The 60,711-nt window shown below is 46.4% G+C and overlaps 2 protein-coding genes and 1 non-coding gene across 3 annotated transcripts; 1 reads left to right on the top strand and 2 right to left on the bottom strand.

The window, feature by feature from the left end:
• Positions 1-32,638: 32,638 nt before the first annotated feature.
• LOC139032924 (U6 spliceosomal RNA) lies at positions 32,639-32,743 on the bottom strand. Its single transcript, XR_011485562.1, has one exon. It is a non-coding gene; the product is annotated as a U6 spliceosomal RNA (small nuclear RNA).
• A 1,993-nt stretch (positions 32,744-34,736) lies between these two features.
• TRIM72 (tripartite motif containing 72) lies at positions 34,737-48,457 on the bottom strand. Its single transcript, XM_020893744.2, has 7 exons — positions 48,250-48,457; positions 47,433-47,829; positions 44,308-44,403; positions 43,985-44,215; positions 43,497-43,519; positions 41,752-41,870; positions 34,737-40,656 (listed from the first exon to the last, which is right to left on the bottom strand). The coding sequence occupies exons 2-7, from the start codon at positions 47,820-47,822 to the stop codon at positions 40,058-40,060; spliced, it is 1,458 nt and encodes a 485-aa protein (XP_020749403.1). The 5' UTR covers positions 47,823-47,829; positions 48,250-48,457; the 3' UTR covers positions 34,737-40,057.
• An 8,849-nt stretch (positions 48,458-57,306) lies between these two features.
• Positions 57,307-58,666, top strand: LOC110137427 (apoptosis-associated speck-like protein containing a CARD). Its single transcript, XM_020893745.2, has 3 exons — positions 57,307-57,677; positions 57,911-57,967; positions 58,303-58,666. The coding sequence occupies exons 1-3, from the start codon at positions 57,404-57,406 to the stop codon at positions 58,557-58,559; spliced, it is 588 nt and encodes a 195-aa protein (XP_020749404.1). The 5' UTR covers positions 57,307-57,403; the 3' UTR covers positions 58,560-58,666.
• Positions 58,667-60,711: the final 2,045 nt, after the last annotated feature.

The following is a 60,711-nucleotide window of genomic DNA, read 5'->3' as shown; positions in this document are numbered from 1 at the left end:
GGAAAGTTCCACTTGAACATCATCTTCAACAAGCTGGTTGAGCCTTTGATGTCTGGAGCTAGTCTGGGAGTTAAATCCTAAGTCTATAAGCCTGCGACCTTGAGCAAGTTATTCTCCCATTGTCCTCACTCAACTGGGAAATGATGGTAATAATGGTACTTGCCCCTTGGGGTTGTTGTGATGATTAAATGAGATAACAGATGTCAATGTGCATCTAGTGAATATTTAGTCAATGTGACCTGTAATTATTCTACCCACTGGGTTGATCATGATATAGCTGTCATGGCCCCAATGACACATAAAGGGTATATTGGTCTCAGAGTTGCTTATTGCCCAGTTCAAAGCATTCTAGACTTTTCTACCTGCTCTCTCAGTTGTCCAAGCAGGAAGCCAAATGTCTGGCAGATTCTGAGAAAAATTCCTACCATAGGCTTGATGAGAGTCTTGAGCATCTCCACCAAAATCACACTAAGAGCTTAGCTGGCCAGAGGTCAATTGCAGGGCAGGAACAGCTGTTCACTGCCACAGTCCCTGAAATACTTCCTCCACCCTTTCCATCCTTGAAAGCAGAAGTGGCTCAGGACCTGACCTGAGCAGACAGAGGTGAAAACTACTAGTTCTTGGAATCAGTCAGAAAGGAGGTTGTGCTTCAGTCACTGGAGAAGAACCAGAAACTCTTTTATGAGGCCTCTTTGGCTTCCAGAGGTGAAGGAAGTGGAGGCAAATGTCAGAGGGCAAAGACCTCCCCAACCCCAAAGGACGGGTCTTTTCTTTTTTTAATATTTGTTTATTTGGCTACCTCAGGTCTTAATTGTGGCAAAAATGATCTTCCTTGCATTATGCAGGATCTTTAGCTGTGGCACGCAGGCGCTTTAGTTGCACTATGCTGGCTTAATTACTCCCTGGCATGTGGGATATTAATTCCCAGACCAGGGATCAAACTTGCATCCCCTCCACTGCAAGGTGGATTCTTAACCACTGGACCACCAGGGAAGTCCCAGGACAGGTCTTTTCTGTAGCATGATCACATCAGCTATGTCCCAAGATATCTGACTGTTCAACCCCAAAGAACAACACCTAGGAAGCCACTATAATTGTACTTCTTTCTCCAAGTTGTATGAACTATGCAAACAGTATGGTGACAATATTAAAGAAAATGAGAAAAAACAAACACAAAGTCCCAGCACCATAACATATCAGCTTTTCTGCACAGATACTGTTTACAAGTTTGTCATGATGGGATAGGTTTGGTTGCGTTTCGTGGTTTTTTCATAAAACGTATTAGCACAAATGTTTCATGTAGCTTTAAAGGACTTTATTTTTAAAATTTTAGTATAGTAGATTTACAATGCTGTGTTAGTTTCATACATACAGCAAAGTGATTCAGTAAGCATGTACATATATTCATTATTTTTAGATTCTTTTCTCATATAGGCTATCACAGAATACTGAGTAGAGTTCGCTATGCTGTACAGTAGGTCCTTGTTGGTTGAAAGAAAGTGACAGTAAGTCACTCAGTCGTGTCCAACTCTTTGGGATCCCATAGACTAAACAGGCCATGGAACTCTCCAGGCCAAAATACTGGAGTGGGTAGCCTTTCCCTTCTCCAGGGGATCTTCCCAACCCAGGGATTGAACCCAGGTCTCCCATATTGCAGGTGGATTCTTTACCAGCTGAGCCAATAAAGGAAGCGCCTTATTGGTTACCTATCTTATATATAGTATTGTGTGTATGTTCATTCCAAGCTCTATAGGATATTTTTTAAATTATTTATTTTTTTTTTTAATTTTTGGTTGCATTGGGTCTCTGTTGCTGTGTGCCAGCTTTCTCTAGTTGCAACAAACAGGGGCTACTCTCTAGTTGCCATGCGTGAGCTTCTCATTGCAGTGGCTTCTCTTGTTGCAGAGCATGGGCTCTAGGCACATGGGCTTCAGTAGTTGCTGCCCAGGGACTCAGTAGTAGTGACTCGTGGGCCCCAGAGCACTCACACATGGGCTTAGGCATGTGGAATATTCCCAAGTGTTAGTTGCTCAGTCGTGTCCAACTCTTTGCAATCCCACGGACTGTAGCCCTCCAGGCTCCCCTGTCCATGGGATTCTCCAGACAAGAATACTGGAATGAGTTGCCATTCCCTTCTTCAGGGGATCTTCCCAAACGAGGAATCGAACCCAGGTCTTCCCCACTGTGAACAGATTCTTTACTGTCAGAGCCGCCTGGGAAGCGGCTTACCCTTCCTTAACTAAATGGGTAGCCTCTTGCCCAAAGTTAGGTCAAGTGGACTCTGCTCTTAATTTGAATTCTGAGCACAATGATGCAAGGGTAGAAAACTAACATTTGCTTTATTTCTCTCTTGTCAGGACCTCCAAAGTCATGTTTTCTGTCCTCTGAGTCTGTCCTTCAGCCCTCTCTTACATTCTTTAATCCACTCTATTTCCTTCCAGGAAATTCCACTCTCTACTTGTTAGCCAGAGTCTGTTTCTGTTATTTTTGCCCCAAATGCCCTAACTGATGCACTACTTAACAACAACAATCAAAAAAAAAAATTTTTTTTTAAGATTAAGCTAAATAATGTATGTGAAAAGCTTAGCACAGTGCACGGCATGTAAGATGTGACTGATAAATGCTAATTGTATTAGCTGAGGGTGAGGTTCAACTGCTCTGTCTAATCGCTCAGTCGTGTCCAACTCTGCAACCCCATGGACTGTAGCCACAAGATTCCTCTGTTCATGGCATTTTCCAGGCAAGATTACTGAAGTGAGTTGCCATGCCCTCTTCCAGGGGATCTTCCCAACCCAGGGGTCAAACCCAGGTCTCCCACACTGCAGGCTGATTCTTAACCATCTGAGCCACCAGCAAAGCCCCTCAACTACTGTAATTAGACCCCAAATCTCAGAGACTTAAGTCAGACTGTCCTGCTGACAGTCCAGGGAGATAGAGAGGCCCCACAGTGTTAGAGACTTAGGCTCCATCCAGCAAGTTGCTGTGTTATCCCAAGCTACTGTCCTCATCCACTCCATCGAAGACGGCCCACCACCATGTCCACCCTCCAGCTGGCAGGAAAAATAGAGAATGTGGTGTGACTCTTTAAGGGTATGACCCAAAAGTTGCACATGACATTTCCCTTCCCATTTCTTTGGCCAAAACTCAGACACATGGCAATACACAGTGACAAAGAAGGCTTGGAAATATAGTCTTCATTCTGTGTGATTTAGCCACATGCTTGGCTAAAATTTGGAATTGGATTAGTAAAGGAAAAAGAGAAAGACAGATACTAGGAGACAACTAGCTCTCTCTGCCACTTTATCGCTGTTGTTGTTCAGTCACAAAATCAAGTCCGACTCTTTTGCAACCCCATGGACTGTTGCCCGCCAGGCTCCTCTGTCCATGGGGTTCTCCAGGCAAGCATACTGGAGTAGGTTGTCATTTCCTTCTCCAGGGGATCTTCCCGACCCAGGGGTTGAACGCACATCTCCTGCTTGGGCAGACTGATTCTTTACCACTGAGTCACCCACACTATCATTACCATTACACTAAGCATCCTCTGTATGAAACATCTCCAGTTCATCAAATCCTGGCCTGATTCTTGACCAGATGCTGTATCCTTATTGTCACATCCAGCTTCAAGGCCCCCCTTATTCAGCACTTTACAAGCCTTGGTGTTTGAATAAAGGCTGCATATATCAATATAAGAGCTTTCCTCTAGAAAAGTTTTGTGTGGCTTAAATAAGATCAAGAAACAGGAAGAAGTGGGGACCTCATGGTTCCAAATGAAGCACAAGGGTTAGAAAACAGGCCTGGAGATGCTACCAGAAAATAACTAGAGCTAATCAATGAATACAGTAAAGTTGCAGGATATAAAATTAACACACAGAAATTTCTTGCATTCCTATACACTAACAATGAGAAAACAGAAAGAGAAATTAAGGAAACAATACCATTCACCATTGCAACAAAAAGAATAAAATACTTAGGAGTATATCTACCTAAATAAACAAAAGACCTATACATAGAAAACTATAAAACACTGATGAAAGAAATCAAAGAGGACACAAACAGATGGAGAAATATACCGTGTTCATGGATTGGAAGAATCAATATTGTCAAAATGGCTATACTACCCAAAGCAATCTATAGATTCAATGCAATCCCTATCAAACTACCAATGGTATTTTTCACAGAACTAGAACAAATAATTTCACAATTTGTATGGAAATACAAAAAACCTCGAATAGCCAAAGTAATCCTGAGAAAGAAGAATGGAACTGGAGGAATCAATCTGCCTGACTTCAGACTATACTACAAAGCCACAGTCATCAAGACAGTATGGTACTGGCACAAAGACAGAAATATAGATCAATGGAACAGAATAGAAAGCCCAGAGATAAATCCATGAACCTATGGTCACCTTATCTTCGACAAAGGAGGCAAGGATATACAATGGAAAAAAGACAACCTCTTTAACAAGTGGTGCTGGGAAAACTGGTCAACCACCTGTAAAAGAATGAAACTAGAACACTTTCTAATACCATACACAAAAATAAACTCAAAATGGATTAAAGATCTAAATGTAAGACCAGAAACTATAAAACTCCTAAAGGAGAACATAGGCAAAACACTCTCTGACATAAATCACAGCAGGATCCTCTATGACCCACATCCCAGAATTTCAGAAATAAAAGCAAAAATAAACAAATGGGACCTAATGAAACTTAAAAGCTTTTGCACAACAAAGGAAACTATAAGCAAGGTGAAAAGACAGCCCTCAGATTGGGAGAAAATAATAGCAAACGAAGCAACAGACAAAGGATTAATCTCAAAAATATACAAGCAACTCCTCCAGCTCAACTCCAGAAAAATAAATGACCCAATCAAAAAATGGGCCAAAGAACTCAACAGACATTTCTCCAAGGAAGACATACAGATGGCTAACAAACACATGAAAAGATGCTCAACATCACTCATTATCAGAGAAATGCAAATCAAAACCACAATGAGGTACCATTATACGCCAGTCAGGATGGCTGCTATCCAAAAGTCTACAAGCAATAAATGCTGGAGAGGGTGTGGAGAAAAGGGAACCCTCTTACACTGTTGGTGGGAATGCAAATTAGTACAGCCACTATGGAAAACAGTGTGGAGATTTCTTAAAAAGCTGGAAATAGAACTGCCATATGACCCAGCAATCCCACTTCTGGGCATACACACCAAGGAAACCAGATCTGAAAGAGACACATGCACCCCAATGTTCATCGCAGCACTGTTTATAATAGCCAGGACATGGAAGCAACCTAGATGCCCATCAGCAGACGAATGGATGAGGAAGCTGTGGTACATATACACCATGGAATATTACTCAGCCATTAAAAAGAATTCATTTGAATCAGTTCTAATGAGATGGATGAAATTGGAGCCCATTATACAGAGCGAAGTAAGCCAGAAAGATAAAGACCATTACAGTATACTAACACATATATATGGACTTTAGAAAGATGGTAACGAGAACCCTATATGCAAAACAGAAAAAGAGACTCAGATGTATAGAACAGACTTGTGGACTCTGGGAGAAGGCGAGGGTGGGATGTTTCAAGAGAACAGCATCGAAACATGTATATTATCTAGGGTGAAACAGATCACCAGCCCAGGTTGGGTGCATGAGACAAGTGCTCGGGCCTGGCGGACTGGGAAGACCCAGAGGGATCGGGTGGAGAGGGAGGTGGGAGGGGGGACTGGGATGGGGAATACATGTAAATCCATGGCTAATTCATTTCAATGTATGACAAAAACTACTGTAACGATGTAAAGTAATTAGCCTCCAACTAATAAAAATAAATGGAAAAAATAAAAAATAAAAAAAAAAGAAAGAAAACAGGCCTGGAGAAGCCAACCAAGACAGGCACTACTGCCTCCAAGGGGCTCCTCAGCAGAGAAGGGACCCACGGTAAAGCTAAATATTACCTCCAGGAATAGCTTGAACCTCAGATCCTGAGGACCATAAGCAAGAGATGAACCCAGCCTGCACATGAGTGAGATTAGGGGCACCTCCAACCACAAATAAGCAGTCAGGCACCTGGGAAACCCTCTGACATCTCTCCGATTCTTCCTCCCAGTCTCTCCCCCTGGAGGAGCTACAATCCGAAGAAGGAAAAATAGAAGGAGAAAGAGAATAGATCATAGCCCCAGCCTCTCAAAAAATCCCTAGACCCAGAAATAGACCTTACAGGAGATGATCAATTACATACACATCTATCTTTCCCCTATACTATTCATTTAACAAATATTTCAGTTCAGTTCAGTTGCTCAGTCATGTATGACTCTTTGCGACCCCATAGACTGCAGCACACCAGGCTTCCCTGTCCATCACCAACTCCCGAAGCTTGCTCAAACTCATGTCCCTTGAGTCGGTGATGCCATCCAACCATCTCATCCTCTGTTGTCCCCTTCTCCTCCTGATGTCTGAGTGAGTGAGTGAGTGAAGTCGCTCAGTCGTGTCCAACTCTTTGCAACCCCATGGACTGTAGCCTACCAGGCTCCTCTGTCCATGGGATTCTCCAAGCAAGAATATGGGAGTGGGCCATGTATGGCAAAAACCACTACAATATTGTAAAGTAATTAGCCTCCACCTAATAAAAATAAAGGGAAAAAAAAAAAGAATATTGGAGTGGGTTGCCATTTCCTTCTCCAGGGGATCTTCCCAACCCAGGGATCGAACCCAGGTCTCCCTCATTGCAGGCAGACACTTTAACCTCTGAGCCACTGTCTAGTCCCTCATTGCAGGCAGACACTTTAACCTCTGAGCCACTGTCTAGTATGTGCCAAATGCTATTCCAAGTCCTGAAGATACACGTGGTTGAGATTGTGTCCAATTCATGGCTCTGTCCCAGGGCCCAGTATTACCTTTGACTGGGGCTTAGTAAATAATGTTTGGATGAACCACATCACAGTTTGATTTTGTGTTGAACACTATGGTTTCCTCCCTGGTGTCCTATTTCCCTCTTCTCAGTGAGTTTTAATTCCTGTTTGAAGGACTGTGTTATTTTGGGACAACTGACTTTACCCTCAGGTCCAAAGGTGAAGCATGTGAACTAAACTAAGAATTTGAGCATTCCAGACCCTTGACATCAATGATTGGCTTAAGTATGGGAATGTGATCTAAGCCAGATCAATCAAAGCGGATCTGAGGAAAAAGGTGTTTTTGCTTTTTCCCGCATGATGTAAAACTTGGAATCACTGCGGCAGTTTTTACTATTATTTAAAAAAAAAATCCACCCGATGATGAATCAACACATCACAGAAACGGAGCCAGATCCCTCTTGAAAATGTGAAACTCTGGATCAAACCTCACCTGAAATCCTCTCTACCTCTGGACTTTCCAGTTGCATGAGTCAATGAACTCTTTTTGTTCAAACGTTTGGAGTTGAATTTTTCGTTTGCAACCAAAAGTACGCTAACTGATACAGAGATTTTTAAGTTTTACAAAGTGGAAGCATATCCAAGCAGATATATGACACAGACAGTTTCTACAAGGCAGTCCAAGACAAAACTGAAAGACAGAGTGTGTGTAGATCTACATGAGGTATAAAACAGCCCAAGCCAAAAAGCAAGAACATCAGGGGGCTTTTTTGGACATATTGGAGAGCTCCTGCAGTCCAATATGGCTAAGAAGAGACGGTCCAACCCTCTCGGTGCCTTCTTAAAAACCTTTCAATAATTTCCTCCTACCAACAGTTAAAGCCAAAGTCATAGACCCAGACAATTTAGTCCATAAGTAGCTTTTGGATCCATTCCTAATCATTTATAACCCAAGCACAATATATCCATTACTCTTAGTGTCCCCTATATGGTAGCCAGCATGCAAGATGACTGCTAACAATCTTTCTATCCTACTATTCATACCCTTTAGCAGTCCTCCTTCGGTGTTGAATCATGGCTGACCTGGGTGACCAATAGAACACAGGAGAACTGAATGTATGTGATCCTCAAGGTATTTCAGCTTCGGTCTTGCTCCCTTGAATGACTCTCTCTGTGGAGGCTGGAGGAAGCTATCCACCATGCTGTGAGGACACTCAAATTTCAATGTAGAGAGGCCCTGATGGAGAGGAACTGGGGCCCTCCCTCAACAGCCAGGATCAACTCACCCTCAGAGTGAGTGAGTGACTTTGGAAGCGGGTCCTCCAACACCAGCCCAGCCTTCAAAGGACTACAGCCCTGGTTGACATCATCAGACCAAAACCTCATGAGGGAAACTGAATCAGAACTGCTCATGCAATCCCTAATTTCCTGATCCACAGAAATCAGGGGAGATAAGGAATAATTAGTGTTGGTTTGCGGGCGGTGGGGGGAGTGGAGGTTAATGAAGTTTGGGTGTTTTTTTTTTTTTTTTGGCCACACCACACAGCTTGCAGGACCTTAGTTCCCCTATCAGGGATTTACCTGGGCCACCATGGTGAAAGCTCTGAGTCATAAGTATTGGACTGCCAGGGAATTTCCAAGTCTTTTATTTTTTTAGAGAAGTTTTAAGTTTACAGCAAAATTGAGAGAAAGAGATGAAGATTTCCCATACATCTCCTAGCCCTAAGTTTGCAAAACCTCCCCCATCATCAACCAGCTCTACCAGTGATATTTTTACTGTCTCTATAGTTTTACTTCTTCCAAAAAGTCATAAAGTTGGAATCATACGTATGTTGCCCTTTCAGATTGATTTCTTTCACTGAGACATGAATTCAAGGCTTCTTCATGTCTTTTCACGATTTGATAACTTGTTTCTTTTAGCCTTGAATAATATCCCATTGTCTGCATATACAGTTTATCCATCCAACTCCTGAAAAATATCTTGGTTGCATCCAGATTTTGGCAATTATGAATAAAACTACTACAAATATCTGGGTGCAGGGTTTTGTGTTGACATAAGTTTTCAACTCCTTTGGGTGACTACCAAGGAGCAAGGTGGCTGGATTCATTCAGTAAGAGTATATTTAGTTTTGTAAGAAATCACCAAACTGTCTTAAAAAGTTACTGCACCATTTGGCATTTCCATCAGCAATGATTATTGTTATTTTAAGCCACTAAGTCCGGGGTCATTTGTCATGCTGCTTTACATAACTAGTTCAACCTACCACTGAACACACCTAGCATGCCTTTCTTCTCCCGCTTTTTGTCATCCTTAGGAACTCCTATTTGCTCTCCAAGAGCCAACTTGAGCTGTCACTGCTTCTGAGAAGCCTACCCTGATTTTTCACTCAGACCCAGACTCTCTTACACAGCTCTGTTAATAGTTCTCAGACTTCCCTGGTGGTCCAGTGGTTAAGAATCCACCTGCCAATGCAGGGGACACAGGTTCGCTCCCTGGTCCAGGAAGATTTCCCATGCCATGGGACAGCTAAGCCGGTGAGCCACAACTACTGAACCACGGGCCCTAGAGGCTGTGCTCTGCAAGGTGAGAAGCCACCACAGTGAGAAGCCTGAGCACCGTAACCAGAGAGTGACCCCTACTCGCTGCAACTAGAGAAAGCCTGCACACAGCAAGGAAGACCCAGTGCAGCCATAAATAAATAAATACTTTTTTTAAAAGAATATAAACATCCAGAAATTTTAAAAAAATAAAAATAGTTCTCACTCTGGATCTCATTAAGTGTTTAAGAGGTTATTTCTCCCACTATTGTTTATTGAAGGCATTTTTTTTAACTTTTTACTTTTTATACAACTTGTAAAGGTTACACTCCATTTACAGCCATAATAAAATATTGGCTCGATTCACCATGTTGTACAATTCATCTCTGTAGCCTATCTTACACCCAGTAGTTTGTACCTCCCACTCTCCTACCCCTATATTGCCCCTCTCCTCCTCTCCACTGGCAACCACTAGTTTGTCCCCTAGATCTATGAACCTGTGAAGGCAACAATCTTGAATTACACAAATGTATATTCCCAGGACTGAGCATGGTATGTGCCACATTAAAAGAGTTTAGCAAATCAGATTGAATAAGTAAATAATAGAAACTTCAGCTCTGGGCAAGACTTCCACTGGTCTGGGGTAACAAAGGGGTAGAAAGAAGGAAATAGTGGAGAGACGAACCGAAGATATTATTGCAGGGTGGGTCTAGCTCCTAGCACCTTAGCTGATACTGAAAATTCCTTTTCATGGTCATAAATGTGCCAAAGAAGCCTGGGTAAACTACAGCAGGTGGCTCCATAGTGGTTTTTACTCTCAAATAATTACTCTGCAGATAGAAAAGTGTAGGAACCATTGCAACAGGAAACTGGAGCAATCGCGTGGTCAAAAGCTGAGTGTCAGGGCCATGGTCAGGGGAGGGAAGGAGGCTGGATCTTGACAGCACCTACAAAAGAGGAACATCTGGTTTCAGACACTTCCTGTTCACAGACAGAGCAAGAGGAAGTGGGATTGGAAGGGGGCCCACCAGTGGGGATAGAAAAGCCAGGGCCTGGGGGTCTTTTTACAGAACCTTCAATAATGAAGGTTATTTGGAAGGTAGAAACATCTCAGAGGTAAAACACTAAGTCTAGAAACAAACTGGAATTTGAGAAAATGTTGGAATCATGTCCAGTTAAAACAAAGGATGGAAAGGTGGATCTTGGCAACATTTAGAAAGTAGAAATGGAAAACAAACTCAGCTTGAGGTCTAAATATAAGATTTAAGTGATTAATCTGAAACAAGACAAATAATAAGGCAGCAATAATAGATGTATGTGGACAATTAACTTTCAGAAATAGGATATAGTTTTATTAAGCACTAAAGCACATTTTGAAAAAACCATTCCAATTTTATGCCACAGTTCAGTTCAGTTCAGTTGCTCAGTCGTGTCCGACTCTTTGTGACCCCATGAACTGCAGCACACCAGGCCTCCTTGTCCATCACCAACTCCCAGAGTACACCCAAACCCATGTCCATTGAGTCAGTGATGCCATCCAACCATTTCATCCTCTGTCGTCCCCTTCTCCTCCTGTCTCCAATCCCTTTCAGCATCAGGGTCTTTTCAAATGAGTCAGCTCTTCGCATCAGGTGGCCAAAGTATTGGAGTTTCAGCTTCAACATCAGTCGTTCCAATGAACACCCAGGACTGATCTCCTTTAGGATGGACTGATTAGATCTCATTGCAGTCCAAGGGACTCTCAAGAGTCTTCTCCAACATCACAGTTCAAAAGCATCAATTCTTCAGTGTTCAGCTTTCTTTATAGTCCAACTCTCACATCCATACATGACTACTGGAAAAACCAAAGGCTTGACTAGGTGGACCTTTGTTGACAAAGTAATGTCTCTGCTTTTTAAAAGGCTGTCGAGGTTAGTCATAACTTTCCTTCCAAGGAGTAAGTGTCTTTTAATTTCATGGCTGCAATCACCATCTGTAGTGATTTTGGAGCCCAGAAAAATAAAGTCAGCTACTGTTTCCACTGTTTCCCCATCTATTTGCCATGAAGTGATGGGACCAGATGCCACGATCTTAGTTTTCAGAATGTTAAGCTTTTTCACTCAACTTTTTCACTCTCCTTTTTCACTTTCATCAAGAGGCTCTTTTGTTCTTCTTCACTTTCTGCCATAAGGGTGGTGTCATTTGCATATCTGAAATTATTGATATTTCTCCCGGCAATCTTGATTCCAGCTTGTGCTTCTTCCAGCCCAGCGTTTCTCATGATGTACACTGCATATAAGTTAAATAAGCAAGGTGACAATATACAGCCTTGATGTACTCCTTTTCCTATTTGGAACCAGTCTGTTGTTCCATGTCCAGTTCTAACTGTTGCTTCTTGACCTGCATACAGGTTTCTCAAGAGGCAGGTCAGGTGGTCTGGTATTCCCATCTCTTTCAGAATTTTCCACAGTTTATTGTGATCCACACAGTCAAAGGCTTTGGCATAGTCAATAAAGCAGAAATAGATGTTTTTCTGGAACTCTCTTGCTTTTTCGATGATCCAACAGATGTTGGCAATTTGATCTCTGGTTCCTCTGCCTTTTCTAAAACCAGCTTGAACATCTGGAAGTTCATGGTTCACATATTGCTGAAGCCTGGCTTGGAGAAATTTAAGCATCACTTTACTAGCATGTGAGATGAGTGCAATTGTGCAGTAGTTTGAGCATTCTTTGGCATTGCCTTTCTTTGGGATTGGAATGAAAACTGACCTTTTCCTGTCCTGTGGTCACTGCTGAGTTTTCCAAATTTGATGTAATACATCACCAGATGGTTGACACCAAAATCAGATTGATTATACTCTTTGCAGCCAAAGATGGCGAAGCTCTATACGGTCAGCAAAAACAAGACTGGGAGCTGACTGTGGTTCACATCGTGAACTCCTTATAGCCAAATTAAGACTTAAATTGAAGAAAGTGGAGAAAACCACTAGACCATTCAGGTATGACCTAAATCAAATCCCTTATGACTATACTGTGGAAGTGAGAAATAGATTTAAGGGACTAGATCTGATAGACAGAGTGCCTGATGAACTATGGACGGAGGTTCATGACATTGTACAAGAGACAGGAATCAAGACCATCCTCAAGAAAAAGAAATGCAAAATACGCAAAATGGCTGCCTGAAGAGGCCTTACAAATAGCTGTGAAAAGAAGGGAAGCGAAAAGCAAAGGAGAAAAGGAAAGATATACCCATTTGAATGCAGAGTTCCAAAGAATAGCAAGGAGAGATAAGAAAGTGTTCCTCAGCGATCAATGCAAAGAAATATAGGAAAACAATAGAATGGGAAAGACTAGAGATCTCTTCAAGAAAATTAGAGATACTAAGGGAACATTTCATGCAAAGATGGGCTCAATAAAGGACAGAAATGGTAGGGGCCTAACAGAAGCAGAAGATATTAAGAAGAGGTGGCAAGAATACACAGAAGAACTGTACAAAAAAGATCTTCACAACCCAGATAATCACAGTGGTGTGATCACTCACCTAGAGCCAGACATCCTGGAATGTGAAGTTGAGTTGGCCGTAGGAAGCATCACTATGAATGAAGCTAGTGGAGGTGATGGAATTCCAGTTGAGCTATTTTATGCCACACAAGGGCAGAAATGGGGAATTCCCTGGTGATCCAGTTAGTGGTTAAGACTCAGTGCTTTTATTGTCCCAGGCTGGCTCCAATCCCTAGTTAGGGAACTAAGATCCTACAAGCTGTGCAGCATGGCCGAAAAAAAAAAAAAGGCAGAAGTGATACTACCATATTCTCTGATCATGCTACATTAAGGTAAAAAGTAGAAAATATTAAAAAAAAAAAAAACAACTAAAAAATGCCTAACTTTGAAAACTGAAAAATGGAAAAACTTAGAACAAATAGTAAACACACAATATAATAACATATTATATTTTAAAGTAATAATAATAAAACAATAACGGCAATTGACATTATGTGAGTATTTACTCTGTGCCAGGCACAGTTCTAAGTGCTTTGGATGTGTTAACTATCCAGTCTTAATAGAAATCCTGTGAAGAAGATATTATCCCCATCTTGCAGATGAAGAAACTGAGACACCCAGAAGTTATGTACCAAGTTTTTACAGCAGAGCTTATATCCATTAGAATGCTTTGGGGTACAAATTAAGAGATTCCAACTCAAGCAACAGTCAATGTATCCTGCTAAGTCACTCAGTTGTGTCCAACTCTTTGAGACCCCATGAACTGCAGCCCACCAGTCTCCTCTCTGCAAAGGATACTTTTCAGGCAAGAATATTGGAGTGAGTTGCCACACAGAACAAAAGCAGAGGGGAGCTCTAAAGCCAGGTGTACACCAGCGTAGTGGCATTATTAGGGATCCAGCAATATTGTGTCATTTCATTTTTTTTTTACTTTTTTAAAAAATCTTTTTTATGTATGGCAAAAACCACTACAATATTGTAATTAGCCTCCAATTAAAATAAAAAGAAAAAATTTTTTTAACATCAAAAGCATTTTGTATTGGGGTATAGACGATTAGCAATGTTGTGGTAGTTTCAGATGAACAGCGAAGGGACTCAGCCATACAAATACCATTCTCCCCCATACCCCCTTCCATCCAAGCTGGCACATAACATTGAGCACAGTTCCATGTGCTATACAACAGGTCTTTGTTGGTTATCTATTTTAAATATAGCAATGTGTGGAGATAATCTTCCCAAAGTCCCTAACTATCCCTAACCCCCTGCAACCATAAGTTCGTTTTCTAAGTCTGTGATTCCTTCTATTTTGTAAGTTCATTTGTATTATTTCTTTCTAGTTTCCACCTATAGGGGATGTCATATGATATCTCTCCTTCTCTGTCTGACTTACTTCACTAAGTATGTGTGTCATTCCATTTGAATTCCATGATTTTGCTAAACTGAATTGTTCTCAAGTTTCTCTTTACTATTATCATGGCATTCCTTGCTTTCCATTTCCCATACAAAATTGAGGCATATTTACCTGAAGCATTTCACTTCCACAATATCTGCTATTGTAGTTTGCTTGTTTTTTTGCTGGATCCTTACAATTGAATTCATGAATTCTTCACTCATTCATTTAGTTATCAAAATACTATATATCGGGCTTACCTGTTGGCTCAGACAGTAAAGAATCTGCCCACCATTCAGGAGACCTGGATTCAATCCCTGGGTTGGGAAGATCCCCTGGAGGAGGAGGGCATGGCAACCCACTCCAGTATTCTTTCTTGAGGAATCCCCATGGACAGAGGATCCCGGCAGGCTACAGTCCATGGGGTCACAATGAATTGAGGCGTGTTTACCTGAAGCATTTCACTTTCACAGTATCTACTATTGTAGTTTGCTTATTTTTTTTTCCTGAATCCTTATGATTGAATTCATGAATTCTTCACTCATTCATTTAGTCATCAAGATACTATATATCAAGCAATGGTTATGTGCCAGGCCTTGAAGATGTAGAAATAAGCAAGACATGCCAAAATCCCTGCCCTCATGGACCTTACATCCTATTTGGGAAACGTAGCAGACACTTTCAGCACACTGCCCTCAAAATCCTCAGAGCTTAACACCAGCAGACCCTGCAAGTCAACTTCCAGATGGCTGCTAGACCCACAACCCCAGTAAGCTAGGAGTGCAGAGAAATAAACACCCACCCCATCCCCAAATCAAATTTCAGCCAATTACTTTAGGAATTTGGTGTATCAATACCCCAGCTCCAGGGCTTCCCTGGTGCCTCAGCGATAAACAATCTGCCTGCCAATGCAGAAGACATAGATTCAACTGTCGGTCTGGGAAGAGCCACACGTTACAGAGCAACTAAGCCCATGTGCCACAGTGTTGAGCCTGTGCTCTAGAGCCTGGGCAGCCACAACTACTGACACCCCCGCAATGCAGACCCTGTGCTCTGCAACAAGAGAACCACTGCATCGAGAAGCTGGAGCACCCAGAAGAAGGGTAGCCCTCGCTGACCGCACCTAGAGAAAAACAGAAGACCCAGCACAGCCAAAAATAAATTGTTGTTGTTGAGTCACTAAGTTGTGTCTGACTCTTTGTGACCTCATGGACTGCAGCAAGCCAGACTTCCCTGTCCTTCACTAACTTCCAAATTTGCTCAAACTCATGTCCGTTGAGTCAGGGATGCCATCCAACCATCTCATCCTCTGTCACCTCCTTCTCCTCCTGCCTTCAATCTTTTGTGTCTTTTCCAATGCATGGGCTCTTCGCATCAGGTGGCCAAAGTATTGGAGCTTCAGCTTCAGCATCAGTTTTTCCAGTGAATATTCACAGTTGATTTTCTTAAGGATTCACTGGTTTGATGCCCTTGCTGTCCAAGGGATTCTCAAGAGTCTTCTCCAGCACTGTAATTCAAAAGTGGCAATTCTTTAATGTTCACCCTTCTCTTGGGTTCAGCTCTCACATCCATACATAACTACTGGAAAAACCATAGCTTTGACTTAATGGACCTTTATCGGCAAAGTGATGTCTCTGCTTTTTAGTATTCTGTCTACAGTTGTTATAGCTTTTCTTCCAAGGAGCAAGCATGTTTTAATTTTGTGGCTGCAGTCACCATCTGCAGTGATTTTGGAGCCCAAGAAAATAAAATCTGTCATCATTTCCATTTTTTCCCCATCTATTTGCCATGAAGTGATGGGACCCGATCTTTGTTTTTTGAATGTTGAGTTTTAAGCCAGCTTTTTCACTCTCCTGTTTCACCTTCATCAAGTGGCTCTTTAGCTCCTCTTCACTTTCTGCCATTAGGGCGGTATCATCTACATACCTGAGGTTGCTTATATTTCTTCCAGCAATCTTGATTCCAGATTATGATTCATCCAACTTGGCATTTGGCATACTCTACATATAAGTTACATAAGTCAATATACAGCCTTGAAGTACTCCTTTCCCAGTTTTGAACCAGTCTATTATTCCACATCTGGTTCTAATTGTTGCTTCTTGATCTGCATACAGGTTTCTCCAGAGACAGGTAGGGTGGTCTGGTATTCCCATCTCTTTAAGAATTTTCCACAGTTTGTTGTGATCTACACAGTCAAAGGCTTTAGCATAGTCAATAAAGCAGAATTTGATGTTTTTCTGGAATTCTCTTGCTTTTTCAATGATCCAACAGATGTTGGCAATTTGATCTCTAGTTCCTCTGCCTTTTCTAAATCCAGCTTGTACATCTGGAAGTTCTTGGTTCACATACTGCTGAAGCCTAGCTTGAAGGATTTTGAGCATTACCTTGCTAGCATGTGAAATGAGCACAATTGTACAGTAGTTTGAACATTCTTTGACATTGCCTTTCTTTGGGATTGAAACAAAAAATTACCTTTTCCAGTCTTGTGACCTTTGGGGATTTTCCAAATTTACTGACATATTGAGTGCAACACTTTAACAGCATAATCTTTTAGGATTTTAAATAGCCCAGCTGGAACTCTGTCACCTCCACAAGCTTTGTTCATAGTAATGCTTCCTAAGGCCCACTTGACTTCACACTCCAGGACTTCCCGCTTGACTTCACACCCATCATGGTTATCTGGGTCATTAAGATCTTTTTTTTTAATAGTTTTTCTAAATAAATAAATACAAAAGAAAAAAGACAACTTTAAGTTTAATTTAAAAAGAAAAAAAAAAATACCCCAGCTCCCTTATACCTAAGGTGGAATTGTTCTGAAGTGTGTGTTTTTTATTGTTTCCCAGAGTTTTCCCTCTGGATTAAGATCCAGTCACTCCCCGAGGTGACTGACTTAATAATTGTTGTTGTTGTTTAGATGCTAAGTTATGTCTGATTCTGCGACCCCATGGACTGCAGCATGCCAGGCTTCCCTGTCCTTCACTATCTCCCAAAGTTTGCTCAAATGTGTGTCCATTGAGTCAGTGATGATATGTAATCATTTCATCCCCTGCTTAATTATAGTTAATCATTTCACATATATCAAAACATGTATACATATATCAAAACACCACATTGTACCCTGTAAACATATACAACTTTTATTTATTAATTATACCTCAATAAAACTGAGGGGAAATGAAAAAAACACACGCTTTCTAGAATCTAAAAAATAAAATAAAATAATAGACAAAAAATAGAAATAGACTCACAGTGTTGGGGCCGCTGGGAGGAGGGCAAGAGGGGTTCCATCTTGAAGACTGTCAGCCATCTTAACAAAGAATGTGAACTGGGCCTGAACCCTGTTAACCATCGTTAAAGAAAAACCAGGAAACCCCCTCCTCACAGATGGCATACAAAGACTGGAAGTACAGGTCAGGTTGACTCAGTCAGTTAGACGAAGGATATCGCCTGCACCTGAATGTTGTAATTGTTAATTCTTCCGCACCTGCATGTTGTAAAACTAATTACTGACATGTAACCAGTCATGTAGCAGAGGGTCCTCCAAAATCTTCGGGGTCCTACTGGGAACCAATCCCCTTGGACCTGCTGGCATAATAAGCTGAACTCCACTGTCTTGAGTGTCCTCTAAGGAGTGTTTTACAACTCCAGACTCTACAATAACAGATACGGAGAATAAACTAGTGGTTACCACTGGGGAGAGGACAGGGAGAAGGGGCAAAGAAAGGGATAGGGGAGAAAGCAGTATAAATTATATTAACTATTATGTATAAAGTAAATAAACTACAAAGACATATTGTACAGCACAGGGAAAATAGCCAATAAAATAATATTTTATAAAGACTATAAATGGAGTATAATCTATAAAAATGCTGAATCTCTATGTTGTACACCTAAAATGAATAAAATATTGTAAATCAAATGTGTATTAATAAACAAAATGAAGTTAATCAAAATAAAATGGAAATTCCCTGGCGGTCCAGTGGTTAGAACTCCATGCTTTCACTGAAGGGGGCCAGGGTTCCATCCCAGGTTGGGGAACTAAGATTCTGCTCAGAGTGTGGCCAAAACAAAAATAGAAATTAAAAATAAAATAAAAGGTAAAGTAAAATTAAATTAAAATTTTAAATACACTCTTTCGTGGCCACCTTTCCTCCCCACCCTTCTGTCAGTGATCCCTGCACCTCCCTCCATATACTTGAAGTCCTTGTCTCAGGATCTGCTTCAGGGAGAACAAAATCAAGGCAGAGACAGATGGTAAGCAAGACTGAGGAAACTGCTTCAAGGAAGCCAGCTGTCCGCCACGTGAAACGCTGCTGAGACACAGATGGAAACAGAAGGATGTCCACTGGATTTAGCAACACGAACGCGAGAAGGCCATCGCAGAGGCGTGGGGCGTGTGAAAACCACGCTGCTGCAGCTTGAAAAGTAAGCTCAAAACCAAAAAACAAGGAAACTGCTGTGGTTGCCACACCAGGAAGAGGGAGGGGTGATGGCCTCGGGGAGTGGGGCCACAGAAGACAGACTGATAAGCGATGAGATGGACAGATACACACTGGTTGGAACCCCTAGAGTGTCTGGATGTACCTAGAGGAGATTCTTAACACCTGGCAGAGGCTGGTGACTGGATTAGGGATAACCTCTAACAGAACCAAGGAAAAGAGTAGTGTTTATTATCGAGAAAACGAAAAGCTATACAAGAGAGAAAAAGGAACCAAAATACATTAGATAACTCGGCCATGAATAGCATATGCATAGCATACATATATACATACATACATAATATAAAGCCAGAATATTGATCGAATCAAAAACTAAAGACTTTATGGGATTTCCCTGGTGGTCCAGTGGTTCCTCGGTGCTCCAAATGCAGCAGGCCTGAGTTTCATCCCAGGTTGGGGAACTAAGATCCCACATGCCAGCACAGGACAACCAAATAGATAAACAAAATTTTAAAAATAAAGATTTAACTATATTGGGAAGGTTTCCCAGGTAGCACAGAGGTAAAGAATCCGCCTACAATACAGGAGACTTGGGTTCTATCCCTGGGTCAGGAAGATCCTCTGGAGAAGGGAATGGCTACCCACTCCAGTATTCTTGCCTGGAGAATTTGCGTGGGATCGAAGAGTCAGACAAAACTGAGTGACTGGGTACACATGAATCATGAAGATGTAAGAAAGAGAAAGTGATGAAAAAATCATCTTCCATTGTAGAAAGACCCAAAGAAAGTTAAAGTGTGAGTTGCTCAGTCATGTCTGACTCTTTGCAACCCCATGGACTGTAGCCCGCCAGGCTCCTCTGTCCATGGGATTCTCCAGGCAAAATACTGGAGTGGGTTGCCAAGCCCTTCTCCAGGGGATCTTCCTGACCCAGGGATTGAACCCACATCTCCTGCATTACAGGCAGATTCTTTACCATCTGAGCCACCAGGGAAGCCCCAGAAAGACCCAATAAATAATGCCTAAAAATTAAGAATCTGCCTGCAATGCAGGAGACCCCGGTTTGATTCCTGGGTCTGGAAGATCCCCTGGAGAAGGGATAGGCTACCCACTCTAGTATTCATGGGCTTCCCTAGTGGCTCAGATGGTAAAGAATCTGCCTGCAATGTGAGAGACCTGGGTTCGATCCCTGGGTTGGGAAGATCTCCTGGAGGAGGGCATGGCAACCCACTCTAGTGTTCTTGTGGAGAATCCCAATGGACAGAGGAGCCTGATGGGCTACAGTCCATGGGGTCACAAAGAGTCGGACACAATTGAGTGACTAAGCACACAAAAATTAAGAAGTGGCATTATAAGCATATTACTTAGAGTTTTGAAGATAAATACCAAAATTAACGAAAGCAAATGCAAGCCAGGGGAAGGGGAGGAAGATGAGGAATGACAGGTTTTTGTAACAAAATATACCTATTTGACTCTTTAGCCCAAAGTTCTTCAAACTTTTCTGAATGTCACCACAGTAAAAAAAAAAAAAAAAACTGAATTTTACTTTACAACCCAGTACAGACATTCAAGTACTAGAGAGGCTGTAGATCCATGGAATCTCTAATATACTGCTGGTTAGCATGAAAACCAGTGAACCCAGGTTTTAAACACTGCATAACTTCCCCAGAAATTTCACTTTTAGGCATTTGGCAAAACCCATTTAGCACATATGTGCCAAGAGACACCTGCTAGAATATTCATATCCATTCTATTCATAATGACTGAAAACTGGAAATGAGTCAATGCCCAACAATAAGAGAATGGGTAAATAGAACATTTTACAGTCAGTGCAACACCCTAGATGAATCTTAGCAAACAGTGTTAAGTTGAATTAGCAGGTCACTGGTATTACATGGTGCTAAGAAATGCTTGCTGATTTTGTTAGGTGTGATAATGGTAATATGGTTATACTAGGAAATGTCAACAGCTTTTAGAAACGAGTATTAAAATACGTACAGGTGATTAAATGTAAAATTTTTTGACATCTGAATTGTAGTCTTTATTTGAGTTATGTTTACAGATTTATGTCTCCTAATATGACAAGGTGGCTCTTTAACACATGCTCTGCAAATTTATATCAGCAGTAGGAAGGGCTTTGATGAACTGATAAGATGACTAAGATTCACAGGAAAAGAGAAAGGAAAACATGATAGATGAAGCAATTGTGGCAGAATCTTGTTAATGACTGAAGGTGGTTGATGGGTACATAGAGATCCATGTTATTTTACTTCACTCTGTTTCATGGGTTTGAAATTTCCATAACAATAAAAATTTTTAATAAACAAGCCAGTCTCAGAAAACAAAATATTTTCATGCTTCTTTTATACATTTCAGAAGCCAAGTAAAATGAAACTAAAGACATCTGTGATCATTAAAAGAAAAAAGAGCAAGGAAAATAAAAACACAAATCCAGGCTAGTGGTCCCCTCTGAGAGGCAGGCAGGGGCTGGGACAGGGGAGAAGCCTCTGTGAGGAAGTTCTTAGAAATAAGCTGTGTTGGATTAGTCGCCAGTTTCACAAGTGCTCAATTTTTTTTTAAATTGTATTTATTTATTTATTTTTGGCTGACTGGGTCTTTGCTGCTGCATGTGGACTTTGTCTAGTTGCAGCAAGCAGGGGCTACTCTTTGCTGTGGTGCAGAGACATCATAGTCAACAAAAGACTTCGAAATGCAGTACTTAGATACAATCTTAAAAATGACGGAATGATCTCTGTTCGTTTCAAAGGCAAACCATTCACTATCACAGTACTTCAAGTCGATGCCCCGACCGGTAATGCTGAAGAAGCTGAAGTTGAACGGTTCTACTGAAGAAGGAATTCATAGGGCCTGGACTCCATCTCAGGCCTGTTCATGCTGATCACGCTCGGCCGCCTCACCAGTGGACTCTGCACTCTGTGTTTAGTGTCTATGGAAATGACAACAGAAGGACAAGACCCCCTCCGGACAGGGGAATCTTGAAGATCATATCCAGGTTACTCGTCGCCTAAGTGAGCACATACACTAATCACCCCTTCCTCCAGACCGTCCATAAATTTTTCTGTACCTGTCGGAGTGTAACCTCATGCTTATTGATTATTGGCTAATTGTTTAATTGCCTGAGCACATGGCACATGAGTGATGGGGTTATTGGGATTATACTTACCCTTCCTTAGTTTATGTAACTCTCAAGGAATTTGGGGTGGTGGGGTTCAGACACGTACACATGGGGTATAAAAGATTTCACAAATGCTGGTCGGGGTCCTTGGCTAAGAGGAGACTCTGCCTTGGGCCCGCCGGCGTAATAAACTGCACTTCACTATCTGCATTGTCCTTCTGAGTGAGTTTGTTTCCCAGAACGCGTGGCTACAACACTATGAAGACCTACAAGACCTTCTAGAACTAACACCAAAAAATATGTCCTTTTCATTATAAGGGACTGGAATGCAAAAGTAGGAAGTCAAGAAATACCTGGAGTAACAGGCAAATTTGGCCTTGGAGTACAGAATGAAGCAGGGCAAAGGTTAATAGAGTTTTGCCAAGAGAACACACTGGTCATAGCAAACACCCTCTTCCAACAACACAAGAGAAGACTACACATGGACATCACCAGATGGTCAATACTGAAATCAGATTAATTATATTCTTTGCAGCCAAAGATGGAGAAGCTCTTTACAGTCAGCAAAAACAAGACCAAGAGCTGACTGTGGCTCAGATCAAGAACTCCCTATTGCCAAATTCAGACTTAAATTGAAGAAAGTAGGGAAATCACTAGACCATTCAGGTATGACCTAAATCAAATCCCTTCCAATTATACAGTGGAAGTGACAAATAGATTCAAGGGATTAGATCTGATAGACAGAGCACCTGAAGAATTGTGGATGGAGGTTCATGACATTGTACAGGAGACAGGGATCAAGATCATCCCCAAGAAAAAGAAATGCAAAAGAGCAAAATGGCTGTCTGAGAAGGCCTTACAAATCACTGAGAAAAGAAGAGAAGCTAAAGGCAAAGGAGAAAAAGGAAAGATAGACCCATTTGAGTGCAGAGCTCCAAAGAAGAGCAAGGAGAGATAAGAAAGCCTTCCTCAGTGATCAGTGCAAAGAAATACAGGAAAACAATAGAATGGGAAAGACTAGAGATCTCTTCAAGAAAATTAGAGATAACAAGGGAACATTTCATGCAAAGATGGGCACAATAAAGGACACAAACGGTATGGAACTAACAGAAGCAGAAGATATTAAGAAGAGGTGGCAAGAATACCCACAAGAACTATACTAAAAAGATCTTCATGACCCAGATAACCACAATGGTGTGATCACTCACCCAGAGCCAGACACCTTGCAATGAGAAGTCACGTGAGCCTTAGGAAGCATCATTATGAACAAAGCTAGTGGAGGTGATGGAATTCCAGTTGACCCATTTCAAATCCTAAAAGATGATGCTGTGAAAGTGCTGCACTCAATATGCCAGCAAATTTGGAAAACTCAGCAGTGGCCACAGGACAGGAACAGGTCAGTTTTCATTCCAATCTCAAAGAAAGGCAATGCCAAAGAATGTTCAAACTACCGCACAATTGCACTCATCTCACACGCTAGCAAAGCAATGCTCAAAATTCTCCCAGCCAGGTTTCAACAGTACCTGAACCATGAACTTCCAGATGTTCAAGCTGGATTTAGAAAAGGCAGAGGAACCAGAGATCAAATTGCCAACATCTGTTGGATCATCAAAAAAGCAAGAGAGTTCCAGAAAAACATCTACTGCTTTACTGACTACACCGAAACCTTTGACTGTGTGGATCACCACAAACTGGAAAATTCTTAAAGAGATGGGAATACCAGACCACCTGACCTGCCTCTTGAGAAATCTGTATATAGGTCAAGAATCAACAGTTAGAACTGAACATGGAACAACAGACTGGTTCCAAATAGGAAAAGGAGTACATCAAGGCTGTATATTGTCACCCTGCTTATTTAACTTATATGCAGAGTATATCATGTGAAATCCCGGGGCTGGATGAGGCACAAGCTGGAATCAAAATTGCCAGGAGAAATATCAATAATTTCAGATATGCAGATGACACCACTCTTATGGCAGAAAGCAAAGAAGAACTAAAGAGTCTCTTGATGAAAGTGAAAGAGGAGAGTGAAAAAGTTGGGTTAAAACTCAACACTCAGAAAATGAAGATCAGGGCATCCGGTCCCATCACTTCATGGCAAATAGATGGGGAAACAGTGGAAATAGTGACAGACTTTATTTTGGGGGGCTCCAAAATCACTGCAGATGGTGACTGCAGCCATGAAATTAAAAGACATTTGCTCCCTGGAAGAAAAGTTATGACCAACCTAGAGAGCATATTAAAAAGCTGAGACATTACTTTGTCAACAGAGGTCCATCTAGTCAAAGCTATGGTTTTTCCAGTAGTCATATATGGATATGAGAGTTGGACTATAAAGAAAGCTGAGTGCTGAAGAATTGGTGCTTTTGAACTGTGGTGTTGAAGAAGACTCTTGAGAGTCCTTTAGACTACAAGGAGATCCAACCAGCCAATCCTAAAGGAAATCAGTCCTGAATATTCATTGGAAGGACTGATGCTGAAGCTGAAACTCCAATACTTTGGCCACCTGATGTGAAGAACTGACTTGTTGGAAAATACCCTGATGCTGGGAAAGACTGAAGGCGGGAGGATGAGATGGTTGGATGGCATCACCGACTCAACGGACATGGGTTTGGGTGGACTCTGGGAGCTGGTGATGAACAGGGAGGCCTGGTATGCTGCTGTCCATGGGGTTGCAAAGAGTAGGACACGACTGTGGGACTGAATGGAACTGACTGAACTGAAGGACTTCTCATCACAGTTGCTTCTCTGGTTGCAGAGCACAGGCTCTTCAGTAATTGTGGCACATGGGCTTAGCTGCCCCTCAGCACATGAGATCTTCCCAGACCAGGGATTGAACCCGTGTTCCCTGCATTGGCAGATAGCCTCTCAACCACTGGGCCACCAGGAAAGTTCCAGTGCTCAGATTTTTTAATAAGTATGTAACATGAGACAAGAGGGGTATACATAGACCATTTGATGATAGTGGACCAGTAAAGTGTTGTGCATAATCCAATTTTGTGCACCTGAGGTTTAAAAACAGTATATGGGACTCACAAATACAGAGACCAAACTAGTGGTTACCAACAGGGAGAGGAAAGGGCAAAGAAGCAAGATAGGAGGTATAGGATTAAGAAATATAAACTACTATATATAAAATGTGTGTCCAAAATAAATAATTTAATTAAATATGTGGTTTCTGTGCTGGAGATCTTATACTTGCAAAAGTATAAGTGATGTCTCAAAAAGATTTCTGAAGTGAGAGTTGGGAAAAAGATTTCCCAGTCTTTTTTTTGTTGTTTGTTCTTCTAATTCGTGTGGCTAATTCCTGGGAGCTGACTCAGTTTCCTCATCCATAAAATGAGCAATTTGGCCAAATCATTCCTGAAGTGCCTGTTAAGAAAAGAAAGTTGGGACTTCCCTGGCAGTCCAGTGGTCAAGACTCTGTGCTTCCAACTTAGAGGATGCAGGTTTGATCCCTGTTCGGGGAACTAAGATCCCACATGCTCTGCAGCTGGAAAAAAAAAAAAAAAATGAATGGAAGAAAAAAACAAAGACTGAATACTGGACAGAGAAGCAAAAGTACAACAGATGTTGCTAGCAGTAAGTTTCCAGTGTCCCCAGTAGTGGAGAAACCTCCTCCCATAACACCCTCTCCCAGGGTCCCACCTCCTGATTCCCACCCACCCTCTTTCTAGGACCCTGGGTCTGGCCTCCACTCTTTCCTGCTTCCTCACTCTTGGATCACCAGTGACAAGCCTATTCCCCATGTCCCCACACTCAACATCTGCCCCTGAGTCTCTCTTCTCCTCCCAGAAACCCAGTCATCCTGGTCTAGCCTTTAGTCATTCTAGGGAAATTAATTCTGCCTCCAGTTCCTGAAGATCAGTGCCAGGCTTGATGGTGCATGAAGCCACTTCCACACGCCCTTCTCCAGGCCTGGATGGTGCTCCCAGGCCCCCAGGTGCAGGCAGGGCCCAAGAGGATGACTTAATCCTCACAGCAGAGGTGACTCAGGCCGAAGGAACGGCCAGGGAGCCTGCTTGGCTGCTGTGTCCCTCCCAGGTCGGTTCCACTTGTCCCCTTACCTCTCTTTGTCTCTCACCCACATCTGAGAATCCTCTAGAAGCCCTCTGCTGCCTCCACTTTTTTTTTAATTTATTTATTTTAATTGGAGGATAATCACTTCACAGTATTGTGATGGTTTTTGCCATACATCAACATGAACTGGCCATAGGTATACATGTGCCCCCCTCTCCCGAACCCCTCTCTCACCTCCCTCCCCACCCCATCCCTCCAGGTTGTCACAGAGCACAGGGTTTGGGTTCCCTGCATCATACGTCAAGCTCTCACTGGCTATCTATTTTACATATGCTAATGTATATGCTTCAATGCTATTCTCTCAAATCATCCCCCCTCTCCTTCTCCCACTGAGTCCAAAAGTCTGTTCTTTATGTCTGTGTTTCCTTTGCTGCCCTGCATGTAGGATCATCGGTACCATCTTTCTAGGCCATGTATGTGTTAATACACGATATTTGTCTTTCTCTCTCTGACTTACTTCACTCTGTATAATAGGCTCTAGGTTCATCCACTTCCTTAGAACGGACTCAAATGTGTTCCTTTTTATAGCTGAGTAACAACTGGTTGGAAAAGACCCTGATGCTGGGAGGGATTGGGGGCAGGAGGAGAAGGGGACGACAGGATGAGATGGCTGGATGGCATCACCGACTCAATGGACATGAGTTTGAGTGAACTCTGGGAGTTGGTGATGGACAGGGAGGCCTGGCGTGCTGTGATTCACGGGGTCACAAAGAGTCGGACACGACTGAGCGACTGAACTGAACTGAACATTCCATTGGGGCTTCCCAGGTGGCTCAGTGGGTAAAGAATCTGTCTCTAATGCAGGAGATTAAGGAGACAGAGGTTCGATCCCTGGGCCAGGAAGATCCCCTGGAGGAGGGCACGGCAACCTACTCCAGTATTCTTGCCTAGAGAATCCCATGGACAGAGGAGCCTGGCGGGCTACAGTCCATAGGGTCGCAAAGAGTTGGACAGGGCAGAAGCAACTAGCATGCACGCAATATTCCACGGAAGCTCAGAGACTCTAAGCCAGTCAGAGTCAGAGGGTGTGACTGGCAAGGGCTGATCCCTCAAACCTCACACACCTCTGTGCTTCAAAACTCCCCACCACAATGTATAACAAAAATTACTGTAATGATGTAAAGTAATTAGCCTCCAACTAATAAAATAAATAAATAAATAAAGCTATGCTGCCAATGCAAAAAAAAAAAAAACTCCCCACCACTTCCCACCACCCCAGCTGTTTCTTCCCGCCTGAGGGCTTGCTCTGAAACCTCAGAATGTGACCTTGCCTTTCACTTCGTTGCCCAGCAGACGCTAACACAACATTGTAAAGCAATTATATTTTGATAATAAAATGTTGGTTGAGCAATACACAATCGCAAGAGTGTGCATAGACACACACACACGCGTGCGCGCGCGCGCACACACGCACACACACACGTCATGTCTAGGAGTTGAATCTTCCCCCTCAGGTCGGGAGAAGCAAGTGTTTCTCACCGCGGAAGCTCCACTCACCACGGTGCCGCCTCGCTTCAGATCTTCCTTCCCTCACTTCCCCACGCCCCCGTGGGAGGCGGAGTGGAGGAGGGGGGCGCGTCCTGCACCTCCTAATTAAACTGCTTTCACTGGGATCTTTGTCTTAGATCTGCTTCAGGGGGAACGGAAATTAAGACCATGCGATCTCAGAGAATTCTCTAGAACAGTCGCTTCCCACTACAAATGAGGAAACTTGAGACCCAAAGAGGAGACAACCCCCGCCTCCCCACCCTCGACACCTGGTCATCACCACCGACATGGCCTCCTCACACAGCGTCTCCTCCACTTGAAAGAGAGCTTGCCAAAATACCTCAGATCTTTCAAGGACTGTTTCCCAGATTTCTCTCATTCACATACTATCTTCACAATTTTTGCCAAAAGCCACAGGCCGAATTCATATCTGTCACATTGCCACCTGTAGTATTTACTTAACATGTTTTCATAGACTCTCTTTTCCACTCAAATTTCCCTTTTCCCCTGAAAGTTTCTATTTTAAAAATAAAAATTATTTTTAATAGATAATATACCTGTATATAGGTATATAGCAAAAGGTATGATAACATACACAGTGAAGTTTCTCTCCCAGTCCTGCCCCCAGTCACCACAGGACAAATTTCTTGTATGTCTTTCCTGAGATAACCCAGGACTGTGCATATGTGTGTGTGTTTAATACGTGTATTTTTCAAACTTTTATTTAGATATAGTTGATGTACAATATCATGTAAATTTCAGGTGTACAATTTTTGAAGATTATACTCCATTTGTAGTTATTATAAAATATTGGCTATATTCCCTATGCTGTAACCCATATGTGTACCTTTTTTTTAAATGAAACTGCATTTTAAAAGCCACATCATTTGAAAAAAAAAGTCCTTGTGTCCTTGTACAGGTGATTAATTTAGTCTACAAACAATGCTCGGTATACATTTGGATGTTGGATCCCTTGTGATAGATCCATGCCCCCCAGCCCTGCTGAGGTCCCTGTTCCATAAATTGGAAAATGCCAATACATGTATTTTTAAAGTGAATGTTATGTCAAAACCATCAGCAAAAACCATTATCACTTGCTTATAAATAGAAGGTAATGGTAAAAGTAAATATAATGAATACAAAACAAAATGAAATGACTTGGAGACTGCTTATTGTAGGGTCTGAGCCTGAGATGAACTCTTTGTCTGTTACAAAGAGAAGTAAGTGTCCAAGAGGTGCCAAGGACCTAAGAGTCCCAAATGCAGACCTTCTCCTAGACTGAATCAGCAGGATTATGGACTATTGAAAAGAGATTGTGGGCTATTCAATACCCCAATTATGGGGTAATGAAAAGAGAACAGTACCCCAACTAATCAAACTGATCATATGGACCACAGCCTTGTTTAACTCAATGAAACTATGAGCCATGCCATGTAGGGCCACCCAAGACAGACAGGTCACGGTGGAGACTTCTGACAAAATGTGGTCCACGGGAGAAGGGAATGGCAAACCACTTCAGTATTCTTGCCTTGAGAACCACATGAACAGTATGAAAGGCAAAAAGATATGACACTGAAAGATGAACTCCCCATGTCAGTAGGTGCCCAATATGCTACTGGAGATCAGTGGAGAGATAACTCCAGAAAGAATGAAGAGACAGAGCCAAAGAAAAAACAACGCCCAGTTGTGGATGTGACTGGTGATGAAAGTCAAGTCCTATGCTGTAAAGGGCAGTATTGCATAGGAACCTGGAATGTTAGGTCCATGAATCAAGGTAAATTGGAAGTGGTCAAATAGCAGATGGCAAAAGTAAACATCAACATTTTAGGAATCAGCTGAACTAAAATGGACTGGAATGGGTGAATTTAACTCAGATGACAAATATATCTACTACTGTGGGCAGGAATCCCTTAGAAGAAATCCCTCATGGTCAACAAGAATCCAAAATGTAGTTCTTAGGTGCATTCTCAAAAATGACACAATGATCTCTGTTCGTTTCCAAGGCAAACCATTCAATATCACAGTAATCCAAGTCTATGTCCCGATCAGTAATGCTGAAGAAGCTGAAGTTGAACGGTTCTATGAAGACCTACAAGACCTTCTAGAACTAACACCCAAGAAAGATGTCCTCTTCATTATAAGGGACTGGAATGCAAAATTAGGAAGTCAAAAGATACCTGGAGTAACAGGCAAATTTGGCTTTGGAGTACAGAATGAGGCAGGGCAAAGGTTAATAGAGTTTTGCCAAGAGAACACACTGGTCATAGCAAACACCCTCTTCCAACAACACAAGAGAAGACTCTACACATGGACATCACCAGATGGTCAATACTGAAATCAGATTAATTATATTCTTTGCAGCCAAAGATGGAGAAGCTCTTTACAGTCAGCAAAAACAAGACCAAGAGCTGACTGTGGCTCAGATCAAGAACTCCTTATCACCAGATTCAGACTTATATTGAAGAAAGGAAGGAAATCACTAAACCATTCAGGTATGACCTAAATCAAATCCCTTCCAATTATACAGTGGAAGTGACAAATAGATTCAAGGGATTAGATCTGATAGACAGAGCACCTGAAGAACTGTGGTTGGAGGTTCATGACATTGTACAGGTGACAGGGATCAAGATCATCCCCAAGAAAAAGAAATGCAAAAGAGCAAAATGGCTGTCTGAGAAGGCCTTACAAATCACTGAGAAAAGAAGAGAAGCTAAAGGCAAAGGAGAAAAGGAAAGATAGACCCATTTGAGTGCAGAGCTCCAAAGAAGAGCAAGGAGAGATAAGAAAGCCTTCCTCAGTGATCAGTGCAAAGAAATATAGGAAAACAATAGAATGGGAAAGACTAGAGATCTCTTCAAGAAAATTAGAGATAACAAGGGAACATTTAATGCAAAGATGGGCACAATAAAGGACACAAACGGTATGGAACTAACAGAAGCAGAAGATATTAAGAAGAGGTGGCAAGAATACCCACAAGAACTATACTAAAAAGATCTTCATGACCCAGATAACCACAATGGTGTGATCACTCACCCAGAGCCACACACCTTGCAATGAGAAGTCACGTGAGCCTTAGGAAGCATCATTATGAACAAAGCTAGTGGAGGTGATGGCATTCCAGTTGACCCATTTCAAATCCTAAAAGATGATGCTGTGAAAGTGCTGCACTCAATATGCCAGCAAATTTGGAAAGCTCAGCAGTGGCCACAGGACAGGAACAGGTCAGTTTTCATTTCAATCTCAAAGAAAGGCAATGCCAAAGAATGCTCAAACTACTGCACAATTGCACTCATTTCACACGCTAGCAAAGCAATGCTCAAAATTCTCCCAGCCAGGTTTTAACAGTACTTGAACCATGAACTTCCAGATGTTCAAGCTGGATTTAGAAAAGGCAGAGGAATCAGAGATCAAATTGCCAACATCTGTTGGATCATCAAAAAAGCAAGAGAGTTCCAGAAAAACATCTACTTCTGCTTTATTGACTATGCCAAAGCCTTTGACTGTGTGGATCACAGCAAACTGTGGAAAATTCTGAAAGAGATGGGAATACCAGACCGCCTGACCTGCCTCTTGAGAAATCTGTATGCAGGTCAAGAATCAACAGTTAGAACTGGACATGGAACAACAGACTGGTTTCAAATCAGAAAAGGAGTACATCAAGGCTATATATTGTCACCCTCCTTACTTAACTTCTATGCAGAGTACATCATCCAAAATGCCAGGCTGGGTGAAGCACAAGCTGGAATCAAGATTGCCAGGAAAAATATCAATAATCTCAGATATATAGATGACACCACCTATATGGCAGTTATCAAAGAAGAACTAAAGAGCTTCTTGATGAAAGTGAAAGAGGAGAATGAACAAGCTGGCTTAAAACTCAATATTCAGAAAACTAAGATCATGGCTTCTGGTCCCATCACTTCATGGCAAATAGATGAGGAAACAATGGAAACAGTGACAGACTTTATTTTGGGGGCTCCAAAATCACTGCAGCCATGAAATTAAAAGATGCTTGCTCCTTGGAAGAAAAGCTATGACTAACCTAGACAGCAGATTAAAAAGCACAGACTTGACTTTACCAACAATGGTCCTTCTAATCAAAGCTATGTTTTTCCAGTAGTCATGTATGGATGTGAGAGTTGGACTATAAAGAAAACTGAGCATCAAAGAATTGATGCTTTTGAACTGTGGTGTTGGAGAAGACTCTTAAGAGTCCCTTGGACTGCAAAGAGATACAACCAGTCCATCCTAGAGGAAAGCAGTCCTGAATATTCATTGAAAGGACTGATGCTGAAGCTGAAACTCCAATACTTTGGCCACCTGATGTGAAGAACTGACTCGTTGGAAAAGACCCTGATGCTGGGAAAGATGAAAGCAGGAGGAGAAGGGGATGACAGAGAATGAGATGGTTGGAAGGCATCACTGACTTGATGGACATGAGTTTGAGCAAGCTTCAGGAGTTAGCGATGGACAGGGAAGCCTGCTGTGCTGCAGTCCATGGGTTTGCAAAGAGTCAGATATGACTGAACTACTGAACTGAACTGAACTGAAAAGAGAATAATGTTCCCATGTGGGAATCACAGGTGAATGCCAAAGCTGTCTCATTTAAACCATCAAGTTATCGTTGGAGGACATCCTTTCCAGAGATGAAATTTACTTCATGGCCTTGAGGTGTAAAGTAGCTGTGAGTTAGACAGACTCAGCTTTGCCCCTTCCTACTTGTGTTACCTTCTCTGAGCGTCAGTATCCCCACTGGTTTGGAAAAGAAAACCTAACTTAACAGAGCACTAACAGAGCTCCCCACCTAACAGCACTTGGATGTGGTCCCCTGAGCCAGCTCTGAGTCCTCTTCCTTCACCTTGCAGACACCTAGATGACACCTGCTCACTAACAAAAATGGGAAGATGGCAGAGAAATATAAAGAAGAAAAGTTAAATCACCGGGAATCCCGTGGGTAACATGTTTTAATGTTACTTTTGTCTGTTTGTTTTTGGAGATTTTAAGTGGGTTTTTAAAAAATTATTTAAATATGCTTCCTGCATTGGGAAGTTGCTCTATGACACAGGGAGCTCAACCTGGTGCTCTGTAACAACCTAAAGGGTGTGATGACCTGGTTGGGTGGGGTGGGAGGGAGACTCAACAGGAAGGGGACATAGGTATACTTATGGCTGATTCATGTTGTTGGATGGTAGAAACCAACAGAGCATTGTAAAGCAATGTTCCTCCAATTAAAATTTTCTTTCAAAATATGGAACTCAATGAATTTGCTCATCATCCTTGGGCAGGGACCATGAAAATTTTCTCTGTATCCTCCCAACTTTAGTGTATGTACAGTAGAAGCGAGCACTGCTTTTGTCTTCTTTTCAGAGAAATTTTTTTCTCACAATTACAGTCATGGTGGATCCAGAGTTTGATATGATGCTTTGTTTGTTGTCTCTCACTTAAATCATGAGTATGTCCCACTTCATTCAAAACTCTCTGACATTATATCTCATCTCTTTCATTCACAGTGTTTCATGATGGTTTGAAGGAAAAGAACATACATTTGCACTGAGGGAACTGTTTCTCTCTATTCAGCCAGGCCTTGGGCAACCAAACAGGGGGTTTCCTGGCTCTTGAGTTCTTTGCCGAAACCCCCAGCTCCACCCAGCCTTGTTAAATTCTTTGCTTAGACTCTATTCTCAGAAAAAAAGCCTCAATGCCAGTAGCAACAATTTAGGTTGGCTATGATTACCTTCACACCTACACATTACCTATACACCTTCCTTCCAAGGATCTCAAAGTACCTGTCACAGGCACCCAAAGTCTTCTTCAGATGTTTTATAAGATGAGGATTAAATAAGGACTATATAGGATTAAACATATAGGATTTAATTTAATATATATATAGGATTAAATGAGGACTATATAGGATACCAAGTCAAAAAAGGCCAAGATCTGGAGAGAAAGACAGGCTCCAAGTCTGGCCTATCAATCAGCTGCCATGAGGAATGGTTGAGAAGCTCCGTTTTCCCCAATAAGATACAGACATAATTTCAGTTACCCCTAACCCTCCAAGAGGATCAGATAAGATAATAGATTCAAAAATACTCTACAGGCCTAAAGCACTAACTAGCTACGGTGTGGTTACACTGAAATCAGGAGGTTCTAAACAAGGTCAATAAACACATGAAATGAGAAATACATAAATTAAAATAAAAATAAGTGGGATGCTATTTATTTGGGGCATTTTGTTGTTTTTACTGGTTGGCAGTGCTGCAGAGTGTATGGGATCTTAGCTCCCCAACCAGGAATCAAACCTGCATCCTCTGTATTGAAAGCTCAGAGCCTTAACCTCTGGACCGCCAGAGAAGTCCCAGGATACCATTTATTTATTTCTTACCACACTGGCTAAAGAAAAAAGAATTTGAGTTTGATAATATTTAGTGCAAGACAAGATTTAGGGAAAGTCTATTCTCGTATTGGTGCTGTTTGGAGTATAAACTGATGGAGACAATTTTTGTTTAAAGTCCCAACGCTCAGGACAGTACATGATCTCGATCAGTATGCTGCCCTATATTTTAAAGAGAACTGCAGAGACACTCTTTGGAACTTCCTAGTGAGAGATCAGGTCTGGCCCTGCTAATTTCACCCTCATCTCCCACCTGAATGGACTAGAGAGCTGTGGGGTTTTCCCACTTGTCTTCCAAAGAGGGCTCCTCACACCTGAAGGAGTGGGCTTGTTGCATCAAAAGAACCCTTCACAGAGAGGTACCTCTCCTGCCTGGGACTGCAGGAACTAGAAGGATGAAGGCTGGCAAGAAGTTCTTAGGGAGAACCTGGGCTTGGAGACCTACGTGAACATGAAGGCTGATGCTGGCTTCTCACCTGGAGTGTCCCAAAGGAGGGACAGAGTATACTGGAGCAGCCCAAGATGGCCAGGCAAGGAGAGAGATAGGATCACACCCTTATCTTTATGTGAGAAGCCCTAGGCCAAGTGAATGCTGGGCTCAAGTTTTGACAGGCCCGTGCCCAGGACAACTACCTACCTGCCTTGGCAGAGGGACCCAGCAATAATATAATCACGGCAGGAGTGTAACTCCAGGATGCTGAGCTGAGCTGTTGGGACAAGAAGGCCTGCCTACATCACCTCTAAAGAAGCCAACAATGCCTCCCGTGAAAGCAGTAGTATCTGGATTCCAGTCGCGACAGGGTTCCCACACTAGAGTCACCAGCAATCTTATGTCACTTTCTTCTCCTCTAAGTGACCTAACCCGAAGGAGCCAGCAGAGCAGGGGTGGGGAGGGATTGGGGGAAAGAGGAAGAATGAAAGGAGAGTGAAAAACCAGATCCTCACCCCCTTTCCACTTCAGATCACTTTATTTTTTTATAAAAGTAATACATCGTTTCACTGGGGTTTTTTATTTTTTATTTTTTTCATGGAGGAGAAAGAGTGGCTTTAGTACTTTGCCAGGCAAAGGGGGAACACTATAGGCTAGTGCCTCAAGAATTATGCCCCCAGTTGTTTTTTTATTTTTATTTATTTACTTATTTTTGGCTGCACTGGGTCTTCATTGCTGTGTGCAGGCTTTCTCTAGTTGTAGCACGCAGGTTCTAGAGCGCGAGCTCAGTAGTTCTGGCACACGGGCTTAGCTGCCCAAGGCTTGTGGGATCTTCCCAGACCAGGGATCGAACCCGTGTCCCCTGCATTAGCAGGTGAATTCTCAAGCGCTGGACCACCAGGGAAGTCCCCAGGTCACTTTACATTGGCAGAGATGTTGAAATTTTGAGTCATGCTGGACTGGACATTTTCATACTTGAAAATGAGACTATTCTGATAGCTGAGAATGACCCCAAAACTATGCAATCCTCCAGAACATGGCTGAAATCGGTGATAAAAGATGGTTTCCTGATGTAATTCTTCAAGTTCAACCTCTGGAATTTTAACCACTTGACACCCATGTAACCCTTCTAATCCACCCCTTTTTCAAGTCCACAGTTTAATGGTGATACCATTAAAATGTTTAAGATGCCCATCTAGGGGTTTCCCAGGTGGTGCTAGGGGTAAAGAATCCACCTGCAAACATAGGAGACACAAGAGACACAAGTTCAATCCCTGGGTCGGGAAGATCCCCTGGAGTCAAAAATGGCAACCCACTCCAGTATTCTTACTTGGAAAAGCCCATGGACAGAGGAGCCTGGTGGACTACAATCCATAGGGTCGCAAAGAGTCAGACACGACTGAGCACACACATGCTAAGTCTTAGGATCTCCACTACTCAGCACCTACCCTAGAGAAGCCCTTGCACATGTGCACACAGAGACACTTCCACAGATGTTCACAGCAGCTTCGTTTGTGATAACAAAGGTTAAAGATAAAATACCAGTTAATCAGGGAATGATGAAGGAAGCTGTCACATTCACACGGTGAAATACTACACAGCAATCAAAAAAGAGAAGGTTCTTTCTGCCTAGTAACGTGGACAAATCTCCTGACTCTATGACTGAACTGAAAAGAAAAGACATTGCAGAATATGCAGAATAATGTGTCATATTCATGTAGAGTATGGCATCATTTATATAGAAAGAAAAACACTATATCATATATTATCTGTGGGACACATAAATGCACAGAAAGTCCTGGAAAACTACTCATCAAACTGACAACAGGGATCATTTCTGATGAGCAGGCTAGTGAGATGCTAGTTGTTGTGAGCCCTAGGGTTATGAGGATAAATTAGATAAGGGAAATACTGAATATAAAATTACTGAGGGGGTTCCCTGGTGGCTCAGTGTTAAAGAATTCACCTGCCAATGCAGGCGACATGGGTTAAATCCCTGATCTGGGACAATCCCATATGCCACAGGGCAGCCAAGCCTGTGCACCCTGACTATTGAGCCTGTGCTCTAGAGACCGGGAGCTGCAGCTACTGATGCCCGCATGCCCTAGAGCCTGTGCTCCACAAAAGAAGCCACTGCTATGAGAAGCCTGCACACCCCAACTAGAGAGTAGCCCCTGCTCACCCCAACTACAGAAAAGCCTACGCAGCAACGAACACCCAGCACAGTCAAAAATAAAGAAAAATTTTTTAAAATAAAAATAAAGTTGTTGACACATAACAAGCTCTCAATAAATGTTTTTACCTGCAGTTTAGCATGGCCCTGGCAGGCACTAGTTTTCTTGGACACTCAGGAGTCAGGAAGCACCAGAAACCTCTCTGCAGCCAGTTGTGATGGGTTCCCAGGGTCTCCACAAAGGGGAAGAACTCAGGGAGGAGGTTCTGGTCCTTTTCTGGAGGAATCCACCTCTCTGTCCCCATTTCACCTTCCTCCAGCTCCAGGGAGATTCTGGCTGAACCAGGCGGCCCCCAACCAACAAGAACACCCAGATCAGGCAGGGTTTCCCATAAACTCGCCGCTTGCTGACTGCCTTTGGCTCAGGGACTCCATCTGCCACAATCAGCCAAGGGCAAGGTCACCGGGTCATTCCCCTCAAGGCACACAGCCCAAGCCAGGATAACTTTCCATAGAAAGAACCTGTGAAGATTGTGAAAAGTTCCCTGCTGTAACTCCAACTCATGGGACAGATGGCTGAGGGCAACAGCAGAAGAGCAGCGAGACCCTTCCCCGACCTTCTGTGCAAAGCCCAGCTCCTGGCCAACGACCACGTGTGGTAGGGGCACAAAGGTGGGCTCGCGGACACCCAGGGCTCCTCTCAGGGGCAGCTCTCTGGAGGAGTCCCCACAACAGTCCCTCCAAACTTCCCTCTCTCCCTCACTCCAGGTCAGACAGGCACCATGATCTATGGCCCCATTTTCTCTTTCACAGGAGTCTTCCCTCAAAACAATCAGGCACATTGAATCCTGTCTTGGCCTCTGCTTCTCACAGTCCCTTCTTCCTAGAAAGGGCCTAGGACCACTTGGGCACCAACCGCCTTCCGCAGACACCCACGACAGGGATTCAGCCCGGTGGCTGCACATAGTACGGAGGTGCTGGGGTCGAGAGAGAATAAGTATGGTGGTGTTGGGACTTCCCTGGTGGTTGAGAATTTGCCTCCCACTGCAGAGGACACAGGTTCGATCCCTAGTTGGGGAGCTAAGATCCCACAGGCTGCCGAGCACCTAAGCCCACGCGCCACAAGTACTGAGCCCGAGTGCCACAAATAAACACCCTGTTTGCCACAGCTAAGATCAGATGCAGTCAAATAAACAAATGAATTTTTTTTAATGTGATATTTCTGGAGAGTATTGAAGGATGAGTAGGGAGAGCAGGGAAAAGCCATTCCTAGCAGAGAGTTGCACAATGTGGGGGATACAGGGACCCCAAGAGTTCGGTAGGGCCAGAGTGTAGACGTATGTGTACAGAAGGCATAAGATGAAGCTGGAGGGGGACCTCCCTGGCAGTTCAGTGGTTAGGACTCAGCTTTCACTGCTGAGGGCCTGGGGTTCAATCCCTGGTGGGCGAAATAAGATCCCACAAGCCTCCTGCAAGCAATCTTGGAATCCTTGGAAGTTTTGAGCAACTGAATCACGTGACCATATTTGGATTTTTAGAAAGATTTGATGGGTCCATCAAGACTGAAGGCTGAACAGGCAATGAGAAGATTGTTGTTGTTTACTTGCTCAGTCTTGTCCCACTCTTCGTGATACCATGGACTATAGCCTGCCAGGCTCCTCTGTCCATGGGATTTCCCAGGCAAGAATATTGGAGTGGGTTGCCATTTCCTTCTCCAGGGGATCTTCCTGACCCAGGGACTGAACTCACAACTCCTGCATTGGCAGGCAGATTCTTTACCCCTGAGCCACTGGAGAAGCCCATGTGAAAGAAAGTGAAAGTGTAGTCGCTCAGTTGTGTCTGACTCTTTGTGACCCCATGGACTGTAGCTCGCCAGGCTCCTCTGTCCATGGAACTCTCTAGGCAAGAATACTGGAATAAGTTATCATTCCCTTCTCCAGGGGATCTTCCCGACCCAGGTATCAAACCCTGGTCTCTAGAACTGCAGACAAATTCTTTATCATCTGAGTCACCCATACTACCTAGCAATAGATCAGTCATCTCTTGACACAGATTTAATACGGAAGGAGTCGAACTATAATCGTGTTTATTCACACTGCTGGATTTGACCACCAACGAATCCCTTCACTTAACGGTTTTATTTTCTAACAAGAAAGAGCTTCTCAGATGAATCCTCTCTTCTGTGTCCCGGAGCCAGGGTGCAACAGGCCTTCCTCTGGGAGATGCAGCCAGAAGCACACCCCCAGCCAGATCCTGAGGCCTTTCTTACCCTACACCTTCCTCTCCCCTCCACCCCCAGAAAATTCCCACACTGGCGTCAGTTGCCAGGGGGCCCCACACCTCACATAGCAGCAGCAGCAGCGACCCCACTGGTGACAGCAAATGGCCCCAGGCCTTCATCCCTCCTTAGGATAGGAGGGGCAGCAGTCCCACTTGCCTGAACCCCCAAAGCCTCTCCCTCCAGGGAAGAGGGGCTCCCACTCTTGGCTTCAGTGGTTATTTTAGACCCAAAGGCCTAAAAAAAATGTTCACACGTGAGGAAGCAACTCGGGGAGGGAGGGTGATGAGATGGGGGCTTCCTCTCCTTCTCAAGCAGCAGGCCCCTGGGGCAGGGCTCTTTCTCTTGGTTAGTAACTGGGCGCGGGGGGGGGGGGGGGGGGGGGGGGTGTCCTCCACGTCTGAGATACTCAGTCAACATAATCCGGAGGCAAAGGGCAATAAATGGGGGGTTGGTTTATTCACCCAGCAAAGGCTCTGGCTTCCCAGGTGGCACTAGTGGTGAAGAACCCGCCAGCCAATGCAGGAGACGCGGGTCGGATCCCTGGGTCAGGAAGATCCCCTGGAGGGGGCATGGCAACCCACTCCAGTATTCTTGCCTGGAGAATCCCCACCGACAGAGGAGCCTGGCTGGCTACAGTCCACAGGGTCGCAAAGAGCTGGAGACAACTGAAGCGATTTGGCACACAGGCTCTGACAGTTTCTAAATGGCTGTGGCCTGGAGGAATGTATTTTGGGCTTTCTATGCCTCATGGCTGACAGCTTCGTGATAACTCTGTGTAAGAGCAAGCTGACTGAACAGAAGGCCAGCTGAGTCAGCAACGCTTCAGGTGTGATCCAGCTTGTGAGAGGCAGCATCAGCTGTCCCTGAGGACTTGCTAGAAAGGCCCACTTTTGACCCACCCCTGACCTACTGAACCAGAAATTCTGCCATCTGGGCTTTAGCCAAAGCATTGCAAGGTGCTCTGAAAAGGTGATTTTGGTGCATATGCTCCAGTTGGAGAATCACCCCAGTGGAAGGCTTCTTGCGGTGGTGAGACCAGACCCGACTTCAGAGGCCCCACAAGGCGGAAAGGAGCGGGAGGCTTCCGGGCCTCCTGACTCCCGCAGAGTTCTCCAGCTCCTCCCCAAGCCCCCGACCCTTCCTCAATCTCAACTCTTCCCTGATTGTTGGGGCTTCCCGGTTGCCCAGCTAGAGTTTCTCCATTGACCTGACTTCAGGTCTTCCCTTCCCATCACCACCCCAAACCCTGGCTGGCGGTCCCCGGCACATGCCAACCCCCAACTTCTCAGAATGCTTGGAGTCCCGTCCCCAACCCCCTCCGCCCTGCCTGCAACCCCGGCGACCCCGACCAGGTCCCCTCACCCCTCCCCGAACCCGACGGGCAGCTCAAGCCTCCGAGCCGCCGCCGCTGCCGCCGCCGCCGACGTCAGGCCCCACGAGCAGCAGCGGCTGCGCATTTTTGCCCTTGTCGTGCCAACACACGTCGAAGAAGGGGTACACGGGCCCCGGCAGGCGCTCGTGGAAGGCGAAGAGCAGCTCCAGCGCGTCGGGGTCGCTGGCGTCGTAGAAGGAGAGGACGCCGTCGCCGAAGCTCAGGTAGATCCCGATGCGCGTGGGCCGCCTCTCCGGGGTGCGCAGCGCGCGCGGCTCCTTGGCTTCGACGTGGGCCTCCAGGATCTTGCCGTCGCGCAGCCCGAGCAGCCAGAGCCCCTGCGAGGGAACCGCGTGCAGCCGGCCGCGGCGACCGGCCTGAGCGCCGATCACGCCCAGCGCCCAGCGTGGCTTGTCGCCCACCTCCACCTCCCAGTAGTGCTCGCCCTCGGAGAGCAGCTGGTGGGTCACCACCGCCACCGCCTTGTCGAACTGGCGAGGGTCCTCTCCGGCCGGCGGCGCCTTCTGCTCCGAGCACTCCACGCGGCGGCCCGAGTTGGACAGCACCAGGCTCGGGTGGGCTGTGCTCGGGTCAAAGGTCAGCTCCTGCAGCGCTGCCACCGGAAGGAAGCGGTTTAGACCCTGCGGGTGGGCTTCCCTGCGAGCCTTCTCCCAACCCGCCTGTGGGGGGCGCAGCTCTTCTCATCCTCCCAGCATCTCTGGGCAGCGATCCCCGCCTCGGCTTACGGACTCGGGCCAAAGGCCACACCTCTCAAGGCTTCAGTTTGTTCAGCTGTAAAATGAGACCATAATTCCCTCCTTCCAGGGTTGTGGGGAGGACTAGGTGGATACAGGGCCGTGGCACTCACCATCTAAGGCCTTAGAGCAGGAGATAGTCAGGAAGCCTGGTCCTAAGCTAGTCTCAACCTCACCCCGCTGTGTGACCAAGTCAGGTTTGACCAGTCTCTGGGCCTTAGTCTTCTCTTGGCTAAAGCAGAGGTCCCTCCATTCCCCCCAGTGAGGCCGGGTATGCATCTGCTGGAGCTCTAGCTCCCCAGCGGGCTCTAGCTCTTGCGGAGAAGAGGATGAATGAGCCCTTGGGTCTCCCCGGCCACAGGCCAGAGTCAGTGTCCTGCTCCCAAGGTTCCAGCTCCACAGGTCCTCAGCTCCCAGTTAGCAGGGGGTATCATCCCCACTGGCCAGCAGGGGCAGGGATGGTCCATGGGTCATGCAGGGCTCAAACCCAGGCCCCAGCTTCCCCTGCTGCCGGCAGTAGCATCCTTTCAGTAAGCAGGGCTTTCTGTCAGGACTTCCCTGGTGGTCCAGTGGCTAAGATTCTGCACTCCCAATGCAGGGCGCCTGAGGTTTGATCCCTGGTTGGAGAACTAAATGCCACAGCCAGGAACTAAAGATTCTACATGCCACAGTGAAGATGGAAGAGCCTTCATGCCCCAGCTAAGATCCAGTGGCACAACCAAAAAAAAGACAATGCCCTCTCCATGTCAATCACCCACCTGAAAACCCCATGCCCTTTAAAGTCCTTCTCTGAGCACAGGTTACAAGGGTGCTAACCCCGAGGGAAAGGGGCAGTGGGCACCTTCTAGGGTGACCTCCCCAGTTGGGATTGAGAGGCCTCTCTGTATGCGGCTGGGGCCTCCCATCAACCACACCATCACAAGCACAAACCCAGGGTGAGCCCCTCCCAGTACCTGGCATCAGAGCCCGGAACATCTTCCTCCACACCTGGAATTTGAAGTCATCTGAGATGATGGGCAGCTGGATGTCCAGACGGGCCGGTGGTGGCGACTCTGCCAGGATCTTCTGCAGCCTGGGGGTGGGGAGAGGGGAGGAAGGGTCAGTGAAGGGACTCCCTGGAAGAGGCACAGAGTTGGGGGAGGGCAGGGGCAGTACCGAAGACAGGAGGAAGGAGCTGTGGTCAAGTTCCAGGATGTGCCCCCCATCATACCCTGTTTTAAAGCCCTTCTGTTTTCATTTGTTTGGAAAGATGAAAAAGGTGTGAGATGGATGGTGGTGATAGTTACACAACAATGTGAATGTACTTAATGCCACTGAACTTAAAATGTACTCTAAAAAAAAAAAAAAAAAAAAGGTTAAAATGGGGAATTTCCTGGCAGTCCAGTGGTTAGGACTCCACCCTTTCACTGCTGATCCCTGGTTGAGAAACTAAGATCCTGCAAGCCACGCAGTGAGGCAAAAAAAAAAAAAATTAGTTAAAATGGTAAATTTTATGTTATGTATATTTTGTTGTTTTTGTTGTTTAGTCTCTAAGTCATGTCCAACTGATCAAACCAGCCAATCCTAAAGGAAATCAGTCCTGAATATTCATTGGAAGGACTGATGCTGAAGCTGAAACTCCAATACTTTGGCTACCTGATGCAAAGAACTGATTCGTTGGAAAAAACACTGATTCTGGGAAAGATTGAAGGCAGGAGAAGGGGATGACAGAGGATGAGATGGTTGGATGGCATCACTGATTCTATGGACATGAGTTTGAACAAGTTCCAGGAGTTGGTGATAGACAGGGAAGCCTGGCTTGCTGCAGTCCCTGGGGTCACAAAGATGGACACAACTGAGCAACTGAACTGAACTGGACTGCAGCCCATCAGGCTCCTCTGTCCATGGGATTTTCCAGGCAAGAATACTGGAGTGGATTGCCATTTCCTCCTCCAGGGGATCTTCCTGACCCAGGGATTAAACCCACATCTCCTGCATTGGCAAGCAGATTCTTTACCACTAAGCCACCAGGAAAGTCCATATATATTTTACCAGAATTTTTTCAAAGCCTTCTCTTTGGATAAGGTCCAGCTCCTACCCCCTTCACAGTTTGACCCCCTCCAGCCACCCCAGCTTCATCTTCGCTTCCTCTTAGCAGTCTGCGCTTGCTGTTCCCTCTGCCTCCAACGCTCTTCCACCAACCCTCTACTTGCATGCTACATTGCTTCAGTCATGTCTGACTCTTTGCAACCCTATGGACAGTAGCCCACCAGCCTCCTCTGTCCATGGGATTCTCTAGGCAAGAATATTGGAGTGGGTTGCCATGCCCTCCTTCAGGGAATCTTTCCAACCCAGGGATCAAACCCGCATCTCTTACGTCTCCTGCATTGGCAGGCAGGTTCTTTACCACCAGCACCACATGGGAAGCCTGTTCACTCCTTCAGCATCCAGCTCTAACATGCACACCTTTGGAAAGCCTGGCCCCGCCACCACCCCCCACCCCCCCCAACAGCAGCACTGAGTGACGCCTGTGTCCCTGCCCGCATCTGTCTCCAGCACTGGTCTGGGAGGTCCCTGAGGACAAAGACAGGTCAAGGTCATGTCCACACAAAGGGCAGGGGAATCCCAGTGGACTGAACGGGAGGAGAGGGTGAACCAGCCAGTGTCCCTGGCAGACAAGGGCAAGGTGGGAAAGCGGGCAGGGCCAGGCTGATCTCACCTGCTGGTCACCAGGCAGTATTTCTGGAAAGAGAGAAAAATGAGAATGGAGATGAGCAGGCAGGGGGGACACTGGGGGTTTCTGAGGCTGGGGCAGAACACAGAAATGCTGGGTGCGGGGTCAGGAAAAGTCAGAAAAGACAAAAGAAACCCAGAATTCAAGGCCACCCCTAGCCCTTTACTATATGAATTAGAAAAAACTACCGCCTTCCTCAAGAAACTAATTCTACCTGATTAAAAAGTATCCTAATAAAAATGCAGATCTACAACCTCTATGATATAAATAATGCCCTCTTAGATACAGCGTCCTTGTGCAGTGCCCCACCTAAACAACCATAAGGGCCATCCTGGGGCGTACCCGTCCTCGGTGTGTGACCCTAGCTCATCCCTGCCTGTCTCTGGACCTCGGAGTCCCTATGTGACAATGGAATGAGGTCTCCAAAGCCTAATCCCTGGCTGAGGGCCAGAGGGAAGCCATCCAGTGCTCACCATGAGGAACTCTGTCTGTGGCTTGTCTGCCACCTCCTCCAGCACCTTCTCCATCTGCCGCAGCTGCTCCAGGTAAGAGTTCAGGCTCCCCAGCTCCCGCCGCAAGGCGACCCCTGCCTCACCCCGCACTCTCTCGGCTTCACGGTCCAAGGAGCCCTCCAGGGCAGCCAGGAACAAACGCATCTTGCCCAGCTGTTCCCCTACTGCCCCCCGGAACTGACGCACTGTCTCCTGGGGGGGGGGGGCAGACAGGAAAGAGCATTTGACTGGGGACCCCCAGCCTGGACCCCCAGTCCTGGGCTCTGCTGGGATGAGTCCCTCACCTCCACTTCCAGCAGCTGATGCTCCAACAGGGCCACGCTCTTCTCCTTCCGCATACATGCCTCCTGCAGCTGCATCTTCTGCTGTGGGAGCTGCGTCTGGTGGGGGGAGGGCAGATATAAAGAAGTGATGCTACCGCCCACCTCCCCCACCAAACCCACACCTCCCCGCCTTAACCCACCCTCTCTGGCTCAGCCTCAATGCCAGCTCCTCTTCCAGCCAGGCTGGCAACTTATCAGCCCCCAAACACACTTGCTGGTCTCAGGCACTTGCCAGTACCGGTTCTGAGATCTGGAATGTCTCACCCTCCATTGTCTATCTCCGTTAAGTCCTCCCCAGCCTTGTCTTCCCTGATTGCATCCCCCCAGCAGGCAGCCCCTCAGCATAGATCTTTGGGAAGACGATGATCACAGATGTAGTTGGGTCTCCTCCCCTGGAGAGGTAAGGGCTTGGCACATAGCGGGTTTCAGGGGTTAGTGGAGGATGTGCACAGGAGACAGGCAGCCTCTTCCTATTCCTGCCTTCACCCTGTACCTAAAAGCAGAATCTTAGCAAAACCCTCTAACCAGCCTCCCTGCACACTTGTCAGCTCTGAGGATAGTAGTGTAGTATGAGTTGCTCAGTTGTGTCCAACCCTTTGTGACCCCATGGACTGTAGCCCACCAGGCTCCTCTGTCCATGGAATCCTCCAGGCAAGAATACTGGAGTGGGTAGCCATTCTCTTCTCCAGGGGATCTTCCCAACCCAGAGACTGAACCCCGGTCTCCTGCATTGCAGGTGGATCCCACAGCAGTGCATGGGATCAAGCATGGCCAAAAGCTTAAAAACAATGTCTTCTGCATGGACAAACCAAACAAACCTGTGGGCCAGCTCTTACTCTAGATCTGTCAGTTTGGGATCCTGAAATGCAGATATAGCGGAGTTCCTAACACCTCCAGCCAAAGCCAGTTCGCTGGGAGGTGCACGGCCCTGGAATCAGACTGTTCCAGTCCTGTCGCCCTGACTTCCAACCTCAATTTTCCTCTTTTGCAGAATGGGAACGGTTATCCCCCACCTACCTTACCTGTGGTTTTTGGGACAAATTGGCAGCCTCTTCCCCCCCTCCTCTAAAGGAAACTAGGAGACCCTCTAGGCACTGTTTGCTATGAGTCCTCACTGAAATTGGACCATGGGCTACTGTGGCCGGCTGCCAGGTCAGTCTCCTTCCCCAGACATCTTCCAGGGCCACAACCCTGTCTGCTGCAGGGCAGTGTGGCCTTGGAGGCTCTCAGCCATCTGAGGTTCATGGGAGACAGGGCTGAGCCATGGGGACAAGCATGATGGCACCCTAGAGGCTGGGGGCTGAACGAAGAAGGCTCTTGGAGCATCCCGTGGTGAGGAGGTGTGGGGAGCAGTGCTCGACGCAGTGCATGATGGGTCTCACCGACAGGACAGTGTCCTTCTACTCTGATGTAAGCAGGAGGAGGCCACGTGACTTTGGGGGTTGTGAGTCCCTGGTTGCCCAGCAGATCCCATTCAACCACTCTTGAGTCTTGGCACGTGGTCTCCGGACCTCTTCCTCGCCAAGGACCCAGGTGTTCTGCCCTACCCCAGGTTTCTTGCCCCCCATGTGGCTCAGATGGTAAAGAATCCGCCTGCAATGTGGAAGTCGTGGGTTCGATCCCTAGGTTGGGAAGATTCCCCGGAGAAGGAAATGGCAACCCACTCCAGTATTCTTGCCTGGAGAATTACATGGACAGAGAAGCCTGGCAGGCTACAGTCCATGGGGTCACAGAGTCAGACACACTTTCGGTTTTCCCCCTCCTTCCAGGGATCTCTACTTCAGACCTCCAGCTACTCCCTCCCTGGGGCTTAGGGTGGACTGATGCAGACTCTGAAAGACTGTATCCCAACCAGCCTGCCCTTTGAGGCTCCTGGGCTTCCTGGTGCCCCATTCCACTTCATGGACTCTCTTCTCTTTTTGCAGATAAAGATGGATGAGGATAGGAGTTCTAGGGTCACCAGCAGAGGGGAGCCTGGGTTGGGTGGGCTCCTGCGAGGTGGAGCCTCCTGCAGTCGCCTAGGAGACTACCAGTGAGCACCCCGAGGGACTGGCAATGCTGGAGCCGGAGGGACGGTGAGACTGGGCCCCTGGAGGATTTGGGGGGCTTAAGGGCGGGGTCTACCCCATCTAGAAGTATGGAGACCAGGGAGAAGTGTCTTGCAACGCTGACATTTATGGGCAAAGATTACCACCACCACCCCCACCCTCAACAGCCGCCTGGAGAAGAGAGTGGCAGCTTCTCCATCGCAGAGACGGTGGACTGCTCCAAGCCCCTGACCCCGCCTCCGCCAGGCCCTGCACCTGTCGTTTATTCTTCCAACAACCCTATAAATGGCTTCATGACATATCTCCCTGGGCCTGTGTATACACATACACTCCTGTAGCTCTACACGCGTGTGATCTGCCACACGTACATCAGGCGAGCCAGCGTGTGCCTGCGTCTCCATTTGCCAGTGTCTGGGCATCCGCGGAGATGGCAAACCTCGGGACGCGCACAACCGTGTGTGGAGTCCGGAGGCGTTCAGAACTTCCAGCTCCAACCACAAAAACAGCCTGCACCTGGGTCTCGGTACCACCCCGGGGCTGTGCACAGAGTTGCGTGCACAGGCGTGCCTTGGCCTCCCAGGTCCCTTTGGGTGAGGCTCCATCTGATATCTGTCAGGCCATTACAAGTTTGGCAGCTCCAGGGGCGCGGAAGCGTGGCGGTCCCGGCCAACGAGGCCCCTCTTATCCAGGGCTACGCCCAGCAGCCGAGCCTGTTCGCGTGGGCCGCGGGCACCGACCCTGTCCTCCGCTCGGGCCTCAGCGAGGTAGACTCTGCTCTGCCGCTGCGCTCCTCCCGCATCCCCGCGTGCGCTCCAGCGGCCGCGCTCGTCTCGCCGAGGCCGATCTCGGAGCGCTTCTTCCAGGCTCTGGTCTCCGCCAGGCTCCGCCTTCAGCTCATCTTCCCTAGCCGCCCCGCCCCGCCCGCGTCCCTGGCACCTCCAGGCGCCCCGGGCCCTGAAGCTCAGAGCACGGATCGGCCCGACCCCGACCCGTCCAACCATCCCATCCGAACCCGATCCCCGCTGGAGGGGCCCGCACCTTGAGGCGCGCGTGGGCTTCGGCGGCCGGCAGCAGGCGGTGGCCGCGGTGAGAGCCGAGCGAGGCGCACACGCCGCACACGAGAGCGCGGTCCTGCTCGCAGTAGATGCTCAGCGGGTCCAGGTGCTCCTCGCAGTGGCCCTGCGGCACCTGCGCCAGCCCCTCCACCAGGCGCGCCAGCTGCAGGTTGGTGCTGAGCGCCTGCGGCCGCGTGGGGGCCTGGCAGCTCGGGCAGAGCACCGTGCCGTCCGCCGCCGGCTCTCCGGCCACGCGGCTCAGGCAGGCGCGACAGAAGCTGTGGCCGCACTCGGCTGTCACGGGCGCGTCGAACAGCTGCAGACACAGCGGGCAGGACAGCTCCTGGTGCAGGAGGCCGGGCGCGGCCGACATGGCGGGCCTGCGTGGAGGAGCGGTCTGTCAGGGAGACCCGGTCGAGGCCGCGCCCCGGGCCCAACCTCTAGAGGCCTCTCATCTCACTCACAAAGGGACCCTGGCTCAGGCCAAGGGAGAAAGGGAAACTCCCTTTCAGGCCCAAAGGCAGTCTCATCTGCAGTTCTCAGCCCCAGCCCCTGTCAGGGACCTGGCTCAACCCCCACACCGTTCCTAAACTTGAGGCTGGCTTTCAAACACCGTCTTCCCCCAAGTGTCTTTCCCCTGATTTGGCCCCTGGCCTCAGCCCCAAACCCAAATTCTCCAGAGTCCCCACCCTCTCCTCTTCTCTCACCCCTCCAGGACTCGCAGCAAGCCCCTGTCCCCCTGTCCCTCCCCTTCCCCTTTCTCCCCAGCCATCGTCCCCCACCAAGACCCCAGGACTTACAAGTCTGGTTGGAGGTCTTGGCTAAAAAGAGACTCCCAAGAGGCCCAGTCAAGGTCAAGCCTAACTGTAGGCGGCTCAGAGCTGTGTCTGAGGAGAAGCAAGCACCAAGTTCAGAGCAAGGATGGTGATGGGTGCACGGTGAAGAGCAGACCCTCCCAGGCTGAGCCCCAGGACTATATATAGCTTGCCCGCCCATCCCCTCACATCACTTCTGGAAACCGCTCTAAAAGTGAGGACTGAGCGGTCAGCGGACAAGCGTCACATGGCAGGGCCACCTGTCCTGGCCCATCACACTCTGCTGTCCCCGGCCCAGCCTGGAGCCAGAACTCAGAGCTAGCAGAGAAACAGGGCCTCTGAAACCACAGAAAAGACAAACATGATTGGAAGGAGTCTCCGCTTGCTCCCCAACTTCACCGTTTCCAGCCTCCCCTGTTCCCTGCCTGTGGCCCGCTCCCCAGTTTATCACCCACTTATTCCCCAAACTTAAGGCACGGAGTCACACAAGACAGAATCTCCTCCAACCCCGAAAGCTTTCCTTCCTGCAGGACTGAGGGGAGGGTCTTTCCCCATTTGGAGTCTCCAGTGCTCAGCACAAGCCCTGGGGCCACGTGGGCCTCCCTAAGTGCTCAGGAAGGGAATGACAGAGGGACAGTTGAATTAATGAATGAACAAAATCCAGAGCCGGAAGTCAAAACTCAACCCTGCTCTGGGAGCCTCAAGGCTTATCCTTCAGGTCTCAGTGTAAATTGCATTCAGCATAAAAACCAAAGTCCTCTTACCCTGTTCATCGCTCACCTCTCCCCCTGCTCACTCCAGCCTTGCCCTTTGCACTTCTAACCCCTCTGCATGGAACATTCTTGAAAACCCTGTTATTGGAAGCTGCTGCATAGCAAGGGAGCTCAGCTTGATGTTTTGTGATGACCTGGAGGGGTAGGATGAGGGGATGGGAGGGCAGCTCAAGAGAGAGGGGGTGTATGTATACTTAGAGCTGATAAACTTTGTTGCACAGCAGAAACTAACACATTAAAATATAAATGAAACACAGTTATGGCGTGACCACCTCCCTCCCTCCCTCAGATCATTCCCCCATGTCACCATTTTCAGTGGGGCCTTTCCTAACTCCCTGATTTTAAGTCTCACATCTTCCTTCCTCAGTTTATTTTTCTCCATAACATTTATCACAATCTGACACATACATATTTCATTTGTTAGTTTCTTGTCTGTCTTCTCCTACCAGAACATAAATTTTGTTCACTGCTCCTCTCCAACTTCCAAAAAAGTCTGGGGCACACAGCAGTTGCTCAGTAAACACTCAATGAATGAATAATCACAAGGACTCACTCTGTCCTTCTCTTCTGACCTCTCAGCCTTTTCCTGGATTTATTTCCCCTTGATCAATCTCTGTCTCTGTTAGTCTGAGTTTCCATAAGAGTCAGATCAATTGTCCCACGAGAGTAACCAGACACCCCCACCATAGGTGACAACAAGGTGGAATTATTTTCCCTGATTATAAAGAAGGAGGCAGCTGTCCCCTCCTCCCCTTCTTCAAGGTCATCACACTCCAACTTTTTGGCAAGTAAATAAATCTCCCCAGAAGCCAGAGAGCTCCTAGCACACCTTCTTTTTTGTGACTCACCTCTAAGTTCTGTGGCTCATTCCTTCCTTATTTTTAGTTAATTATTTGGCTACATTGGGTCTTGTCTGCTGCATGCCAGAATCTTCGCTGCATCATTTGGAATCTTAAATTATGGCGCACTCTAGATGTGGTGCTTGGACTTAGTTGCTTCGCAGCATGTGGGATCTTTCTCCTGCAGGAGGAAATGGCAACCCACTTCATTATTGTGCCAGGAAAATCCCATGGACAGAGGAGCCTGGGGGGGGGGGGGGGGGCGGTGCGGGTGGTGGGTACAGTCCACTGGATCGCTAAGAGTTGGACACAACTAAGTGACTGAACACACACACATATGGGATCTTAACTCCACGACTAGGAATCAAACCTGAGCCCCCTGCACTGTGAGGCAGTTTCTTAACCACTGGACCACCAAGGAAGTCCCTCATTCCTTAAACACTTGCATGTTAAGTTCTTGCATGTTGCATGCTGGCCATCTTAGGAAGCTGCTCCAGGCTTCCTGGTACCTTTGGGGCTTAATCTGGGAACTTTGGGGTAACTTTGGGGCTTAATCTGGGAACTTTGTTCAGGCTGTAATCATTTGGGTGTCTCGGGAAGAGATAAGTGAGGTTTTATGACTCTTTTGGATCAGAGCAATTAACTATATCAATAGCTGTATTATATAGCACCATCCTTATGGCAGAAGTGAAGAGGAACTAAAGAGCCTCTTGATGAAAGTGAAAGAGGAGAGTGAAAAAGTTGGCTTAAAACTCAACATTCAAAAAACTAAGATCATGGCGTCTGGTCCCTTCACTTCATGGCAAATAGATGGGGAAACAATGGAAACAGTGAGAGACTTCATTTTCTTGGGCTCTTAAAATCACTGCAGATAGTGGTTGCAGCCACGAAATTAAAAGACACTTGCTTCTTGGAAGAAAAGCTATGACCAACCTAGACAGCATATTAAAAAGCAGAGACATTACTTTGCCAACAAAGGTCCATCTAGTCGAGTAGTTATATATGGATGTGAGAGCTGGACCATAAAGAAAGCTGAGCACCAAAGAATTGATGGTTTTGAACTGTGGTGTTGGAAAAGACTCTTGAGAGTCCCTTGGACTGCAAGGAGATCCAATCAGTCCATCCTAAAGGAAATCAGTCCTGAATATTCATTGGAAAGACTGATGTTGAAGCTGAAACTCCAATATTTTGGCCACCTCATGCGAAGAACTGACTCATTGGAAAAGCCCCTGATGCTGGGAAAGATTGAAGGCAGGAGGAGACAGGGATGACAGAGGATAAGATGATTGGATGGCCTCACTGACTTGATGGACATGAGTTTGAGCAAGCTCCAAGAGTTGGTGATGGACGGGGAAGCCTGGCATGCTGTAGTCCATGGGGCTGCAAAGAGTCGCACACGACTGAGCAAATGAACTGAACTGAACTCAATTAACTATATACATGACTATAGATTTAATTCTTCTGGTTATGTGAGTAACCATAGGGAGATAGGGAGGTAGGGCTTTTTCCCAGAACCCTGAAAAATCCAAGAAAGTTCCACTTCTCCAAACAGGAAGCGGGTGGAGATGAGCGCACACCGCAGCATCTTTCAGCTACAATATAAGGATAAGTAGGATAATAAACCCTCATTCCTGGAAGTTTGTTATGAGAGTGAAATTATTATATTATCTAGATGAATAATAAACTAAATAGGTAGTAAACTGAATGATCACCGAGGAGAGGGTTCTGGCACCAAGGATTTAGGAAGCTATGACTGCCACTGTGTGTGTGTGTGTGTGTTCAGTCACATCCAACTCTTTGGGACCCCATGGGTTGTAGCCCATCAGGCTTCTCTGTCCATGGGATTTCCCAGGCAAGAATACTGGACTAGGTTGCCATTTCCTCCTCCAGGGGATCTGCTCGACCCAGGGATTGAACCCGCATCTTTTGCCTCTCCTACATTGGCAAGCAGATTCTTTACCACTAGGCCACCTGGGAAGCCCCTGACGACTGCCCCTACGACATTCAAATCTTGACTCTGCTCTTTCCTCATTGTGTGACCTTGGGCAAGTCATTCAACCTGACTTTCTCATCTGTAAAATAGGGATCACATCAGGATTATTATCAAGACTATTGGATTGTTACGAAGATTCAACAGGCCAATTCATAGAAAACTTTTTGAACAATGTCAGGCCCATACAAAATGTTCAATATTGTTGACATTGATATTATTACAATTATTACTATTAATTTTTCCAGTGTATCTTCCTTATACTCCAGTAGGGTCAGTAACACCATCCCCACTTCACTGATTGGGAAACTAAAGCTAAAAAACTGTAACAATGACAAAAGCACAGACTCTGTACTAGCCCTGTTCCAAGAAGTACATAATTCTTAATCCATTTATAACCTCATAACAGTCCCATCATTGCTCCTATCTTAACTGAAGCCATGAGGCACAAAAAGATTAAATACCTTGCCCCATGTCTTGGCAGTCTGGTCCTTCTGGCCCCAGGGGTGCAATCTGGCTCCAGCAATCAAAGAATTTCTTCTGTTGGGGGCAAGGAGGTCAGGTCACACCCAGGAAACATCTTACCAACCCCAGCTGGTCTGGCTTAGTGCAGGGGGCAAGAAGCTTGGCCTCAGGTGAGACCTGGTGGTTCTTTCCTGCCAGGAATCAAAGCTCAGAACTCTGAGTACTTCCCCCAGAAAAGGAGGGTCAAGGGAGCAGGGATTCCCATGGCTTCGCAGAGAGTTGCCCAGGGCTCCTATCCCCCACCCCCACAAGGGAAAGCCACCCTCCAATCTCCAAGAACAAGCCGGCTCCGGGTCCACCTCCTGGGGGTTCCCTAGAGAAGTCACTGTTCTCAGAGCACCGATAGCCGTGGCCTGGTGAGTGCAGACCCCAGAGAAGGGCTGTGACCAGAGTCACACGGCGAAGAGGCAGAGGACTTGGGAACCAAATCTGAAAGGGCCTGATACCCCTTGTCACTTGCTTTTCCCACTATTCCAGGGTCTTCTGAATGTGCTCTCTAAGTTTCTGGAGCATTCTGCCAAGAGGAGAATAGTAACATTATCCTTTCTAGTATTGCAACATCTGCCCTCCTAAGGGCGTGTCCGGACGTCTGGAGGAGGCTTATGTTCCCAGATGCATTATCTCTCTAAGCAATCTATCATTGTTTTGTCATAAACATACAGTTTTTTTTTTCCTTTTTTATGGCGTATAGTTGCTTTACAATGTTGTGTTAGCTTCTGCCGTACAGCGAAGTGAATCAGCTGTGTGTATACGAACATCCTCTTGGATTTTTGGATTTTCTTGCCATTTAGGTCACCACAGAACACTGGGTAGGGCTCTCTCTGCTGTACAGTAGGTTCTCGTTAGTTGTCTATTTTATACATAGTAGTGATTATATGTCAATCCCAATCTCCCAATCCACCTCACCACCCCTTCCCAGTTAGTATCCATACCTTTGTTCTCTACACCTGGGTCTCTATTTCTGCTTTGCAAATACGTTTATCTATACCATTTTTCTAGATTCCGCATATATGCATTAAGATATATTTGTTTTTTTCTTTCTGACTTACTTCATTCTGTGTGACCATCTCTTGGTCCATCCACATCTCAGCAAATGGCACGGTTTTGTTCCTTTTATGGTTGAGTAATATTCCATTGTACATATGTTCCACCTCTTCTTTATCCATCCCTCTGTTGGTGTACATTTAGGTTGCATTGCAATTTGCCAATTTTTGAAAACAAAAGTGGTACTTTTAGGATGTAGTTTGGAATTTGAGCCCAGGAGTCAGGTGGCTGCATCTATATTCCCTCATGTTACCACCAGGGCAGGCTTCCAGAGGGCTTTCTGAAAACTTCAGTTTCCTCCTCTGTGTAGGGGGATAGACACACATACCTCATGGGGCTGTTGGGAGGATTAAATGAGATTATGCATGTTAATTGTTTAGCACATGCCTGGAATATAGTAAATTTGAAAAAAATGGAACCTACTGTTACTCAGTCTTCTACAGCACCTACCATGAGGTTGAGTATATAGGAGATCTTTAATACTATTTTTTTATTAATTTTTAAAGTTTTTATTTTTTACTGACGTATAGTTGATTTACAATGTTTCAGGTGTACAGCAAAGTGATTCAGTTACGTGTGTGTGTGCGTGTGTGTGCATTTCTGCTCAGTCGTGTCTGACTCTTTCGACCCCCTGGATGAAGATAGGCATCTATGACTCTAGACTCTGGGATTTGTTTGTCATTTCATGAAGTCTCATTGAGGTGGAATCTGTTCGAAGTCTTGTGCTGCATGCTGTGGACCCGAAAGAATCTTCAAGGAGCCCTCTGTCTGGTGAGGAAAGCAGAGAGACCAGACGCTGTATGACAAACAGTGAGACCCTGGGGTCGCCAGCCAGTGTGGCCAAGGAATAATTCATTTTGCAGAGAGGACAGAAAAGCCAACTGGGAATAGCAGGCAGAGGCCAGCCTGCAGGACCCCTCAGTCATGGGACCTTGGGCAAGTCCTCCAACCTCTCTGAGCCTCTTCTCACTTGCACAATAGGGCCACTGTTCCCTGTCCCAAGGGGACTGTTGGAAGGCTGAGAAACACTGCATGTGAAGGATCACAGACCGTATACAGGGCTCATTTTTTTTTATTATTGTTTCTTGGACAAAGTGACTCCTGATGCATGTTGGAGGAGAGCAGGAACATGTCACGCAGACCAGGAGGGGAAAGAGGCCAAGCGGGGAGCAACCGCTGCATGTGCAGAGGTCCAGAGGCCAACCGTGCTGCTGAGGCCGTCAGCAAGAGCCGTGAAGGCCAAGCCAGCGGGCTTGGACTTGATTCTGGGGCCACTGAGGAGGTCACAGGAGGTTTTCAAGCAGAGGAGGGACAGGATCAATACGTGGACTAGGAAGATGTAGCCTTCTGGCCACAGTGCACAAAAATCGGTGAAGAGGCTCAGGGAACACTGGCTTCTGGACCATAAGTGCCACCCATGGTGAGGATATTGGTACATAGTACTCGCCAGTCCAGCCCATGGAGGGCAGCATGCACAGGGATGGGGAGCAGGCCCTGCTACTCTGCCGGAAGCTCTTGAATACACCATGTTGAACATAAACACAGCCTCAGTCATTTCTTCATTCAGCACATCTTCACTGAGCATCTGCTGTCTCAGGCACTCTTTTTTTAAATCAAACTCTATTTTATTTTTAATTCGTATTTGGCTGTGCTGGGTGTTTGTTGCTGCTCGTGGGCTTTCTCTAGTTGTGGCAAGCAGGGGCTATTCTCTAGTTGCTGTGCGTGGGCTTCTCCTTGCAGTGGCTTCTCTTGTTGAAGAGCACAGGCCCGAGAGCACATGGGCTAGCTGCCCTGCAGCATGTGGAATCTTCCCAGACCGGGGATGGAACTGTGTCCCCTGAATTGGCAAGTGGATTCACCACGGGACCACCAGGCAGTCCTCCCAGGCACTCTCTTGATGCTGGAGATTCATCAGTGAACCAGGCAAGGTCCCTGCCCTCCTAGAACTCATGTTTTGGTGTGGAGATGGGTACCCATTAAGTGAATAAATGTCTAATAATGTCAGGATCACAGCACTAAAAGGAATGGCAATCGTTGCAACCCAGCTGAAAGGGGGAAATGTAGGATTCCCATACCCACCTAGGAAAGACAGCCAGGATTAAAACTGGAGACTGTATGGCTTCAAGCCCACAGCAGTGAAAGCATCGAGTTCTAACCACTGGACTGCCAGGGAATTCCCAAAACTGCCTCTTTTTGAAGAGCTTATGTGTAAGGTAGGGCTTCCCTTGTGGCTCAACTAGTAAAGAATCCACCTGTAATACAGAAGACCTGGGTTTGATCCCTGGGTTGGGAAGATCCCCTGGAGAAGGGGACGGCTCCTCACTCCAGTATTCTGGCCTGGAGAATTCCATGGACTGTATAGTCCATGGGCGTCACAGAGTCAGACATGACCGAGTGACTTTCACTTTCACTCTGTGGAAGGTACACCTTTAGTTACTAGTATCTCCCTTGAGCCATGAGGCCTATTCACTCATTACTGATCCCACAAAAAAATCATTGAGCTCCTATAGGCCCAGCACGGTTCTGGATGCTGCAGATTATAACAGTGAGCTGGACAAGCACATTTACAGCCTGTCAGGGAAGTCTGATGCTAAACAAATACACAGAGCTAGTTGCAATTTATAGTCACAATTGTTATAAGAGTTACAAATAAGTAGCAGGTGTTTTGAATTGGAAAGAGTCTGAACTTGGTCTCCAGAGAAAGTAACATTTACCTTAAGAGCTAAAATCTGAGAGTTTGTTAGACAAAGAGTGAGGGAAGAGAGTTCCAGGTGAAGGGAACAGCATATGCCAAGGCTTGGAGAAGCAAAGGACCCTGGCACATTTGAGGAACTGAAAGGACAATGTAGCTGGAACTGAGACGGAATTGGGGCAGGATGTGGTACAAGACAAGGCTGGTGTGGTCCACAGGGGCAGAGCAGCAGGGCCCTCCCAGCCACGTGAAAGGCAAGTGAACAGTTCCAGGCTCAGCTTGGCCTCCAACGCCAGCCCACACGACCTTGCCTGTACTCTTCTGGGTCAAGTCCCTTGACCCTAGAATGACTCTCTGCCCGTGACTTTCCCTTCAGTAAAGAATTTTCTCAACCATTACAAGTGTCTCTTGTCATCAATCCCCAAGAAATTCAGTTTCTGGGGGACCAAATCCTAGCTCTCCCAGGAAGTATTTGGCAAGGTTTCAGACACATCAGGCTTCCCTGCTGGCTCAGATGGTAAAGAATCTCCCCTCAATGCGGGAGACCTGAGTTCACTCCCTGGGTCAGGAAGATCCCCTGGAGAAGGGAATGGCTGCCGGGTGGGCTACAGTCCATGGGGTCGTAAAGTGTCGGACACAAATGAGCAACTTAACACACTTTTTTCAGGCACCATCAGGCAGCCCATGTTATGTTGGAATATTTACAAAGTGGACAAAGGAGTGTTATCATCCCCATTTTGTAGATCAGGAAACTGAGGCTCAAAGAGAGAAAACACACATGGTTACCTCTACCCTCTTTTTGACACATCATTTCTGCCCAGTTTGTGGAATTTGGGAAGCTACCTGGTTCTGGCTGTTAGGGTTCTGATTCTATGACATGTGAGTGGGGATGCTAAGATTTAGGGAAACATGGAGATTTCAGGGCTCTAAAATTCCATGATTCAAAGCCCTGATGCCCCAGTAAACCAGGTTCCTGATCTGTCTAGCTAGTCCAAGCCTAGAGAGGCAGGCACCACCCATGAGCCCTGTTCCACTGGTCTCCTGGATCACTTCTCAGAGATCAGCCAAAGGATGCGATCTGGGCGCCCCCCGATGGCCAGGAGAGGATGGGAAGGCGCAGGGGAGTCGGGTGTCTTAACCCAGGGCAACGTTCTGGGGCAGAGACAGGAATTGGGAGAAGGCGGGGAATTTCTGGTCCCGCCCCAGAGCAGGCTTTCCAAACTGCAGACACCCGGAGTGAGCGGAAGTGGCGGCTGCAGCGGAGGACCCCGGAGACATGGGGCGCACACGCGATGCCATCCTGGATGCGCTAGAGAACCTGACCGCAGACGAGTTCAAAAAGTTCAAGATGAAGCTGCTTTCAGTGCCGCTGCGGGAAGGCTTTGGACGCATCCCCCGGGGGACCCTGCTGCCCCTGGACGCCATGGACCTCACCGACAAGCTCGTGAGTTACTACCTGGAGGCTTACGGCGCCGAACTCACGGCGCTTGTGCTTCGCGACATGGGCATGCAGGAGGTGGCAGAGCAGCTTCAGGAGGCCATTAGCAAGGGTGAGCGCACCCCCGCCACACTCCCCGAGGTCTAGGCCAGTCTCCCCTCATCTGCCCCCTCCTCCCAGCCCCAACTTTTGCCTCTCCTGGCGCTTTCACTTTCTGTTCCTCTTACCCCTTCATAAAAGCTTCTCCTGCTAGGGAGGCTTCCCTTCCCGCCCTGGGTACTGACCTTGGCTTCCGGGCTGAGACTTCAGAAAGACTTGGAGACACCATTGAACATTTTCTTACAGGCCCTATAAACGTGCCAGCCGAGGTCAGGGCCCCTCTCCAGAAGACAGCCAAGCCAGGTAAGGCCTTAATCCCTGACCTCACCCACCTGGGCACCTCACTATCTCCGCCCCACCGCACCCCTGCACAGCCTAAATCTGTTGTCAAGGCCAAGAGCATTCAGGGCGTGCAAAGTTAGGCCAACTCTTCCCACTCACCTACTCACACTCCTGGGGCCAAGTCTGGCTGAAAAGGAGGTAAGGTTAAGCGCATCCCACTCTATGTAGGTCCTGTTGAGCTCTGCCCCTTAGGGTTGCATTCAAGGCAATTTGGAGGAAAAGTGTTCAAGAGGGACAGACAGGCTCCAGTGCCCACCCTGGTGCCAGCTTTGCCCCTCTCCTCCCTCTTGCCCCAGGACCACACTTTGTGGACCAGCATCGGGCAGCCCTCATTGCACGGGTCACAGTCGTGGATGGGGTGCTGGATGCCCTGTACGGGAAGGTCCTGACAGAGGGTCAGTACCAGGCAGTGCGGGCGGAGCGCACCAGTTCGGAGAAGATGAGGAAGCTCTTCAGCTTTGCTCCAGCCTGGAACCTGGCCTGCAAGGATCTGCTCCTCCAGGCCCTGAGGGAGAACCAGCCCTACCTGGTGGACGACCTGGAGCAGAGCTAAGGCGCCTTCCCCAGCAATGGCTCCCACATACCACCCCCGGCTGTTCCAGCCAACTTATCTGGAGTCTCTGATTTTCTCATACACAATACATGAAAATCCCACTTGTACATGGTGTGTTGTCCTACTTGCAGCCTGGAAGCACATGTGGGCCTGAGCTACATATCCAAGTGCAGGGCAGCAAGCTCCCCAAACACTTCACCCTTCCTGCCTCAGTCACATGGAATAGTCCCTCACTCACCATTTGGTGGCTCCTTCGATGCTACCCTAAAGGGTCTGCCCTTGAGACGTGTGAACCGTGAGTTAACCTTGTGGCCAAGGTCTAAAAATTAAAACAGGTATGAACAAAGGGCCTGGAATTGTGGGGGGCCGGATTTGACAAGTCTGGCATCCCGCAGTCCGTGGGGTCACCAAGAGTCAGACACAACTAGGGGACTGAACAAGATCTGACAGATGCATTTAGAAACAGACTGGTCTACAAAGCTTCTCTTTCATTTTTCATAGGAAAAAAACTGCAAAATTAGAGCCATTTTCAGGAGAAATGATGAGTATCGTCTAAACAGAACACAAAGCAAGTAGTCCTAGGGTTCCTTCAGGCACAGACACCAGTGGGCTTGGCTGCTCCCTCCCACCCCCTGCCAAAAGGGATTATAGGTTACACTTTGCCCAGAAAACACGCCAAACACAAAAGCAAAACTTCAGGAAATGACTTCCAGCAGCTGTCTCTTCTCTTGATGGAATTGTGTCAACAAAAGAAAATAGTATTTATTTCTAGAAAACAGCACCTTAAGGAGTCTTTCCAGAGGCTGTTACGGAACCAGGATCCTAAGACCACATCCTGGGTACACTTTGCACCCCAATTCTTTCTGGCTTGGAGGGGTGGATGCAAAGCAACAGGCAGACACCAAAGTCAGATACTCCATACACAGGAGTCAGATCATCAGACTTGGGGATCCAGGTATGACAGTCCAGGGTGTGCCGTTCACAATGATACACCAGCGCAGAATGAACAAAGCCATATGAAGGCTTCACTTGGAATACCCTGCCTAGACACAAGAACTAGTAAATGCAGTGTTTATTCTCCACGCCCACCCCACCCCCACCACACACACACACACAGTCTGTGAAACACAGTCTGTTTCCCTACTCTGATTGCCGAATCACTAGAGCAACAGGAGAAAAGTGGTTTGCTGTAGGAGGACGCTACCAAGAAGCTAAGCTAATGACCACTGTCAAGGCTATGCAGTCACATGAGATTGCTCCTAATGCTACTTAGGACTCCAAGAGGAAAGCTGAGCTTCCCCCAGTGTCCCCCAGTCCCAACACTCAGGACCCCATGGACTCATCTTCTGTCGCTAGCCACCCCATAAAATGAATGCAGGTGCTCCCCATTCCACCTCAGCCTATTTCTGCCAAGTCTTCTTAAATCTATAAACCAAGCCTTATTCAACCTGAGACGTGTGTTCACTTATGTTCTACAAGGACCTTACCATTTCCCAAACCGGAAGTTGTCTTCCTTTTACTATGCCTGTACCCTGACATATGCCAACAGCCACAGCCTAACCAGAAAACAAGAAACCCTACCATGTTCCGCAAGGTCCAGATGTAGTCATTCTTCCAGCTTACATCCAAACACCTTCCTTTTCAACTTCACTGCCCCCACCTGGTTTATTCCTTCATGTCTTACCCACAACAGGCCTCCTGACCTCCCTGCTTCTAGTCAAACACTGTCCAGGGCCTGAGAGATCAAAACTGATGATGGAATGGACTCCCTCCCAACACTAGGACACCGGAGCCCGCCCTCCAGCCTGATCCTGAGTGAGCCCATCCAAGCTCTCCCACCTTTGTCACATACCCCTGGATCCCAACACTGCTTCCTCACACTCCATGCCCTACCTAGCACACGCTGGTCCCTTAGACCTGGACACCTTGAAACCACCCCCCAGTCCCAGCGTGCCCACAGGCGGCCTTCCTCTGGGCTCCAGTGACGCGCCCACCTAGTGTCCCTGTGGTAGAGCGAACCAGTCATATTTCTACACCAGACTCCCCCATTACAGTCAGCTTCCCCCAAAAGGCATCTTTTCAACCTGTATCATGCTTTGAATTTGAAAAATAAACAGCAGTTACTGTGTATGTCTAGTGTCTAATAGGTAGT

Source organism: Odocoileus virginianus, chromosome 33 (assembly GCF_023699985.2).
Source record: "Odocoileus virginianus isolate 20LAN1187 ecotype Illinois chromosome 33, Ovbor_1.2, whole genome shotgun sequence".
Classification (NCBI taxonomy): Eukaryota; Metazoa; Chordata; class Mammalia; order Artiodactyla; family Cervidae; genus Odocoileus; species Odocoileus virginianus.
The sequence above is the reverse complement of the archived record's forward strand: the minus strand, read 5'-3'. Positions and strand labels throughout refer to the sequence as shown.

What these genes read in the sequence shown, in the direction of transcription:
- TRIM72 (XM_020893744.2), bottom strand. Translation starts at nt 47,822, where the DNA reads ATGTCGGCCGCGCCCGGCCTCCTGCACCAGGAGCTGTCCTGCCCGCTG. An exon ending in AAGCCCACGCGCGCCTCAAG is followed by an intron (nt 44,404 to 47,432) that starts GTGCGGGCCCCT and finishes TCCCCCCACCAG; the next exon opens with ACGCAGCTCCCACAGCAGAA. An exon ending in CACAGACAGAGTTCCTCATG is followed by an intron (nt 43,520 to 43,984) that starts GTGAGCACTGGA and finishes CTCTCTTTCCAG; the next exon opens with AAATACTGCCTGGTGACCAG.
- LOC110137427 (XM_020893745.2), top strand. Translation starts at nt 57,404, where the DNA reads ATGGGGCGCACACGCGATGCCATCCTGGATGCGCTAGAGAACCTGACC. An exon ending in TCAGGAGGCCATTAGCAAGG is followed by an intron (nt 57,678 to 57,910) that starts GTGAGCGCACCC and finishes ATTTTCTTACAG; the next exon opens with GCCCTATAAACGTGCCAGCC. An exon ending in CCAGAAGACAGCCAAGCCAG is followed by an intron (nt 57,968 to 58,302) that starts GTAAGGCCTTAA and finishes CTCTTGCCCCAG; the next exon opens with GACCACACTTTGTGGACCAG.